At 47.1% G+C, this 72,089-nt stretch overlaps 1 long non-coding RNA gene and 1 pseudogene across 1 annotated transcript; both read left to right on the top strand.

Moving 5' to 3' along the window:
* The first annotated feature begins 31,941 nt into the window (after nucleotides 1-31,941).
* Nucleotides 31,942-33,806, top strand: LOC136398590 (elongation factor 1-alpha 1-like; annotated as a pseudogene).
* A 16,275-nt stretch (nucleotides 33,807-50,081) lies between these two features.
* Nucleotides 50,082-57,963, top strand: LOC136398083 (uncharacterized). Its single transcript, XR_010749983.1, has 3 exons — nucleotides 50,082-50,164; nucleotides 50,317-50,396; nucleotides 57,734-57,963. It is a non-coding gene; the product is annotated as an uncharacterized lncRNA (long non-coding RNA).
* Nucleotides 57,964-72,089: the final 14,126 nt, after the last annotated feature.

Raw genomic sequence — 72,089 nt, 5'->3', positions numbered from 1 at the left:
ACCAATGGTACGGGGCAGTTATTTTCTGCACAAAAAGTTTTCATTTTGCAAAAAAACATCATTACATGATTAAGTGGTAAGAATTTCAGCATGTATATACAATATCTTAAGTCACACACACACAAAAAATCACTACACACACACACAGACACACATTTTCAATCAAGTTAGAGGGAGGCTTTCCCTCCTAATTTCTCCTGTAAACGTCAGTTCCTCCTGCTCTGGGGACACAGAGTAGACGTGGAACTGGCTGCACTTCGGAGATGGGTTCGTTTTGGCTGCAGTCTGGGTTCTGACACTTATGAACTATGGGCAGTGTATTTCTCTGAACCTCTATTTCTAAATCAGTCAGATGACTAGAATTACAGCTAGCTTGCAAGGAGTGTGTGTGTGTGTGTGTGTGTGTGTGTGTGTGTGTGTGACAGAAACAGAGAGAGGGACAGATAGGGACAGATAGACAGGAAGGGAGAGAGATGAGAAGTATCAATTCTTTGTTGTGGCTCCTTGGTTGTTCATTGTGCCTTTCTCATATGTACCTTGACCAGGGGGCTACAGCAGAGCAAGTGACCCCTTGCTCAAGCCAGTAACCTTAGGCTCAAGCCATCAACCTGGGGGTCATTTCTATGATCCCACACTCAAGCCATCAAGCCTGCGCTCAAGCTGGTGAACCCGCACTCAAGCCGGATGAGCCCACACTCAAGCCAGCAACCTCAGGGTTTTGAATCTGGGTCCTCATGTCCCAGTTTGACGCTCTGTCCACTGTGCCACTGCCTGGTCAGGCAGGATATTAGAAAATAGAAACAAAAGATGCAAGGAGCTTGGCACATAATATGTGCTCAACAGATAACAGCTACAATTAATATGTTTTTAGCATCACATACTTCAAATATCCTGTCCATTTAAATCAAAAAGCAGGCTGGCTTTGATGCAGGCAAGACATCAGAGACTTTAGACCCAAATTAGCAAATACATAAAAGATGAAAATTCAAAAAGCATTGTCTAACATTTCTCAAATGTATTCTGAGATACTCATGTTTAATCGTGACTAAAACTTAATGGACGATGCAATGGTCATGCTACATACCTTATCTACATTCAACAGCCCAATGAGGCAGACACAGTGATCAGCCCTATTTTGAGAAGGAGAAAACTGAAGTGCGGAGAGAGGTAATATAATTCCTCCAATGTCACACACAGCCCCAAATGGAGAACCCATGCTCAGAGTCTGTGTATATTGCCACAACCATTTTCTCAGTGGGCCTTAAAAATAACTCCAGGATATGTTGGAAACATCTGCCCTGTATATGAGTAGGTGTGAGTGGCACAAACACACACACAGACCAAATATTAGAAATTGCTACAGCATAAATTTGAATGTAATCTCAGTGATACGGCACTTGCAGGCAATACAACAGGGCCTGTGTCCAAATCACATGGCCACAAATCCATACGGTCTGTAGTGTCAGCTTTGAAATATGTTTCAGCTGAATTGCACCAGTTGGCCAAAGAGCCTTCTTATGTCATGAGCGATGTCATGAGTGACTTGCAGTGGTCGGTAAACAGCATTGTACAACTGATCGTCAAAGAGGGACAATCAGACCTGGAGGTCAGCTGACACAACTTCCTCACTTCGCATCAAAGAAACCTGAGGAGCAAAACAGTTGAATAAGATGCTACCATTATGGACACATGCCTCATTTCACGGCAGAGCTGAACCTTGAATGTAGAACTCCCGACTCACCGGCCAGCTAGTATAAATATGTAACTGCACAACATCATAGCAAGACATCACGATGACTCGTCCAGATATTACTTATGTGTGTTGCCTAGAAAAATTAGCGCAACTCTTGTCTATTTGAAGTCAATGTTTTTTAATAAAGATAAGCTAGCTGTCCTCCCATTCATAGACCTCATCTTGCCAACTTGAGAAAAAGGGCAGTTCTCTGTCCTGTGCTGGGTCATCTCTTCGCACGGGCACCGCAGGGCAGCTGTGTGGAGGACGAGCTGAAGCAGGGGCACACAATGACATTTAAGAGTATGCATAGCAAGGCGATGTCCTGGGCAATTCCCGGCCGTTTCTGTTAGACCTCGGGCTCACGGAGGCAGCGGGGCACTGAGTGCAGCGTCCCCAGGTGCCCAGCTGAGGGATTCGGTAAAGTGAAGGTGGTCACTGGATTGCTGAGGAGGGAGGGGAGGAGGGGAAGCTCATGTTTAAGCTTGGTTATCTGCTGGCCAGGCTGGTCACACATACTGGATGTCTCCTCCCGAACTCTCCGGGGACACTTCATTCCCGGTGTCCTCGCCAGCCTCAGTCCGTGTGGCACCCGGAGAGGTCTTTAACCAGCACAGAAACTCCTTCAGGGCAGACACTCTGCTTTATTTTCTTTTCTTAGTTTCCCCCAAACACACATGCCCCCCAGAGGTCTTCTACAATGTCTCCCTTTAATCCGGTATCTTGTTTAATAAGTCACCCGTAATTCATGTTGTCCTTGGTGACAGAATGCCCGGAGAAAATCCATACACATTCATCAGTCCCATTCCTTGGCGCACCACACTTAGAATCAACGCTCCCTGTGCCAAGGGACTCAAGAGCAGCTTGTACCAGACCCAATGCCAACGAGGGGATGCACAACATCGTCTATTTTACAGTTATTTCACTTAGTTTACTTTAACTTTATTCCTAAAGACTACAAGGCTGGTAAACATTATCATTCTTACACCCAACCAAATATATCTCAAGTTTCACTAAGTTAAGGCCAAACTATATTCCTGCATCAAAGGACTAAGTAAAAAATCCTTATGTTCTTGAGAGTTTATCTAATATGAACCATATTTCCTACAGATCCCGCCAGCATGACATGAGAAGGGAGCTTAGAATCTAAATTTTTCTTTTCTTTCTTTCTTTCTTTTTTGCCATAAAGGAGAGTCAGGAAGCCCTGGGTCCTCTCAGTGAAAGGCTAGAAGGAGTCTGGATGCCCAGGAAACCGAATGACCGCCTGAGTCAAGCATTGTGTGTTATTTGCAAGGAGCAGTGTCAGCTCAGCTAAATCAATTATTCCCCATTTGTTCAATTTGGCTTTGAATAAATCTCCATGTTCCCACACAGCCAATCCCCAGTTTGCTGTGAAGCCGTCCACGGTCAGTAATGAGGACTGCACATCAGGCACTAGACGGAGGACGGTTGCAGAATGTCTGAGTCCGTCCCCCTCAGCTGGCTTCAGGTCCCTGTGTCTTCCGCTTGCCCAGCAGCCACCATCTTGCCTGATTTCCATATGTATGCCAGGAACAGACGCCCCAGCCCATCACCCAGAGAACACAGGCTGCACAGCATCTTTGCTTCATGATTCTGAAACCCAGAATTCCAGTTGGTACCTATCACTCCAGGAGGGGGGGGGGAGCTGGCGAGCGTTCAACAGAAACACAAATAATCACCGTACTGATGGCTATAACAGCCACCATTCCTATATTCCCTAATGTGTGGCCGCTTCTCGGACAAACACGTTACAGACGTTATTTCACCTCATCCTGACGACGCTCTTTGAAGATGTTGTTTCTGTCTCCTTTACAGTTGAGGGGGCTGAGATCTGGATGTCTAGAAGTCCGTCCAAGGTCACAAGGTTAGTGTTCGCAGAGCCAGGCTTCTGGCAACCCAGCGCTATTTGGTTAAAGGTCATTTTGACCTCATTTCTGTCTTTTCCTCATTTCCCTTCTCGAGAGGTCGTTTTCTCTCTCGTGCTACCACTGCTGAGAGCTTGATGTCAGCAACATCTCTACCCCGAAGCCCTTTTGGGGTGACCCTTTATTAGCAACATGATCCGTTTATCAGAATATTTCTGAACTCTGCCCTGGGGATCAATAATCTTCTTAGCCATCAACTGCAGCAAGTTCTCAGCAGGGAGCCCCGAGGAAGAAACTCAGACCTCCGAGGAAGCACCTGCATGATTAAGAAGGACAAGCCTCCCTTACCAGGTGCAAAGAAAGAGCGAACGAGACAGAGGGATTGATGGAAAATTCAAACCCAGAGACCCAACCTTGGACCAAATGAATTGTTTTGTAGCTCTCAACCCTTAACTGAGTCGCTTTAATTGTTGGAACTTGCTAAAGTGCTCTCCGGCTGTTGAATACGGGCCCAGAGCTGGCTCGGGGGTCTTGGGTCCTGAAGGGAAGAAGGTTGGTGACTCCGCTCAGGGACAGGCACCTGTCACGGCAGCACCAGAACAGTAGGTGTGGGCAGTCCAAAGGATGCAGCTCCTGTCTCTCACATTTTCTGTATGTGGAAGCTTCTCTACATATCCACTTCCGGCTTTAGATGTAGGCTTCAATGCAGGATGTTTTAAAAGTATAGTCCCCGAGAGCCAAATTTCCTAGGTTCAGACTGTAGCTCCTCTACTTGCTAACCATGTGGCGATGAGAAAGTCAAATAGGCTCTCTAAGCCTCAATTTTCCCATCTCTAAAATACTAACAAACTTTCATAAACACGAACACAGCACTAAGTCAGAATCAAGTTGTATCAGCCTTGTTCACCACCATTAGAAGGCAGGAATCATTGCTGATGCATTATTATATCTTTATACTTGTGACGAGCAACTGTATTTGTGAAATGCATTTAGAAATGTGGTTCCTAATCAGAAGAGCTTCCATATTGGGGGGTCTCTGGGCTATTTTAGAAAAGAATCAAACCCGAGGAGGAGGTTTTGGGAACCCTTGGTTTATAGTCAATTGGTCAGGTTTCAAGTGACAACGTAGACTCATGATTGACGTGTGAAACAGAGGCAGTTTATGGGACTGAGCCCTACACCTGCGCAGTATGCACTAATCTAGGTAGATAGTGTCAAGTGGAATGAATTGTAGGACACCCAGCTGGTGTACAGAGACGGAGACTTGGTTGCTGGTGTGAGGAAAAATCCCATTTGTTTGGTGTCAGAAATATTGGGAGAAAAAAAAAATTGGCCCTGGCCAAAAGGCTCAGTGGATAAGGCATCATCCTGGAGTGCCGAGGTCGCAGGTTTGACCCCCAGTCAGGGCACATAGAGAAGTAACCAATGAGCGCACAGCTAAGTGGATCAGTGATTTGATGCTTCTCTCTCTCTTCCCTTTCCTCTCTCTCTCAGATCAATGAAAACATTTTTTAATTTTCTTTAGCACCTTAATTATTATTTGTTTCATATATTAAGAGTCTGTAGATTCTATATAATATTTTATTTGCTTTTGGAGACCTATTGATTTAAAATATATATGTGAATGAGAAAAGGGCTAATGCACTTCCAGAGAGAATTACGTAGCTTGGCCTACATCACGCTAAGTGGGATGGGAACGGAGCACAGACTAACTCCTATTTCCAGAGTGACATTCACGACCCCAACGTGCAGGCATCCACATGTTTACTGCTCCGGTCCGGTGCTGAGTTTACGTGATTGTGTGAGTCTGGCTCTTTAACTTGGTCTGGCAGGGTCTGTTAATACCCCATTGGAAGTTCATGAGGTCACAGATGGTTGTAAGGAAATAGCCCACATGCTTGGCTCACTGGCTCAGGTCCGATGACACGGAGTAGGTGGGCTTGGGAAGCAGGGAAGGAGGAAATACAAAAAGCTTGGCATTGTTCCCTTAGCCTCCTAGCTTCCTCAGCTGACTCATTTGGGGAACAAAACATAGGGAAAAAAAATATAGAACACCCGTGCCTTATTATAATGATGAAGTGGTCTTTAGGGCTGCCTAGGAAGTCGATGACTAAGTTGTGAAACTGATAATAAAAGGAAGACCAGCACTTTTTATTATTTTGCAACATTTCTAAAAACCAGTCTTTTGAATAAGATTTTAAAATGTCAACTTAAGCAAACTTGAATAAAAGAGTGATTGGAAAAAAGTATGGAAGTATCTCAAAAAAATCAAACCTAGAATTACCACTAAGGAATTCCAATTCTCGAGATATACCCAAAAGAATTAAAAGCAGGGTCTTGAATGGATATTTGCACATCCATATTCATAAGAGCATTAGTCAAATGCCCAAAAGGTGAAATCCATTTCCATAAATGCACAAGCAGAATACAATACAATATTATTCAGCTTTAAAAAAAGGAATGACACGACATTCTGACACATGCCACAGCATGGATAAACCGGGAAGACATTATGCAAAGCAAAACAGAACAAACACAAAAGAACACATAATGTCTGATTTCACGTGCAAGAGAGGTATGTATCTATAGTCGTCAAACTTAGAGACAGGAAGCAGAAGGTGGTTGCCCGGGGCTGGGCAGGGAGGGAGGGATACATTGTTAGTGTTTGATGGGGACAGAGAGTCTGTTTGCAAAAATGTAAAAGACCTCCAGCGATGGTCACACGACTCTGGAAGTGGACCTAATGTCACTGAACTATACAAAATGTTAAAACAAAACTCAGTGGTTACAATGATACATTTTATGTTGTGTGTATGTTACCACAATGAAAAAGGATTATTGCTGGGCAGTGTTTTGAGATGCATATACGAATCCAGTATTTAATAGAGAAAAAAGTTCCAAGTGCTGCACCCCCTGTACTTTGGCCTTTCACTCCATTCTGAGATCTTCCAATTACGACTCTATTATCAAGAGTCCAGTAAACAGGATGCCCATTGTGGCGGGAACTGGATTTCTGGGGAAGGATCCTGGATTTAATCCTTTTAGGAAAAATAATCCCATAACTCTGACTTATTATTAGCATCTTACTGAGAGCTATTTTACAGAGATAACCCTTCTCTCAGCTGCCAGCTGGAGGGAAGTAGTGGCTCAGCGCTCAGGAATGGTCACTTGTGAGCACACCGGAGACACGGCCCCTTCCTGCGGCTCCCTGCGCAGCGGCACTCACAGCACATTGTTTGGGGGACATCCTTGTCTTGTTATGGAACGCTCGGGAGAGAAGCGAGGGCCCCTTCCTACCGAGGCTGGGGGGTGAGGAAAACATGAAATCGGTGTGCGTGCAAGTGCTCAGCCAGGGCCTAGCACGCAGCAGGCACCGAGGGAACATTCTAGAACTTATGCTGTAGTGGTCTACTACCTTCCAGGTGTTTTCAGATTCCCTCATATTCTCACAAGTGAGCATTTATCATGGGCCTGGCTCTTCACAAGTCACAGATGAGGAAACTGTGAATAGAAACACCTCTGCTTTCAAGGAGCTTCCGTGCTAATGGGGAGCAGAGACCGTGCAAGTCAGTGCACATGGCCAGGGCAGAGGTGGGGTGAGGAGAAAGAGGAAGAAGCCAAGAAGAGAGGGGCAGAGAGTGATGGGGAGGGTTCTCTTTCATTGGGGGCCACCTGGGAAGACGGTGCAAGTCACATGACATTCGAACAGAGACCCATAGCAGGCAAGGAGCCGTGCGTCCGGGCAGACTGGGTTTGGGGAAGGGGAGAGAGGAGTGGGGGCGGGTGTCAGCAGTGTGACCCGGACGGCAGCAGGAGTGGGGGCGGTGTCAGCAGTGTGACCCGGACGGCAGCAGGAGTGGGGGCGGTGTCAGCAGTGTGACCCGGACGGCAGCAGGGGTGGGGGCGGTGTCAGCACTGTGACCCGGACGGCAGCAGGAGTGGGGGCGGTGTCAGCAGTGTGACCCGGACGGCAGCAGGAGTGGGGGCGGTGTCAGCAGTGTGACCCGGACGGCAGCAGGAGTGGGGGCGGTGTCGGCAGTGTGACCCGGACGGCAGCAGGAGTGGGGGCGGTGTCGGCAGTGTGACCCGGACGGCAGCAGGAGTGGGGGCGGTGTCAGCAGTGTGACCCGGACGGCAGCAGGAGTGGGGGCGGTGTCAGCAGTGTGACCCGGACAGCAGCAGGAGTGGGGGCGGTGTCAGCAGTGTGACCCGGACGGCAGCAGGAGTGGGGGCGGTGTCAGCAGTGTGACCCGGACGGCAGCAGGAGTGGGGGCGGTGTCAGCAGTGTGACCCGGACAGCAGCAGGACCCGGACAGCAGCAGGGGTGGGGGCGGGGTCAGCAGTGTGACCCGGACGGCAGCAGGGGTGGGGGCGGTGTCAGCAGTGTGACCCGGACGGCAGCAGGAGTGGGGGCGGTGTCAGCAGTGTGACCCGGACGGCAGCAGGAGTGGGGGCGGTGTCAGCAGTGTGACCCGGACGGCAGCAGGAGTGGGGGCGGTGTCAGCAGTGTGACCCGGACGGCAGCAGGGGTGGGGGCGGTGTCAGCAGTGTGACCCGGACGGCAGCAGGAGTGGGGGCGGTGTCAGCAGTGTAACCCGGACGGCAGCAGGAGTGGGGGCGGTGTCAGCAGTGTGACCCGGACGGCAGCAGGAGTGGGGGCGGTGTCAGCAGTGTGACCCGGACGGCAGCAGGAGTGGGGGCGGTGTCAGCAGTGTGACCCGGACGGCAGCAGGAGTGGGGGCGGTGTCAGCAGTGTGACCCGGACGGCAGCAGGAGTGGGGGCGGTGTCAGCAGTGTGACCCGGACGGCAGCAGGGGTGGGGGGCGGTGTCAGCAGTGTGACCCGGACGGCAGCAGGGGTGGGGGCGGTGTCAGCAGTGTGACCCGGACGGCAGCAGGGGTGGGGGCGGTGTCAGCAGTGTAACCCGGACAGCAGCAGAAGGAAGCGGCCCTTGAGCAGGCTGTGAAAGACTGTAGGAGGAAGCAATTGGAGGGAAAATCAAAAGTTCACACTTTCACACGTGGCGTTGGAGACCTGATGAGCATCTACATGGAGATGGCAAATGGACAGGTGAGTCTGGCATTCTTCAGGAAGGTCAGAACTGGGCACATTCGGTGGGAAGTCAATGGTGGGGGAGGGCGGAAAGCACGGGATTGGTTGGAATCACGACAGATGAGAGGTCAGAGAGATCTATCTCCGAGTGTGGTGCATGCTGAACAGGACCACGGGATGGCTCGGGCTAGGGCTAAGGCCTCGGGCTATCAGCCTCAGGGTCAGTCCTGCCATGGCCATTATCACCTAGGGATTCTTAAACAGGTTAGTTCACCTCCCCAGGTCTCAGTGTACTCCACCAGACCAAAGTCACAAAGCCGTTGTGAGGATCAGAACACCCAATGCCGACCAAGCTCGCAGAGGACTGTACGCCACTCCCCCACTTAAAACCCGCAGAGACCTCTCTTTGCTACTAACATAAAATCCACACTCTCTGGCATGGCCTCCAAGGCATTTGCTTCAAACTGTCTTCTCTCTTCTCCTGGCTCTTACTCTTCCTTTACAGTCCAGCATAAACATCCCCTCCCTGGCCAGGGGTTCCCTGGACAAGCAGCATCGCTATACTCACCAACATGCACACCTGCGCTCCGGGTGAAAACTGGACTCATGTACGTGGTCACTGGTGGATGCTACAGCAAAGTCTATTCTACTCACTATCAGATGGAGATGGGGAAGGAAATCAATGTTTTCAAAGATTCCATTGGATCTCAGGTCATATACGGTACACTTTCTACATAGTTCATCAATTAAACTTCCAAAAGCTTATTGATGAAAATGGTATTATCCTCCCTTAAGATCTGGAGAAGTGACTATCTTGTCCAAGAGCACAGAGAGATCTGGTGAGCTGGGCTTTCAACCCAAATCTCTGTCCTCCACTTCTCACAGCACTAAAAGATGGATTCCCCTTAGGCAAAACCTCTAGCCTGGCTCCTAGGCCTGAGAACAAGAGCTCTGGCTATTTGCCTGTAATTATACATTGCTATAACATCGCCCATAAAAAGTCATTACAAAGACGGCAGAGAAAAGCCCCATTCCCTTCTACATACTGCCCTTATCCTTGGCACCTTTACTGAGCAAGGCCCTGGGGATAAGTTCTGTTTTTATGATCCTGAAGGTGGCACCACACAGAAGCAGGTGATAACAGATGACAGCCCCCAGCAAGCATCAGAGGTGGGGCTACCCTCTGGCCTCTGGGAAAGGACGTCACACTTTTGTTACAGGTATGGAAAGAACATTGTTGCCTAAACACAAAAACTGAAAAAAATAAAAGAGCCCTCTACCATTTCCACTGGCTTTGCCCCTCCACAGAGAGAGGGGGGAGGCTTGGAGTTAGCACACTCATAACTGGAGCCCTTACTTGGTCACTTCCCAGCTGTGTGACCCCAGGAGAGCAGCCATCTTCCTTCTCTGAGTATCACCAATGAAACACCAAATAAAAATATATATATAAATATTTATATAAATATATATTTATATTTATATAAAAACTCTGACCTGTAGCGCAGTTAATAAAGTGTCAACCTGAAACACTGAGGCCACCGGTTCAAAACACTGGGCTTGCCTGGACAACGCACAAATGACAAGCAATCAAAGTGATGAACTAAAGTGAAGCAACTACGAGTTGATACCTCTCACGCCCCACCTCTCTCTCCTCTTTCTGTAAAATCAATAAATAAAATCTTTAAAATAACCAACTTCTCAAAGTGGCGGTGGGGCTTAACTAAGCATAGGAATGGGAAAAGGGCTCTTGCTTTAACTGCTCATCTTGTTATAGTTGCCCCATGTGGTGCAAAATGGATGCTGAATGAATTTCAAGGATTGAAATGTGGGGCTAGAGAGGATTTCTGTGTCACACGTATCAGACCAGTGTTATATCAGGAGGCAAGTACTCCAGTACGCATGCTATCACCTCTAACTTGAAGAGTTGTCTTAATCTTTGACAATGTAGAATTTCCATAACCCTCAGCTGCCTCATCTGTAAAACATTCCAGGTGTTTCGTCTGTCCCATTACCCCCCTTGCCACGGGTCTACAGAAGAATCTACTTAAGATTTCTGTCAACATTTGAAACATATGATTTTATGATAAAAGGTGCTTATTTTCACCTAAGTCCTATAGCAGGCATTTATAAGTATTCCTCATCACTCAAATGGGTCAGAAATGTTTATGATACTATTTAACTATTATATCTATTTGTGTTTATTATCTATCTTTGTTCTAATATAGGACTAGCTGGAAAAGTAACATCCATCCTGGAGGCTGGTTACTTCCTTCCTTCCTAGTATACTATGCCTGCAATTCAAATAAACACCACTAGGTAGAGTTGTCTCAGATCATTCATCCGAAAGTGTGCCTCTAGTTCTTAATGTTGGAATCTACTGTAAAACAAACAAAAAAAAAAATCTTTAAAAAGTAACAATTTTCTTTTATTAGGATAGCTTGGTCCTAGTCTCCAACAAGTTCTATCTTCTGAGCTGCTTTCTTTTTTAAGTGAGAAGAGGGGAGATAGACAGGCTCTCACATGTACCCCAACTAGAATCTAGCCGGCAACCCCCGTCTGGGGCTGATGCTTGAATAATCCAAGCTGCTTTTTTCTAAGTGAGAAGAGAGGAGGTGAGACAAACTACTACATGCGCCCCAACCAGGATCCACCTGGTAACCCCTGTCTGGGGCTGATATTCAAATCAACCTAGCTGTCTTCAGCCCCTGGGGCTGATGCTTAGACTAACTAAGCTATCTTCAGTACCTGAGGCCAACACTTGAACCCACTGAGTCATTGGTTGTGAGAGAAGAAGAGAGAGAGAGAAGTGGGAGAAGGAGAGGAAGAAAAGCAGATGGTCGCTTCTCATGTGTGCCTTGACTGTGGGTCAAACCTATGATGTGCACATATTGGGCTGATGCTCCATCCACTGAGCCAACTGACCAGAACCATTCTGAGCTTCTAAAAGGACAAATCTGCTTCATTCTTGTTATTCTGAGTCGTCATAACAATACCAGTGCTTACAAAAGTATATCTTTAAAGAATAGGTATCTTCATACCCCCTAATTATAAAAATCAATTGATTTTAGTCACCCTACATAGTTCCATGGGTTATATCACAAATATCAACTCTTAATCAGAAATACCTGAAGAAAGAGTGTACTTAATATTACTCAAACTATTAACTAACATCAAGTATCAAAGAGTACTTAGTAAATAGATATGCTCAATAAATACATAATATGAGGCAGGTATTTCCTCCTGCCTAATTCCTTAATTCTGTAAGTATTTATTAAGTTCCTGCCATATATCAGGCAATGAGCTTAATGGGATTACAAACAACAACACCCATGGCTTTAAGCTTATAACTCACTGCAGGGATACATACATTAAATAATCAATAATTATTAGTAAAAGCATTGCTATGAAAGGTAAGAACAGAAAATCATGAGAGAATAATGGGAAAGGAATTACTCAGGAAGAGACAGAAAAGATGTTTCAATCTCAACAATGAGAAGGAGACAAATATGCCTGCTCTCCATGAGGAGAACGTTCCAGGCAGAACAGAGAACATATACAAAATCCAGGAGGCAGGCAAGATGTGGGAGCGTTTTAGAGTCTGTAATAACATCTGCATGGCTAACGGGCCAGAAACAAGCCATAGAAGACTGTAAGACTTCTATGTAGAGAAGTAGGCAAGGGCCAGACCACGAAGGGACTTAATCCCATAACAAGGGGGACATTGCAAACAGGACAGGAAGCTTCTGAATGCTTTCCAGCAGAGGAATGAGATTATGTATGTCTTACAATCATCAGTAAATGCTGTGGCAGAGTGACTGTATGAACTGGTTTCAGTGAGTGGAGGGGAACAAGTCAGAGGGTGGTCAATTGTTTTTTTTGTTGGTTTTTTTTAGTGAGTCATCATTCAGGTTCCAGCAGGAAATAGATAACACTTTCAAAACAAGATAATTTGGGAGTTAGTTTAGTACAGGATAGAGGTAGAGGTGGGGTGTACAGAAGCCACAGGAGAGCAGAGCAGTTCCTTGAGGACAATGAACAGTAGCCGCCATTACCATACCTGCCACAAAGGGGCTAATGTGGGGAGAGGTCATTAGCTCATGGAGACAGATGGCTTCCTCCTGACATAGAAACGATACTTTCCACTGAAGACCCCAGCAAACCTGGCCGTCATGGAAGGAGGGAGCCACAGAACACACACCCCAACCTCACCCTTCTCCATCCAATTTCCTGCTGGTACTCCCCATTAACTGAGTCCCACCAGAAGCCCAATGGCAAGGGAGCTTATTAATGTAGCATAGACAGGTCAGCCTGCTGAGAAACAGAGCAGGATGGACTAGAAAAAGGGGGGAGAAAAGATCTGGAAGGGAAATGGAAAATTGCCATCCAGGCGAGAGTGGACATACAGGTAAATAAAAAATTCAAAATATCCTGTATATAGAGTTCCCATGAGGTGCGTATGCTTTCTACATGGAGAGTAGAGGAGACGTAGGCATTAACTATGAAGCTTAGCCTTCTATTTGGAGTAACAAGGTTAATTATGATGCTATCTACTAATATGTGGTAGACCTGTGGGAGAATGGATGCTTAAGGAGAAGCTCAAAATTAATAGGCATGTAAAATGTAAGACGTCTGAGAAGCATCCAAGTGGCAATGTCAACTGGGAAGGCGGATGAGCAAGACAGTATCTCAAAAGACACATCTAGGCTGGGGAGATAAATTTGAGAGTTGTCAGCATACACATCCTGTATAATGAGATGATAATGCTGTTATCTCGAAAGAGATTGCAGAGAGAAGAGAGAAGAGGGCCTGTTTTCAAGTTCTGACATCAGATAGAGGAGGAAAAGCCAGTACAGAAGACAGAGCAGGTGTCACCGGAGAGGTAGAAAGAGAACCAGAAATGGATGAGGTCATGGACTATGTTTCAGGGAGAAGGGTGGAGGGTGGGCAGTTGCGATGAATATCCGATTGGTTGATAGCACTTCCAGACCCGTTTCAGGATGGGGAGCAGGCAGAAGTCAGGTTAGAAACAGATTTTTCATAGTAATCCTGGGATATAGGTTTCATTATTTGTATTAACAAAGGGAAAAAAAATAGTGCTAAAATGACTTAAGTAGCTCTTTCATTTAGTTCCTCAAGATTTAAATGTAGGTGTTTGATTCCCCAAACCCATGATCTTTCCATTCTGCTGAGTAATTCTCCAACTCTATGATTCATGCTACACAGGGAACAGTCTGGAAGGTACTGGTAAGTTAGCTTCTGAGCCCAGGTTTCTGCCCAAATCTGACCTTCTCTCAGCTCTGGCTCCTAAAGGCAAAAGATGAGAAAAGGCTTCCCCTCCAAAGGGGTGGAAATAACATAAAATAAATGGCAAGATGCTAATCTTGAGAGCATTTACATAGGTGCTAAGTGCCCCCGTTGGCATTATGAGCAGTGAGCTTCAAATATCACTTGTATAGCAAGCTGCTTAGCTCTGCAGATAACAAGTCACAGCAGGCCTTCTTGGGTTGCAAATGTAGTCACTCTGTTTGCCAATTAACTCTTTCCCACATTGGTTTTTATATAACCAGCCAAGAAGCTTTGCTGAGACAGCAGGATCTGTTAGAAAACAGCACTGGCCTGAGAGTTGGAAGAGGTGATGTGTTAGAAACCGGGAGGTGGTAGCAACAGACTGTAGTAACAACATAGAACAACCATGAGTAAGCCAGAGCCCTTGGGGACCCTCTATTTTCTGAAATAAATTTCCATGTGCTCTGAGCTTAATATCAGTCAGTGTCATAGGTAAGACATTGTTCTGTCACCTCAAGCAATTTCAATTTGACCTGACCAGGCAGTGGCACAGTGGATAGAGTATCAGATTGGGATGCAAAGGACCCAGGTTCAAAACCCGAGGTCGCCAGCTTCAGCGTGGGCTCATCTGGTTTGAGCAAGGCTCACCAGCTTGAGCCCAAGGTTGCTGGCTTGAGCAAGGGGTCACTCACTCTGCTGTAGCCCCCTGTCAAGGCACATATGAGAAAGCAATCAGTGAAACAACTAAGGGGCCACAATGAAGAATTGATGCTTCTCATCTCTCTCCCTTCCTGTCTGTCTGTCCCTATCTGTCCCTCTGTCTCTGTCACACACACAAAAAGAACTTTCAATTTGCCCAAGTTATCTGAGCTTGCCATGGTCCTTCCAGGTATACTGCCGATGACCTTAAATCATTCATTAGCCTAGACTAGATTTCCCCAGGAGCAGGTGGCTGGCTGTCTTAGAATTCTCTCATCCACCAGGACAGTGACTTCTAGCAGGTGAAATACAAGGGTCTCCTGGGTGTTCTTTGCTTGCTTAACCTTCTATCAACATTCAACATACTGACCACCTCACTTTCATAAAACATGTTTCCTTTTGTCTTCCTGAATCCACAGCCTCCTGGCATTCCTCCTACCGCAGGGGTTCTTCTTTCTCGGTTTCTTGTAGTGATTCCCCAACCCTTTCCTCAACCCACAGACCCTGAAACATCCTGGGGCTTTTCTTAAACTCTGCTTTTCCATTGTTTTTTTCTCTCCATGGAGAGTGTCAATATGATTGACCATCTAAAAGAGGACCATCTAGGTAGAGTCACAATGCAAGACCAGGCACTAAGTATTACAGAGTGTAAGGCCAGTGGCCGCGCCATGGCCAGGCAGGTTCTCATTGGATTCGGGCAGATGGTAAAGAAACAGTGGAGCCAAAAAATGGCGGGCCGTTCCTTGATTACAGTCTCACACCGGCGGCCGATGAGCAAACAGGCAGGGAAAACACTTCCCTTTCATTCAGAGCTCCCAAAGCTCTGACGCATTCTCCGTTCCTCCTAGAATCAAAGGCCCCACCAGTCTCAGCGGAGCTTACAAAGCCCCTCAGCTCTGGTTCCCCATCTTCACACCTTCTTCTCTTCTGCAAAACTGGCTTCTTCAGCACTCTGCATTCTCTCTGCTCTCCCTGCAAAACTGCCTGGGCCCGCAAAGACCCCTCCTCCAGCAAACATTAGCAAAACAACGGCCCCTCCCGAGCAAGACTACAATCTGCAATTTGCAATCAACTGCCCTGCTTGGAGGGCAAGCACACACATGGCTGCCCAGTGCCATTTTTTAACAATAAGAGTGAGCAAACTCAAAAAAGACAAATTTTACAAATTCATTTGCCCAACACAGGACCACAGAAGTGTTTCTAGGTGACCGCATCCTCTGCATGGCAAAGATTCCTACATCTCTTATAGACTCCAGTCTCACCGACTCAGTGGTCAGCTTAACATCCCTCCTTGGATTCAAATAGGCCCCTCAACTATAGCATATGCAAAACATAATTTTTGAGTTTATTCCTACAAACCTGTTTCGTCTTCCCCTTTCTAGTAAACGGCTCCATCATTCATCCACCATTCATGAAGCCAGACATCTTTGGATTCTCTTTCCTTTCCCCCCATATCCAGTTGATCAGCAAGTTCTATGGGCACCACTACCATCGAGGATAAGGCTGCTACCACCTCGCCGCTAGGTGGTGAGCTATGTCTTATTTCACGCGTCTTCCTTCTTCGATTATTGGCTTTCTGGAATCAGTTCCCCACACTTGGAGTAAAATGCATGCTCCTAACTTTGATGAGCAAGATTCTCCATGTGTTGGCCCTCCCCTGCCCTGTCCTGTCACCCACTCTGTCCACCCCCCAGCCCCCCTGGCCTTCTGGGGCTTTGCAGACCCTTCCTCTGCCCTTACAAGCCCTGATCCTCAATGGCTAGCTTCTTCTTGACATCTAGAGCTCTACTTACTGTATTTCCCCATGTATAAGATGCACACTTTTTCAAAAAACTTGGGATCTATAAACTAGGTGCGTCTTATACAGTGGTTGTAGATTTTTAAACTTGCATCTCCCGCTTTTTCGCACAGATCAGGAGTTGTATGAATTTTATGATGAGAAAACTTGATTTCAATAACTTTATGTAATACTTTTTTTTTTCAAATTTCAGGCTCTAAAATTAAGGTGCATCTTATAAATGGGGAAATTCGATAAGTGATACCTCCTTAGAGAGCCTTTCTCAGTGGGGTTCCTCATCTGAACTACCAACCACAGTCATGATTTCAGTAACTCTCCCACCTCCAATTTTCTTCAGGACTGTATATTATTAGTATTATTCTAAATGCATAGAAGAGAAGCGAGTTCATTATATCCAATGGTTGCCTTAGGACCGTTGAACTTAATTCTCTAGGGAACCCATTAAAAAAGGCAAACTATGCTCTCTCATCTCATCACCTGTTACTCTTCTTCTAAAAGTGCTTATTAGGAGCCGGTATTTTCCCTCGTTTATTTACTTATTTGTTTATTCCCTATCTCTTCCCCCAGATAGTAAACTCCTTAAGAGTAGCGACCACAACCACATCCGTGTTCTCTGCTGGTACACAGGGTACATTCAGTGTCTGTTGGAGGTGAATAATGGAGCTATAAGGAGCCAAGATGGAGAACCGAGGAGCATGAGGGTTTCGCCCAAACCCCTTCTGAGGTGAACCTTCCCTCCGAGCTTATGATTTTCTTTTTATTAGACCATGCCATGTATTTCTTTGACAGTCCCCATCACAACCTGCAATTATCTCATTGTTATATGCACTTGGTGTCTCTCTCCTCTCCCTGGAGTACGAGTTCCAGGTAACAGAGACCCCACCGGACGTGCTGTCCTGTGTATCCCCGATGTCTCCCCCAGTTCTTGGCACATACCAGTTTTATTGACTAAATAAATGGGAAAAAATGGGGAGGGGGGCAAGTCTCTGAGTAAAGAGACTGCAGTCAGGTTAAGCTTAGTTCAACCTTGCCATGGACCTCTAAGCTTGTCACTAAGCCGGTTTATATGTCAGATGTCCCCATCTGTAAAGTGAATCTCCATTAAGATTAGACCCACCCTACACATCATGAGGGATGGATTATTTACATGTCATCTGCATGGGCTGTTTTAGTTCGAGTCCCCCAGCAGCAGTCTCTGAAACAAGGATTCCAGCGTAAGACGCTGGTGAGGAGCAGGAAAATGAAGATGGCCACCAGTGCGGGCAACTGAGCTTGCTCCCAATGGGCTCCCTGGGAGACAGCGGAGTGCAGGTGTCTCGGACAGAGTGCAGGCGGCTCTCACCGAAGGAAACGGGGGCTGGGGCGTTCATGCTCCTGCCAATCTTTGATCAAGGGCTGTTCCCAGGGGGCACGAATTTCCCGGCACCTCGGGCTGCGGGAAGGGTGGCGAGTCCTCCCCTATGGGAAAGCTGTAGGTGGAGAAACGCAGGAAGCAGAGCTGGACGCTGGGCGGGTCTGCACTGCAGCGGCGAGAGCGAGGGGATAGGGAAGGCCCGGGAGCGAGCATCTGCTCCCACGACCCGTTGTCGGAAAGCGACAGCCTGCACAGCACAGTAACCCAGTTAGCAAGTGCTCGCTCTTGTTCACGAACCCTCAGAATTGCTATACAAAACTGTGGATCATTTTGCATTTTGGGGGGGAAAGGATGCTAAACTTTCATCAGACATTTAAAAGGATCTGGGACCCCAAAGAATGAAGAGCCACTGGTACATACATCTATCACACTCGAGGCTTGTCCCTTTTCTACTCACCCATTCACAAACGTTGTGGCAGGAGCCGCAGACTAAGCACGAAGGCAGCGCTGCTGACGGCTTCACGGCAATCTCGCGGGGAAGGACCAGGGTGCTCCCCACCCAGGGGGCAGGGATCTGAGCCACCTCACACAGCTCTCCACGGGGGACGGCACCGCCCTGACACACAGCTCTCCACGGGGAACGGCACCGCCCTGACACGCAGCTCTCCACGGGGGACGGCACCGCCCTGACACACAGCTCTCCACGGGGGACGGCACCACCCTGACACGCAGCTCTCCACGGGGGACGGCACCGCCCTGACACACAGCTCTCCACGGGGAACGGCACCGCCCTGACACACAGCTCTCCACGGGGAACGGCACCGCCCTGACACACAGCTTTTCACACGTTAAAAGGATGTAACCATCTCTACCTTGTCAGGCTCTTGGAAGAACTGAATGGCATAATTTATGTAACACATGCAAGTATCTAACAAAAGTCCCGATACCCCAGCGCCTAGAGGGCCGGTGCAACGACCACATTTTTGTTCATCCTTTGGACACCTGGGAGTGTTGGGCCCCTGAATGCACGTTGGGCCGGCTTACGTAGAGGAGAGCTGAGTGACAAGGTGAGCAGGCAGCCGGACCAGAGTGAGTTCCAGCCCCTCGGGTATTTCCAGAGAGAGGCCCCGTGAAGCCAGTGACATACAGGGAGTGCACATAGGGCATTTAGTAGACTGGTGTCAATGGGACTGGACTCTGAGCGCTTGGAGGACCCTGTGGTAAGGACACAGCTGGAAGGTCAGAAATAAGGAGACACCGCAGACACATTTCCGACTGTTTCCTTGACACAGGAGGCGGGGGTTCTGACAGAGGTTGGTCTCCTGACATTTGACTCCAGGATGCCAGGTCAACATGCTCAGCTGACTAGATTTCAATCTCAGGTACATTATTGTTATTATTATTATTATTACTATTATTAAAATGTCTTGGCTGGTACATTTTTGCACTGCCTACATGTTGGGCAAAGAGCCACATGGACACAGTAAATGGAATCATCGTCTTCTAGCTCTGTGGGCTAGAAGTATTTTCAAACAACTGCTTAGAAGCATGGCTATTGCCTAGAAAAGATTTTGCGTCAGTCACTAGAAGGCCCAGGTGCAAATTGCAGCCTATCGATTACACGGGAGGCGAAGATCAAATTGTCCTAAGCCTCACTGTTCTCACCCAGAAACCAAATCCAGGCTGAGAAGATTAGCAATGTGCGTGATATATGTGTGTGTGTGTGCATGTGTGTGTGGAGCAAAAATGGTAGCTGTTCTAAGTATCCAGCCCAGTCCTTCCTCTGAGATTTTACAGATGAGTTAAGTGAGGATAGGAGGAGTTTAGCTAATGGCCTCAGTCATGCTCGTTAAGTAAGCAAAGCAGAGCAGAGGTCTGCAAACTACTACCCACGGGCCAAGTCCTGCCTGCCTGCCTGTTTTTGTAAGTGGCGTTTTATTAGATGACAGACACGCCCAGGCATTTCTGTCGTGTCTATGACTGCTTCTATGCTCTACCAACGGAGCTGAGCAGTTGTGGCAGACACCAGATGGGCCAGAAGCCTAAATGTTTACTATCTGATGCTTTCCCGAAAATGTTTGTCGACCCCTGAAATGGAAGATGGGTGAACGTCACATTATGAGCCGTGTCCCTACACCCATCGCCCATGCCTGCCCCTTCCGAAGCTGAGAGCTCCCTTGTCCAACATGGTGGGAAACAAGAACAGGGTTGACCTTGGAGGAGCCTCAAACTGGCATCGCCCTTCCTCCCCACACTCTCCCTTGTCCACATCCATCCTCTCCTGGGACCCCCAGGTCCCTGCTGTCCACTTAGGGGCTGACTTGCTCAAACCAGGTTGTGATCTCCCGGCAGCTACGGCGTGGTACAAACAACCCCATTTCCTCTTCCTGAAGTATCAGGTTTATAGAAAATGATGTAAAATCTTATCTTTTTATAAACACAAATAAGGCATGTGGCTGCAAATAAGACTCCCCAGTCTGCTGTGCATCTCCCCATCATCCTCGCCCCGAGAACACACTGGCCCTTCTCTGCTGCAGGATCTGAAGGAGAGGAACTTGGCAAGGATCCTGCTTTGCAGCCGGCTGTGCCGGAGTCAGGCGGACCTGCGTTTGCCTCTCTGGTCCATTGCTAACTGGCTTGTGTCCTAAGAACTCCAGCACACTCCCTGCTTCCCGTTCCACAAAGTGAGGGGTGGCAGGAGTAAGATGACCTTCCTGGGAAGGTCGGGGGGGGGGGGAGGGGAGAGAGGAAAAAGACAATTAGAGTCAATGGCTCTCAAACCTGACCGCACATGAAAAGTACCCGAGGAACTTGCTGGGTGCCTGAGCCCCACCCTCAGACCAATGAAAACGAACTGGGAGTGGGGACCAGCACCGCATCGGCGGCCAAGTTGCTCCCGGTGGTTCTATTGTGAAGCCTGGGTTAAGAAAAGAGCGATGGTCATGGACGTGTTCGCATGATGCTGACTCACAGTTGGTCATCAATAAACGGTAGCTGAAAGTGGGAATGGGCGTGTGGCCCTCACCCGGGACTGCCTACTCCCGGCAAGCTGCAACTTACCCTGGTGTGGCAGATAGCCCGGGGCTAACGTGTCACCCCACCCATGTCATGGATTTGCATTGCAGAACCCAATGGCGCCCTTAAATCACATCATGGAGACAGCTGCTGGCTCCACCTGATGCCAGCCCAGGTCTACGGTGGGTGCTGCTGTCGGGGCAGCTGGGGGTGAACGCTAGTGCCGATGAATTCACAGGAACCCATGTCCGTTACCCGCGTGGGAAAACACAGTGTCCGCTCTTTCGGGGCCCCAACAATTTATGAGATTCTCTGGAAACACTCTAGAGCTTCACCTGCTTGATATGGACATGGACCAAAGTGTGTACATGTGTGCATACGTGTCTCTGTGTATTCGTGTGTGTGTGTGTGTGTGTGTGTGTTCATTGCAGCGCTCCTGACCTTCGGTCAGAGTTCTGGCTTCTCTCCCATCTTGTCCTAGCCTGGATTCCCAAGTGAAATGCCCGAGTCAGAGCTCGTACCACAGCAGCGTAGATGGCAGGTGACCTCCAGGACCACACGTGAAACAGGGAGGAAGGACAGGAATGTAAAAACACGCTGTCACTTCACTCACGGGGCTGTGGCCCCGCCCCTCCCCCTCTGCAGTATGTCTCAGAACGAAAGAAAAGGGGAACTATTTACCCAACAGTCTCAGTATCCTTTTGGATATGAGAGGCCCTTCATCTCTGACCTCTCAGATAATCCATCCTCAAAAGCCGAGCGAAGTTTTCCAGTGTGCCAAAGAAAACCGGCCTGGAGGCTCACCCCTGCACAAAAGCTGTTGAAGGGCATGGGACGGTGCGCGCAGGTCTGGAGCGGGGAGGATCCGCCATTATGCAGAAAGGTGTTTCCCACTGACTCCCTGACTCAGCAGATGTTCTCGGCATCGTCTCATTGGGTCCTCCCCAAGCCCTAAGCGGCTGGCATCTTTCTCTTCATTTCACAGATGAGAAAACTGGACCTTAGACATGTCAGGAGACTGACAGTGTCTGAGCAGACATTCCAACCAGGTGCCCACAAGGGCGTGCTGTGCTTTTCCCCTCTGAGCTGGGAAACAGAAGGGTTGGTATCAATCACTGCATCTTTCTGATTCTTGGTGACCTTGCTTCTAACATTGTGCCACTAACCTCTGCCTCCTTCTTGAGCTGTGAAGAAGACAAAATGAGGACTGCATATAAACTATAAAGAAAAGTGCCTATGCGAGGAATGAATTTTTTTTTCTTCAAAGGCAATACAAAACAAAACCCGCAACAGCACGTACACCGTAGCAGGAGATGGGAAGGCGGGTTCAAAGCCACATCCATGATGGGGGTGGCTCTGATCGCAGACAGGCTGCCCCAGGGTTCTTCCTGGTTTGGGACAGCCTTTCTCTGGGGTTCCAAGAAACATCTAAGTGACTGGGGGCAGGAGGACAGTTGCTGGGCGTGCCTCGGCTTCTCCTGGGGAAACAAAGACCAAGAGCCCGGGTTCCTGCGCGGGGATGTGAAGCGGCTCTGCAAGGGAAAGCCAGAGCAATCCGCCCGGAGCACTTCTCTGTTCATCATTATTCCCAGGCCGCGGTGTCACACCTCACACTTTCCATCGGGCATGTTGGTGCAGAGTTGGTGGCAGCCGTTCCCAGCGTTCCGCCAGCTGACTGCCCAGCCTGGCCCGGGAGCAGCGAGCCCGTGGCTCATTAACTGCCGTCCCTGCCCACGGACCGCAAACCCCGAAGAAGAGCAGATGCTGGGTATTGAAGGAAATTCTCCTCGCTTGAAAATGACTACAAAGTCTTTTTTTTTTTTCTTTTTTACTATCAAGCTCCTGTTGGCATTTTTCTAGAAAGAAAGACTGTGAACCTCTTGAAGAGTCCCGTGTTCACCTGCATTACAACTCAGCTGACGGTGCGGATGCTGCTGGGCAAAGCTTTGACTCACAGGCACAAGACACAAGACACCCGGGCGCCCCGGGCCTCCAAGTACGGGGATTTAAAGTGACAGGCTTGCGAGCGCCGGAGCGCGGCCATGCTCATGCCGCCATCATGTGGCTGGGAGCGGAACTGCATCAGGAATTTGTCTTTTTCCCCTTTTCTCTCCTTCTCTCCCTGCTTCCTCCTGTCTTCCTCCTCTCCTTTTCTCATTCCCTTTGTTCCTTCCCCCTTCCTTCCACTGTGACAAACACTGGCATACGAAAATACACTGGAGCCCATTCCTGCTCTTAAGTAGTTTAGTGAGAGAGAAGAGGAAAGGTAGGATGAAATAATTAAGTTCCACTGTTTGCACCCCCCTCCCCGTTCCTGGGAGTTTACCTGTACAGGATTGTTGCACGTAATCCTCACCTTCCCCGCGTGGGAGAAGGTGTCACTGACACATAGTTCCCCAATGAATCTGAGTGGTCATTCAATACATTCTTGATGGCACTGCTGTTAAAATAGGGTAGGTGAATTCAATGCCAAAATTGTGCAGCTTACCTTTAAGAAAAGCTGATTCCCACAGAATTTTATGGGCTTTATACCTGGGTCTTTGGCTTACTTATTGCTTTAAATAAAAATTGGCATTTTCCAAAAACAAAACAAAACAAAACAAAAAGGCCTTAGGACTATGCTCTTCTCCTTTGTTTTGTTAGATTGTCTTCTAATTGTTCATTTGTAAATGCTCTTTGTGTCCTGGATTATTACCCTGTTGTGTGTTGCTACTGGTTGGAAATACTTTCTCATCATCAGTTATTGGCTTCCTTTCTTCATGGAGTTTCCTAACACCTAGATTTTTTTCCGCTATTAATATTGATTTTTAATAGAAGCAGAGCCGCTAACTTTGTTTTTCCTTTGCAGCTTCTGGGCTTCATATCTGTCGTGCTCAGGAGGGCCCCCTCTACCTGAAATGATGAATGTTGTCTTTCATATTATTATGATTTTATACTTTTTTGTTTACATTTAATGCAAATGAACTTATTTTTATACTTTAAGGTAGGCTAAGTTTATTTTCATCTAAATGTGAAATCAATGTCTCTACACCATTAAAACCAACCAAACAAAAAAAACCCTTTGTCCTTTCCCCACTGAAATGAAATGGCATATTTATCATAAACTAAGTGCCCTGTATGTGTGTGTGTGTGTGTGTCTGGGTCCTATCAGTTTCACCGACATATTTACACTTCTCCACCATCATGCTGTTTTCATCTGGTAGGATAAACACCCAACCCTTACTAATTTTCTTTGACAAAATATTCTTAGCCATTCTTAAACATTAACTCCTCTATCATATAAGTATGCATACATGGTTTGAATTTTATAGTAAACAGACATCACTTTTGTTGACAAAAACCGTCTTCCTTTCTGGACCTTCTGCCGAGCTTACATCACCTTCCGGACGCCTGGCAGGAGAGCGCCACCTGGAGGCGGCCCGCGCCCCGGACCCTGCCAGAGGGCATCGGTCTGGCCCGCACTCAGGCACGACCTCTTCCACTGTTGGCAGGGGAGGGGTCTCAGTGGTTTATACATGTTTATACATGCTGCCGGGGGTCCACCCTATCTGTAAGCCATGGTTGTTCCCAGGAAACGGGGGTGGATGTGAGATGGTCGGAGACCCCAGTGTTTACTATGTTCCTTAACCCCACATGCTTGAATTGATTGCTGTTTATATGCCAGGGTTTAAAACTAAGAAATCAAAAATAAATCAGTTACAGCCCTGGCATTCAAAGAGCTCACATTCTACAAGGGACTGACATACGTGAAGGCAAAGTCAGCGTCCTACTAGGCAAAAAAAGTGGAATGGAGAAATGTGTATTGTGCTGCGTTGGCTTTAAGGGAGGGGCAGGTATGCCCATCCCACCTTACCCCTGCGAGGCAAGGGTGTGATCAGAGGAGTGGGCAATGTGTGAGCCCTACCCCTGCGAGGCAAGGATGTGATCAGAGGAGTGGGCAATGTGTGAGGGTGATGGGCACACTGTCCCTTCCTTCTTGGAGGACTTTGTCCTTGCTCAGCTCAGTGGTAGAAAGACGGGCGAGTACTCTTGTGCATATGTGCGTGTGTGTGCGTGTGCGTGCGCGTGCGTGTGTGTGTGTGTGTGTGTGTGTGTGCGCGCACACAGGCGCACGCAGTTTGGTCCAGTCCCCTGCACTGGAGCCCGGCCAGAATCCACAGAGATTGCAGAAGTGGGTTGAAGAGACAGATTGAAGGCTTTAGGAAGGAAGGAACTCGTATACATCCTTCCCATTCTTCTTCCCCGTCCTCAAGCAACAACGCAGGCAAACACTTCACACAGTCCCTCCAAAGAAGACAAAGTTCTCCCTGCCCCAGGAAATGGGAGCTTATACCTTGAATAAAGAGTCCGCTTCATACCGTCCCACCTTTGCCCGCCTCCCTCCTGACACACAAATGCCGTTTGTTTGAAAGTTTATCTCCACGGGAGGCTTCAAGGAAGGGCCCCCTGACGTGGCCGTAGATCCTGTGTTATGCTTCAGCTGTTTTCTGATGTTTGTCTGTTCACACAGACGAAGTTATGAAGATCACAATCTGGGAAAGACGATACTTTCTGCGGTAATTATTGTTCTTGGAAACAGGAGAGCGGAGCCTGAGGGACTGGGAGGGAAGGAAGGGATTCAGGCGGCCAGCCAGCATGCCACCAGCTTAACCCCCGGTGGAAGAGGGACCCGGGGAGGTAGGTGACAGGACCTGGCCAAGCGCACACAGCTAGCTTGCCCTGCACAGGTGTATCTGAAGAAGACCTCTCCAGGAAGGCTTCGTCGTCACATCATCACGCAATGAAAGCGGGTCCCCTTTTTGTGGGACACATCAGTTCTTTCTCTTCCGAACGTCAACGTCAGGGTTATTTACAGTCGTTTTATATGTGAGCGTTTACAGATAAAATACTCCACACAGGAGTGAGTGATGGTTCCAAAATGATAAAAGAACAGAGAGGTTCACCTCAACCCCCAAGAAGGGCTTCCAACAGGGAAAGCCTAACGAGGCAGGGAATACTCATTTCTCCCTCCAAGGTCTTCCTGAAGAAGTTGTTTCTGGAACGCTGCTGCCATTCAGCCTACGCCCCCACCCCCAGAAAGAGCCCCAACGTCCTGTGTGGATGGAGTTGTATTGAGCTGTACACTTGAAACCTGTATGGTTTGGTGAACCAGGTCAACCCAATAAATTTTAAAAATAAATAAAAGATAAATAAATAAGAGCCCCCAAGCCGCCACGTCAGAGAGTTCGGGACGAAGCCCGGAGCTGACAAGGTGCACCCCTCTGTTCCTGTGTCAGCCCACCGCGCGGGGAGAGGGAGGGTGCGTTTCCTGCCATGTGGATGAAGGTCGTACACCACAAAGAAAAATGTCTTTTTTTTTTCCAGCCCTGGCAGGGCCCTGGTATCAAGGGCAGCCTAATTCTGGGGAGCAGTGTTAGAAAACTCACCATGGCCTTATCCCCAGGACTCTCTGGGTCGGTAACAGAGGTGGCATTTGTGCCCCATCCGTCAGCCCCTCGAGTCTGTCAGAGAACGCCAACGTGCACCAGCAGGTGCTGATTCAGGGACGGAGAGTAGCTTCCCCGTGGCTTCTACAAAGGTCAAGGATGTCCCAAATTTCACGGGGAACGTAAATACTTTTCTTCATCACAGTTGAAAGCTGTTTTTAAAACTCAGTACTTTTTTTTTTTTTTTTTTTTTTTTTGGCTATATTGTACCTTGCTCTTTGGATAGGAAGCAAAGCAGAAAGTATGAGTAATGAGAACTTAATTCGGCCATCAAAACAGGCCACTCCAAAGAGACTCGTCTGAGAGGCAGGCAACACCTGAGAGGTCAATGGAAGGAATCTCCTGGGACTCCCTCCCAGACCCCCAGATCATTTCAGTTTCGCAGAATCTTGGAGCAGAAAGGTAGGGTTCTCTGAGGTCACCTGAGGCAAGCCGTGTTGAGGACTTTGCAGTCCTGCTACGACATCCCCAGAAAGCATCTGCCCAAGTTCGGCTTCCCCATGGCCAGGGTGCTGAAGTCTATTAACACCAAAGTCAGTGCATCCCATCTTTAACAAGCCTATCCGTGCACAAGTTTCGCTTCGGCTTGTTTGCGCCCAGCATGCTGGGAGTGGCCTCCCCGAGCTCCATCTCAGTTCTTCTCTTCCTGGGATAAGCGCGTCCTTCATCAGTTCTAAGATGCCTACTTGTTAACAGTCTGTCTCTGAACGTGGAGGGTCCCTTCACTGCTGAAGGCGTCTGATGGCTGTGTTCGACCTGCAGTGGCGGCGACGCAGCTGTGGTTTGTGCACGTGTGCGCTGGGCTGTCCCCTGCGGTGCGCTGGAAAAGGCAACCTCTCGACATGGCAGTCATCAAACCATTGTGGTGCCATAGGAATGTGGAACGTAAACCCTCTTTCTGACCTGAAAAATCTTCACGGTGGAAACTTTCTGAACATCACAAAAGCACCCGCATGAAAATGTTTGGAAGGCATCTTGAATAAAAAGAATCCTAGGGACAATAGTGAGGCACTCGAAGCATACATTGTACGACAGTGTTCTTGTAAAGAGACTAAAACTGAGGGCACACTACAGCCACGCGCCTGGCACGCTGAGTGCGTAACTGTTTAGGAAATGAAATAGTCGTTGATTTATGATGTGCTAGTGACCTTCCCATAGTTTATTCCACTTAATCCACCTAGAAACCCAGTGAGGTAGTGAGTACAGCTACCCTACCCCTCATCCGGAGCTCTTGAGGCAAGGTGCGTTTTGAACTTCACAACTAAGTTTATGATGTTAGGAAGGTAATGTGGGGCGTGGTTTTCATCTGATGCCATCAGCAGGGCCTGGGATAATGTGGCTTAGTCCAACGCATTAATATTTTGTAGCAAAACACATGCACCTTCACGCGGAGCGGGGAATAGACAGACCAGAACGAGCCTCATGCCAGTTCAGGTCAGGTGTAGCTGACCAATGAGTTGGCCTGGGGCTTATGGAAATGTTTTCTGTTTTCAGATATATTTGGACTTTAGAACTGCCCAGGAGGCATTTGGGATGTGTGTTACTATCTCCACTTTGAAATACAGAAAGTGGGGTTTTCTAAGTGGCTTCATTGGTGCACACAGCACAGAAGTGTGGGTTTGGCTGTGAGACATCGGCCAGCCTCCCTCCACAGCGCATCACACAGAGGACCGTTACCATGAGGCTCGGTGGCCTCACGGAATAGCACCTGTCAGGTGGGTGAGGCTGCAACCCCAGGTCCTGGTCTCCTGTTCTGCAGACTAACTGCCTGCAGATAACACTGTCCCAGATAGTCTCACCACAATGGCTACTGTCCTCTGAATACACAGCAGCTCCTCCCCGACCTCTCGGGCACAGTCTCCCACCACACGGAGGGAGACACCTGCTAACAGAGGGATGGCAGGGTGCGGTGAGGAAGTCCACCCCCGCAACACCAGCCACTTGCTCAGTGAGTCTTTTTATAAAAAAAAACTCAGAAAGAAATCATAAGCCAATCAAGTGGCCTCTGCTTTTATAGTGTTCATAATTTTAGAGGAAAAAGAAGAGAGAGACGCCATGGGTTCCAAACTCAGCATCAAACAACTTCCATCCTAGTTCTATTGAAATTACTAGTCTTCATAGAAATCCTCCGAGGAAGTCACAAATATCAGAAGGATTTTAATAATCATCCACTTCAGGCCCTGTAGCCAGCTTATCTGATGGTCTGAATCCCATTCTGCCACTTCCTGGCTGGAAGACCTTGAGAAAATTACTTAACCCCTCTGCACCTCAGTTTTTCCATCTAACAAATGAAAAGAATAATATCGCCTACCTTCGAGAGTTGGTGTGAGAATGAAATGATTTGACACGTGTGAGTTCTGGGACTAGTGTCTGGCTGTAGGAAGGTTTCAATGAAGGGGACTTTTTCATCGTTACCATCCTAAGCAGCATTCTCGTGAAGGATATATTTTAACCTATGAGCCACGGTCTCCCAGGAAGGAAAAGCAGCAGCAGCAACCTGAGGACCCATACCTCTCTCTGCCTCTGGAGCCCGGGATCTTCCGTGTCCGACTGTTCTGCTTCACACGCCCAGGAGTTGTGATGCCTGGAGACGAGGATACCCCTGAAATCCTAGGGCCCTTCCAAATCCACTGCAAGGAGCACCACCATGACTTTTCCTGTCTCAGAATCACGACTCGGTGCAAAGCAAAACAAAGACCTCCAGCCATCTCCACCGGCCCCCCCCCCCCCACCCCGGTATTAAAGCAGCTCACATGCTCACATGTGCTCCAACATGCTCATTATTAGGCTTCACTACGGGTAGGAATTTATGGGGTGCTCTCCAAGCAAACAAAGGTGGTCCGAACAGTCTTTGTGTTCAGTGAGATCTCATCTTAGTGGAAGTTACACTGTGTATACAAATACCTCAGAATACGGTGCAATGCATACGGGGTGGGGCAAAAGTAGGTTTACAGTTGTGAGTACCTGAAACACAGAGTTTATTCTTGCATTGTTATTTATTAATTATTGTATGATTTTTCCATACAAACAACTGTAAATGTCCTTTTGCCCCATGCTGTATATATAGACTCCTGACGCTTTGTGCTTAATGTTTACTTCCTGAGTCTGAGTCTGAGTTTATCTATTCATAGAGAATGGCTTTTATTTATTCTCTCCCATGTATTTTTATGTCTTTCAAGAAGGGGCCATGTCTTGCTCATTTCTACATACATATTGCCCACAGAAATAAATGCTTGATGAAACAAATGAATAAATGACTTACGTGAAATCCCTAATGGAATACAAGTAATTTCCACCTCACAGAAGTCCCCCCCCCATTCCATGGTGAGTCCTTTCCAGGATCCCCAGTGGACGCCTGAACCACAGATAGTACCCAACCTTACGTATACTTTTTTTCCAATACAGACATACTTATGAGAAAGTTTAACTTATAAACTAGGCACCATGAGAGATTCACAACAACAATAATAAAATAGAACAATGATAACAATATACTGTGATAAAAGTTGTGTGAATGAGGTCTCTTCTCTCAAAATATCTAGTTGTGCAGTACTCACCGTCTCACTCACGGGAAGCACTTCCCAGCACCTCCTGGGTGTGCCCCTTTCGCCAGCTCCACTGCTTTGCACTTGGGGGCCATTATTACGTAAAACAATGATCACTGGAACACAAGACAGCGGAGCTCATGACCACGATGGCTCCTGGAGCTCATGATCACGATGGCCCCTGACGAGTGGCCGGGCAGCGCCCCAGTGTGAATACGCTGGGTAAAGGGATGACTCACGCTCCCGGTGCGCGGAAGTGAAACAGCGCGAGACTTCATCATGCTGCTCAGAATGCGGCACAATTTCAAATTTATGAATTGTCTATTTCTGAAATCTTCCATTTAATAACTGTTGACCTCACTGGAGAGCAGGTAACTGCAACCCCAGAAAGCGAAACCACGCACGGCTCAGGGGGACGACCGTGCTGATTTGTGCTCCCTACAGAAATACGGCCTCTAGGGGCCCAGCTGTAGCACACCCCCCACGCAGGACTCCCACCCGGCCTCTAGGGGCACAGCTGCAGCGCACCCCCCCCCACTCAGGACTCCCACCCGGCCTCTAGGGGCCCAGCTGCAGCACACCCCCCACTCAGGACTCCCACCCGGCCTCTAGGGGCCCAGCTGCAGCGCACCCCCCACGCACACAGGACTCCCACCCGGCCTCTAGGGGCCCAGCTGCAGCACCCTCCCACACAGGACTCCCACCCGGCCTCTAGGGGCCCAGCTGCAGCACCCTCCCACACACACAGGACTCCCACCCGGCCTCTAGGGGCCCAGCTGCAGCACCCTCCCACACACACAGGACTCCCACCCGGCCTCTAGGGGCCCAGCTGCAGCGCACCCCCCACTCAGGACTCCCACCCGGCCTCTAGGGGCCCAGCTGCAGCGCACCCCCCACGCACACAGGACTCCCACCCGGCCTCTAGGGGCCCAGCTGCAGCGCACCCCCCCACGCAGGACTCCCACCCGGCCTCTAGGGGCACAGCTGCAGCGCACCACCCCCCACTCAGGACTCCCACCCGGCCTCTAGGGGCCCAGCTGCAGCACCCCCCCACTCAGGACTCCCACCCGGCCTCTAGGGGCCCAGCTGCAGCGCACCCCCCACTCAGGACTCCCACCCGGCCTCTAGGGGCCCAGCTGCAGCGCACCCCCCCACGCAGGACTCCCACCCGGCCTCTAGGGGCCCAGCTGCAGCGCACCCCCCCACGCAGGACTCCCACCTGGCCTCTAGGGGCACAGCTGCAGCGCACCCCCCCCACTCAGGACTCCCACCCGGCCTCTAGGGGCCCAGCTGCAGCGCACCCCCCACTCAGGACTCCCACCCGGCCTCTAGGGGCCCAGCTGCAGCGCACCCCCCCACGCAGGACTCCCACCCGGCCTCTAGGGGCCCAGCTGCAACGCACCCCCCACTCAGGACTCCCACCCGGCCTCTAGGGGCACAGCTGCAGTGCACCCCCCACTCAGGACTCCCACCCGGCCTCTAGGGGCCCAGCTGCAGTGCACCCCCCACTCAGGACTCCCACCCGGCCTCTAGGGGCACAGCTGCAGCGCACCCCCCACTCAGGACTCCCACCCGGCCTCTAGGGGCCCAGCTGCAACGCACCCCCCACTCAGGACTCCCACCCGGCCTCTAGGGGCCCAGCTGCAACGCACCCCCCACTCAGGACTCCCACCCGGCCTCTAGGGGCACAGCTGCAGCGCACCACCCCCCCACTCAGGACTCCCACCCGGCCTCTAGGGGCCCAGCTGCAGCGCAGCACCCCCCACTCAGGACTCCCACCCGGCCTCTAGGGGCCCAGCTGCAACGCACCCCCCACTCAGGACTCCCACCCGGCCTCTAGGGGCCCAGCTGCAACGCACCACCCCCCACTCAGGACTCCCACCCGGCCTCTAGGGGCCCAGCTGCAGCGCACCCCCCACTCAGGACTCCCACCCGGCCTCTAGGGGCCCAGCTGCAGCACACCCTCACACACACAGGACTCCCACCCTCCGTCCCCAGCAGCCTGGCGAGCCCACACCTGGCCCCTCCAGACACGTTCCCTCACGGGCTGCGGGGAAGAGGCCCACCTGAGACCTAAAGAGAACGAGGATGGCTTCTCTTTTAACCGCCTGGCCCAGGTGGGCAGGGGAAGTCGGAAGAAAAGGAAAGGAGCGAGCTTCACAGATGCACATCGCCCTCAGAGCGCAGGCAAGCCCTGAGCTGAGTGGGTCAGGGTTGCTGAATTTTTAAGGGTGCCCACTGAGCAGCCTTTTAACTGTGTGTTCACATATCACCAGCTTTAAGAAGCATCTCTTAGCTACTCCATGCCTCGGTCTGATTGTCCCCTCCTCTGAGAGGCATGTTAATGGTTGTGTTTGGGCCATGGGGTCCAACCCAGGTTCAAATCCCTCTACTCCCAACACTATCCGAGGGACCTTCTGCAATATATAAGCCTCTTTAAGCCCTGTATCCCCTGATTGGAAAATGTGAATATCAGTAACACCTACCTCACAGAGCAGTTTTAGAAGTTAACAGGGGAGCTCTCTCGCAGCGGGTTTGCTGCCAGAATGCAGGTGTTGTGAAAACTACCTCTAAATCAAAGCCAAACTGGGAAAGGAAAAGACTCCTATCAACATCGTCGTCATTGGCCACGAAGATTCCAGCAAGTCTGCCGCGACCGGCCAGAGCTACAAATGCGGCGGCTCAACAAAAGAACCACTGAAAATTTTGAGAAGGGGGTTGCTGAGATGGGGAGGGGCTCCTTCCAGCCCGCCAGGGTCTGGGAGAAACTAGAGCTGAACGTGAACACGGTATCACCACTGATGTCTCCCTGTGGAAACCCGAGACCAGCAAGGACGCTGTGACCGTCAGCGATGTCCCAGGACACAGAGACTTTATCAGAAACCTGACAGGCACGTCTCGGGCTGACTGCTGTTCTGACCGGTGCTGCTTGTGTTGGTGAATTTGAAACAGCTCTCTCTAAGAACGAGTGGACCCGCGAGCATGCTTACACACTGGGTGTGAGACAACTGATTGTTCACGTTAACAAAATGGATTCCCCTAAGCCACCCCACAGACAGAGCAGAATGAGGAAAGTGTTTAAAAAGTTGCACCTACATGAAGAAAACTGGCTACAACCAGACACAGTAGCGTTTGTGCCCGTTTCTGGTTGAAATGGCAACAATGTGCTGGAGCCAAGTGCTCACGTGCCTCGGTGCAAGGGGTGGAGAGTCACCCGTAAAGAGGGCAATGCGGGTGGAACCATGCTGCTTGAAGCTCTGGAGCGCATCCTGCCAACTCGTCCGATCTGACCGAGAAGCCCCTGCGTCTGCCCCTCCAGGAGGTCTACAAAGTTGGTAGTATTCATGCTGTCCCTGTGGGCCCAGTGGAGACCGGTGTTCTCAAACCCGGCATGGTGGCCACCTTTGCTCCAGGCGATGTTACAGCTGAAGAAAAATCTGTTGAAATGCACCGTGGAGCTTTGAGGGAAGCTCTTCCTAGGGGCCTTGTGGGCTTCAACATCGAGAACCTGTCAAAGATGGTCGTCATGGCAATGCGGCTGTTGAGGGTAAAAATGACCCACCCATGGGAGCAGCTGGCTTCGCAGCTCAGGTGATGGTCCTGCACCATCCAGGCCAAGTCAGCGCCGGATCAGCACCTGTGCCAGATTGTCATACAGCTCACAGTGCTTGCAAATCTGCTGAGCAGAAGGAGAAGAGGGATTATCATCCCGGGAAAAAGCTGGAAGATGGCCCAAAGTTGCTGAAATCTGGTGATGCTGCTGCCATCATTGATATGGTCCCAGATGAGCCCATGTGTATTGAGAGCTTCTCTAACTATCCTCCTCTAGGCTATTTTGCTGTTTGTGACATGAGACAGACAGTTGCTGTGGTGTCATCAAAGCAGTGGACAAGAAGGCAGCTGGAGCTGCCGAAGTTGCCACCCCTGCCCAGAAAGCTCAGAAGGATGAATGAGCATGACCCCGACGGCTGCCCCCAGCCTTCCTCAGAGGAGGAATGGCCCCAGGACCCTTTGTCTCATTTGGACAGTTAAGTTGAAGAGTAAAAGACTGGTTGGTGATTACAATACACAGTAAACCTTTAGAAGGAAAGGACAATGTTTTGTGGACCACTTGTGTGTGTGTGTGTATGTGTGTGTGTGTGTGTGTGTTTGAGCCAGTTTCTAAGTTATTAGTTTTTAAAACTAGTACTTTTCAAATATTTTCTCTAAAAATCTTTTTTTTTTATTGTTTGATTTTGAGAGAGAGAGGGAGACAGAGAATGAGAGAGAGAGAAAGAGATTGACTCATTGCTCCACCTAGTCATACATCACTGGTTGATTCTTGCATGTGCCCTGACCGGGTATCAACCCTGTGACCACTGCTGTTGGGACAATGCTCCAACCACCTGAACTACCCAGCCAGGGCCTAAAATCAGTACTTTTTAGTGGAAACACCTTGACCAAAAATCTGTCACAGAATTTTGAGACCTATTAAAACAAATTTAATGAGAACAAAAATTAAGAGAGATAGTCTGTGTAATGTCAGTCCCATACCAGTCTAAACCAAATGCTGCTCAGCGCCAGGTGTAATGCCGGCGGTCAGGGCCAGGCTGGTTCACACTGGATTCAGGCAGACAACAGAAGAGCTGTGAGCTGAAAATCACCGGGCACTCCCATTTATTGAAGTCTTGCAGCAGCAGGTGAGCAACTAGGCAAATAGTCCCTCACGGTGGCGGGCAAGTGGTCAGCCCCGAGGGAAAGTGCAGGTGGCCTTATACAGACTATACACACATGTGGCTTTCTGCCACGTGCTCACACACTAATCATGCAAACTGCTTGCAGCCAGAAAACCAGCGAGCAAGCCTAACACACCTGTTTTCCCTACAGTATACATGGAAAGCGCTCTGCTTATTTTTTGACAGAGTTGTCTTCAAAATATTTAAAATTCTATATTTATAATTATTAATTGTATTGATAACATGTTGCATTTAATAATTATAGATGTTCCTTATTTGTCATTTAAATATTTAATGCACGTTTGCTTTGTCTTTTCGATGGCATTAGCTACATATTAAGTTTCAGTTGTAGTCTCAGAAGGATTAATATGTTTTTCAGCAGGATGTGGTGATTCTTGGCAAAATTGCGATGTAGGTGAAAGCAAACTGCATAGTTTTGAGGCAAGAACACTTCTCAAGCTTCAGTTATCTTCTCTAAGCAATTACCTGCCCGAGATATCTCCCATCTATCTCTGGGAAAAACATTCTTCCAGGTGCAGGGAACAAATTAAATCCTGAGAGTACGGTGCATTACAAGGCAAAGGGGAATTAAGGTTGCTGATGAAATTAAGGTTGCTAATCAGCTGTATTTGTGATAGGGATGTTATCCTGGAATACCTGGTGGCCCAATGTAACCACAGGGTCCTTAAAGGGGAAAGAGAGAGGCAGAAGAATCAGAACCAGAGAAATGTTCCCTTGAGAAAAACTCAGTGGCTATTTATTGCTGGCTTTGGAAATGGATAGAGGGAGCCATGAGTCGAAGAACACAGGCCGCCTCTAGAAGCTGGGAAAGGCGGGAACACAAAGTCTCCCCCAGGGTCTGCGACAGCAACCCAGGCCCGTCGATGCCTTGATTGCAGCCCAGTGAGATCCACTTTGGACTTCTGAACTCCACACTGTATGGCAATTCATGTGTGGTTTAAGCCACAGAGTCTGTGGTCATTTGTTCCAACAGCAGTGGGAGACGAATACACTGAACCATGTGGTTATAGAACGTGGGCACTCCTAGGGACAGGGTCGATGTAGAGAGTTTATCAGATGACCTGGAGCAGGGCAGCCAGAAGGAGAATGTGACCTGACAAGGCAAGGAGAGCAGGAGCCATGCCTCCATGTACGATGTGTATCTGTACCTCCTGTGACACCCGCTATGCACCCTGATACCAAATCAGCTCAGAATACATGTTGACCTACCGTCTATTCAAAGAAGCCAATGACAATGGTCAATGTGATCATCTCTCCATGAGATGTGGACTCTAGACATGAAGGCACGTCTTTCCTTTTATAATAGCTCTAATATCTTACTTCCTGAGAAGCAAGCCAGCGCCAACAACAGTCTATTGTGATAGTGTTTTCATCAAGTACATTAACAAACAGAAAAATAGTAAGTGTTCTTCCTCCCTCCCCTCCTTCTTTTCTTCCGTCTTTCTTGCTGTCCATGATCACATTCTATAAGCTCTGGTTGTGCCAGAGAATGCAGATTCCGTGGACGGTCGGGGCCCCGGGAGGATGGGAAGCATGAAAGAGGGTGAGTGTATCTTGTAGTTTCCCAGGAAGCCAGGAAGAGTGTTCGAGTTTTTCTCTGTGTGTTTCTGTCTGTTTTTCTGTCTCCTCTGAGTCACACCTGGCTTTCTATCACAAACAGCACTTCGCCACATGCAGAATTTTCTGAGCAAATAGCCGCATTGGTCCCTGGGAAATAGGCCTAATTCTGCCCACAGACGACAGGAGAAGAGAGGCAGTCTCAGAGCCAGTGTCGTCAATTACACCAGCGTGCTACCCTGGGATCGGTATCAGGAAGTTTATTTTTGAACCCGATGGCCTGAATAATAACTAAAGGAAAATCTTCAAAAATCAATTGGGAAATACAGATAGTGTTTCTCACATTGGAGTATTATTTTATTTTATGACAGTTGCCTGAGGACATCCAGGACGAATGATTGAAACCTGCATGTTGCGTTCATTTAACAGCCAGGAAAACACAGGGCTGGCAGTAGGCCAACGTTGGGCCCAAAGCCCTTTCCAGCTGACTGTCCTTGGATAAGCCTCCTCCTCTCTATGGGATAAGGACTTTTGGCTCTGGGGCATCCAGCGTTCATTCTGGTTATGAAGGTCTAGGCCACATTGCTCTAGCTAAAGGTCACTGTCATTTTTCCAAAGTTGCTTTCACAGTCAGGAAATTTTAGGACCGATTACCAATCCATGTATCGTGGTGACAAAACATTCTTGGCTACCTGCGGGAGTGGTCATTGGTCACCAAGGAGCAAAGAGGGGCAAACAAGCTGCATCTCTGTGGCACTGACCAGCTTCCAAAGCTACTGCTTAGAAGTGTCTTTCACAAGATTCTAAGCCCTACTCCAAACTCCCTTCCTAAAAAAAAATAATAATTTCAACTTCAGTGCAGGGATTAGAATGAGTCAGGTGGTCATGAAATCTTAGAACTGAAAGTGGCCCTTGAGATCATTTCCATTAACCCGTTGGTCCTTCCCAATGCTCATCACAGCCATTGATATGCGAGGACACCTAAATCTCAATGTGGCCCATGAGTCCATTCCCAAAATGGCAGAGCTGGAGTGAATACAGGTAGCTCCCCAAGGAGACATCTGCTCTTGGTGGGATTGCAAAGGCCACCCTGTATTGGTGTCACTGTAATTGGCTAGAATACAGTCCTAGGAAGTCCCATTAACCTTGCTTCATACAGGGTGGTTGGTGACCCAGCAGTAGCCACTGGAAATTTGTTAGAAATGCAGATTATCAGGCCCCCTCCCCAGATCTACATGATTAGAAGCTGCCTTTGTGATAAAGCCTACCGGGTGATTTATGTTCACATTAAAGTTTGAGAAGCACCAGAATGAGCTGTCCCTTAATTGTGTACAAACAGTCACAGTTCCCCAAGATTCTCCCAGTCCAGTCACCCAGCGCTAGGAATTATTACGGTGCGCAGTGGCCCCGGAGGATCATCATGGTCACTTATAAATCAGCATTAGCAAGTGGTTCTTTAGTTCTCTGTACAGAAATCTGTGACCTCCATGGGAAAGGCCTTAATGATTTTCCATCTCCTCTCAGGAGTCAACATTCATTTTGGTGTCTAGGAAAGAAGGAGGAGATGGCTTTTTTAAAAAATATCTGATGACTGTGACTCTTTTGTTAACTTTGGCTTACTTTGCTTTGGCTTCGGTTTCATGAAACCAGAACCTCCTGTTTACATAGGGTTTCTATAAGGCTTATTGTACTTTGGGGGCACACAAAGGGAGCCTACGGATGAGAAAGAGCAGGAGGAGTGGGCCCAGAGTCCCCCCAGAGCTGTGTTCTAACACTATCCCCACTATTTGATAGCTGTGTGACCCAAGGCAGAGCAGTTTACCTCTCTGAACCTTACTTATCAGTAAAACAGTTATGCCAATAATAATTAACTTACAAGAGTCGTGAGAGATTATATATGAGAAAATTCCCAGCACAGAGCAAGTATTAATAGAAGGCAGAGCTGTGCCATTCAGAAAGTGAGTAATTAGACTATGCATCAAACATGCTTGAGTATTGGCAATGTGGTTAGACTCTGGGGATACAAGAGCAGATGAGACAGGGGGAGTATCTGTTCCAATAGAACTACTGCCCATTGAGAGAGAAAGACAAAGTAATCATGGCTAGCAATGACTGAGTGCTTGCTACATTCTGTTCTAAGGACTTTACATGGGTTGACTGATTTAATCATTGCTGCCATCCAATGGATACCAGGTACTATTGTTAGCCCACTTTACAGATGAGGAGACTGAGGCATGCAGAGGTTAGGTAACCTGGCCAAGAGCTATACTGCCAGTAACCAGGAGAACCTAGGTTATGAACCCAGACAGGATGGTTCTAGAGCCCACTTACTTAAACTCTATGCTAACCTACTTTGCCAAATGCAGCAACTAAATATATAAATACATTCAATAAGGAGATGCCAGAAAGCTTGGAGAGGATACCAGGGAGCCCTCTCCTGGTCTGGGGAGGCAGAGAAGCCTCTCAGAGGAGGTGATGAGAAGGAGATGATGAGAATCCGGGTAAGGAAGGGGAAGAGTCACTCCAGCAGGGCAAGGACAGGGACAAAGACCTGGAATTCACTGAAAACTGGGGTAATTTAACGTTAGGTGACAGAATGGTGCTCGATTTCTGATGAAGACTGCAGCTCGAAATTAAACCAACAAATAAAGTCTTTGGACTGCTACTTCTGTCACATATACATTCCCAACTTTTCGTCTTGGCCAGTGTCAACACCTATCATTTTGAGAGCTAACCATGAAGAAAGGTGAGCTGGCAATGAGATGGAGAAAAGGCGAGGGCTTTGGCATCAAGTCCGGACATGGATCCACTGATTTCTCCTTTGGGTGTGACCTTGGGAAGATTATTTAAACCTATTCTCTGAACCTCAGTTTTCTTATCTGGAAAATGGGAATAATAAGACTTCTAACAGTTGTGGTGAGGATTAAATAAAGCCACGCACACATGGTGCCTGGCCCAGGGGGAGGGCCCAGGGAAGGTTCTCTCCCTTCCCTCTTTAGTGATCAAAGTTAGACGCTGGCATTTGTGCAGGGAAACCAGATTCCATCTTCAAATACCCAGGTACCTTCCATCGTGGAAGATGTTTGGTTTTTCTGATATATTATCCAATGTCAACTAATCAAGTTCTATCACCGGGCACCCATAGAGTTTTTTAAAATGTGTTAATTTGCTTAAGATTCTTCAGAGGAAGCAAACCTTCCATTTGGATGAAGTCCTTAAAATGCCCTACTGTCAGACTCTCTTCTAAACAAACAAAAATGAAAAGTGTGTAATACAATCACAATATGAAAAGACAGCTAATGAAATTAATGAGACTTTCCCCTCCCAGTGCACACTAAAAGAATATACTGGAACTCAGTTCCCACCAAATGGCAGAGAGAGAAATTTGGAATCAACAGTGTCTGATTTTTTCATGGGTAACCTGGGACTTCAGAACCAGAAATCATTTGAAAGAATATTGGGTCAAGCCCCACCATTATGTAGCATATATGTATGGTTTTTTTAAAGGTCATATAGGATTATTGGAAGAATTAAGACTTGAACTTGGGATTTCTGGGACAACGGAGGGGCGGCATATATATACAACTTAGCTAAAGAGATTTGCTGTTCAACCCAAATAGTTTCAATTTTAACATGTAAGCAGAAAGCTGTGATGGATAAGCAGCTAAAATCCCTTCCATGGACAGGGAAAATAGAGTTAAAACTGTTATAAACCAACAAAGGCTCAATTCAACAAATGTAAGAACACACTCTTTTTCCTAATGGATGTGCTAATCCTCATGCTTGTCACTTCCCATTGACCCCTTTGTGGGAAGTTAGTCAAGTTTGCTTAGATTTGCATGTGATTTCCATACTGGTCACCAATCCCAAACTCACGTCAATGAGTAATCACAAGATTGCTTCTGTGCTGGTTCTTGGTCATTAAGTAAGAATGCCGAGTGCCTTGGCCTCTGTCAGGCAAAGCCATCCCCCACGGAAAGCAAGGCCATTCATTCTCTATCACTGCCTCTCTCCAAAGAGGATCAGGGCAGACCTCCTCATTCTGATGCCCTTCAGATGCCTTTCAAAAAGCCACAAAAGATGCCCCAATGCCGTGATGCTGTGTGTGGTCTCAGCAAATCAGCTATGCAAGGAATATCAGGGCCAACTGGGGACATCTGAATTTGGACTTGGCACCCATGGCTCTAGAAAGCTACAATGATCTTGGATGGGAAAGATAATTGTATTGTTGGTATGTCAGATAAGAGTGTCCCTTTTTAGAGATGCATTCTGAAATATTTGGGAGTAAAATATCAAAACATCTGTAATTTTCTCTAAAATATAAGCTACTTTGAAATACAAGCAAAAAATTGTTTAAAAAGAGGATAAAAGCAAATGTAGCAAATGTAAGTGTTAAATCAAGGTGTGAGGATGTGAGTATCCATTATAATATTTCTGTCTACTTTCCTGTAGCTAAATACTGACACACTACACATTTTTTAAAAGAAATAAAGTTATTCTGTTACAATTAGAATAAGAATGATAGACCATCAATCACCTTTTGTTATTCTGTTGGATGAGCCAAAGCTCCACTTCCATAGACAAACACTATGATGAAGAAAACAAGAACACCTTTCTTTTACATGAAAAGTGCACACAGGTAACTCATACGTGGTTGGTTGTTGTTTTTTTTTTACTCACTGCAATAACTGCTAACTATCTATAGGGAAAGGTGGGGACTAACAAGTAAACTTCCCTCTCTGCGGACTGCCTCCCTTCCCCTGGTCAATTCCTCCACTTTCCCCCCACCATTAACAGGTTAGTGTAAGTGAGTAGGAAAATAGATTTGTGTTCTTGGGCCAAACTCAATGCTGAAGTCATCCAGCAGAGAAATAACACAAGCAGAATAGTGGGAAGGGCGGGGGGCAGGGGAATGGGGCCAGAATGAGAGAAAGCACTCTTTTCGAATCATTGGAGAGCTGGATGCAGACATATTCTCTGTGGAAAGAGCCCTTGGTGCTCTCTCTGCATTCTCCCCATGAGGAGAATACGACCTTCTTGAGACTGAGTTCAGTTCATTATCCAGTGAACCTGAGGTTTGCACCCACTTCCTTACACCCAAATGCCCAGGTTGGTAAAGGTACATCCTTCCTCATGGTGGTAAGATTGGAAAGTCCCTCCCCCACAGCCCATATTCTTGACACTGCTTTCTTGACATGGCAGAACCCAATCTGGGAAGACAGTGCCACCAGCAGCTTTTAGCCCTGAGGAATAGTCAAGGCTCCATCCAGAGTGACAGCCAGGAGAAGGCGAGCTGTGTGGGCATCATGCTTGCCCCCTCTTCACTGCATACCCTTGGCTGAATGAAACCGGAACTCATGATAGAGATGCAGGTGCCAACTGCTCTTACTATTCAGCAACAATGGGCAGTGGGTTACACCAAATATATGGTAGTTTCATAAATATATTCAATTTCTGGTACGATTCATACACTTTGATTCCCTGAAACTTGGTAGAAAAAAATTTGGCACCCATAGCCATGCACACAGGTAGCAGCTTATACCCGAGGTGACACAAGAACCATTTACCCCTAGAAAAATGTGACCTCAAGAGACTCAGAGTTCTCCAGTTCACTTAGGCTTTAGCAGGAGGAATTGAACTCTCACAGTCTGGTAGAAGGCACTGAGCAAAATGTTGGGAAAGTAACACATTGTATTGAAACAATGGACTGGCTCTCTTCTTTTGGGTGGTAAGGTTGTGGTTTCCAGAAATAGGACTGAATCATTTGTCTCAAGCAGGTAATTACCATTCCAGCTTGTCTGGGCTCTGGGTGTCCATTCTAAGAAGCTGCAGGAGAAATATATGCTAGAAATAGCAACACTTGAGAGATAATTCCTGGGAAGAAAAAAGAAAACTCTCGATGATCAAGGCCTTCTTCTTACCTTTCTTATCTCTTTACCAAGCAGGCCTCCTTCTGGGTCCTCCTTAGATCTGGGAGTATAGTTATATGAAGAGAATCAACTAGTTCATGTTTATTAGAGAGGAAAAAGGAAGTAATATTTCTAAGTGCTTTAGTCATATCAATCAATTAGGAATGCTGTGGAGTGCACATATGAGAAAAGTGGTCTAATGGTGGCTTAAACAAATATTTGTTTGTTTTTCTCCATCATAGATCAAGAAATGTATAGATAAATAGCCCTAATATGGCATCTCAGGGATACCTATCAGGAACACTCAGTCCTTCTACCTTTCAACTTCTACCCTTAGTAAACTGGCCTTTCTTCTTCATTGCTACTGCCTAATGGTGACAAAATGGATTCCCCATCTCCAAGAAACACAACTTCCATAAAGGAAGGAAGGATAAGGGAAAAGGTATCTTTCCCTTTTTTTCTAGAAAGAAAATATCTTAGCCTACTGCCCCCTGAACTCTCCTTGGCCAGAACTGGGTTATGTCACCTCCAAAATTGACATAAAGGATCAAAATTGATGAAGAGATCCAAAACTGCCTTTTGACAAGGGAAAAAGGCACCCATGACTGAAGTCAAACAATCGTGATTTGCTGCCCGGAACTATGCATACTGTGGAAGTTGTTGTTACCAGGAAAGAAGATGGAAGCGGACGTTAAACAGAGAACCAATATTGCTGTCCCATTGGATGACCATTCTCTATCTTCAGTGCCTTGTTCGTAGTCTCTTCTTCCCTCCTCTGCTTTTAACCCAAATAAAAAATAAAACTTTCTTACTCTTTAAGGCTTGGCTTAAGTCTTCCTGGATGGCCTCCTCCAAGCCCCTACCTTGGAAGACGTTATCCCAGAGAAATTAGAGCTTCCGTGAATTGAATGTTTTTTTATAAGCCAAATATTCTCCTAAATTTGAAATACGACTACTAATTCTCACGGCAATCCTGCCAAAGAGTTAACAGTCCTCATCACCTAGTAACTTTTCCACAGTCACCATGGTCCGTATTCAATGGGGGCATTAATGTGGTTCTGACTCTATCTGGAGCCAAAGACTTTCTCTCTTTCCCCTTTAGCACAGGCGCCATTTTTCTCTACTGAACTCCTATGGAACTTGGAGTTCTGCCGGAGTCTCTGTTGTCTCTTGTATTATTCTGTAATTATTGACATGTGTGAATTATACAAAATGAGTTCTACTTCCTAGGTTCAGGAAAGTCTTCTGTTTGTTCTGACCACTTATCCCCAACCATGTCTAACTGGCCATTGAGCTTCCTATAGGATTTTATACACAGGGTCTCAAGGAACGCTTCTCAGTGGAAGCTGGACTTCAGTGCCTGTGTCTTATTGAGAAATAAAGGATGTTTGTTAAAATTATGGTGCATTGGTTCTCAATTTTGACCGCTTTAGCCGGTCTGAGATGGGACCTGGGTTGAGCCCAGACATCAGTATTTTTTTTTAAATCTCTTTAAGTTTAAATGTACAGCCCAAATGACAGTCTTAAGATGGGTCTCAGACTGTATGCTCACCTAGCTTGTTTCAACAGGTATAATGATCAGGTTAGCCTGTGCAGACTGACCACATAAATGGCCTTTTTGAAGGAGAAATGGAAACTCTTCCTGGGCCCTGGATCATGATGGAGAATTTTTCTAGTCCTGGGCTGGAGTGTGCCCGTCCAGTGTCAAGAGCTTTTGTAAAACATAACAAAGCTAGTCTTTATAGAACCTCTACGACAATGCACGTCACTATTCTTGGGACTCTAAGTAGCTGATTATTATTTTTTTTTTTAATGCTGCTACCCTTTGAGCTAACCAGGTGTTTGTATTCCCCATTTCATAGGAAAATTATGTCAAATCACACAGCGAATGGTGGAATCAGGGATCCCATCCCAGAAGTCTGAGGCTTGGTCTCGAGCTGTATACAGTGTTTCCTGCTCTAGATCACCTTGGACACTCTCAGTGACATCATGAAGTAAGTGTTATGCTCTCTGCTGAGCCAGGAAAGAGGATAGATAGCGCATTAGAGGCCACAATTGGCCTGTACCTCTGTCTAGGAGCACGGTAATCTGATATAGAGGAAACACAGCAGCCATAAGATGGCAGGGGACACGTGATGTTATGAAATCAACTTAAAGCATCGTCCCACCACGTGTAAGGCCTCACTCCGAGTGCGAGGACTTGATCATTTCAAGGCACAGTCAACAGCTCCTTCGTCGTCGGCAGGATAAATACAGGGGCTAACCTAGGGCCTCCACATCTAAGACAGTTGGCAGGTCAACTCCAACATTTGCAAGCAGGAGTCCTAGAAGCTCATGTCTTTAACTCTCTGAGCCCCAATCGCCTCAGCTATACGACGAATAAAATAAATGCTTCAAATGGCTGTGAATAAAAGGAAATCATCCACATGGTAGCCTGGAAAAACACTGTAAACAACTACTTAGTTCTGTTCCTTAAGCAAAACCCATTCAGTTCAGCCATCAAAGGGTTAAAAAAAAAAGCAACTTGAGTGCAGTCCGGGGTTGAGAGATTTTATTTCTCAACCAAGGTCCTATCATCTCAGCTCAGCTCCGCCCTTCCCCAGCTCCTCGCCCAATCCTTGCAGCCACTTGTGGGACTTGTAGGCAGGCCCAGAGCTTCCCTGCAATGCTCTTTGAAAGAGCACTGTGCTTTCGTAAGTCACTGTTCTCTCCTCAGGCTAAGTTCTCCTGAATTAGATTGCAAGGCACTTTATGCAAAGCATCTGACCTTCACCAGCTCTGATTTGCATTGTCATCATTCCTTTATTCTTCTAAAGTGCCTTCATTTTGCATAATGTTATAATGTTATTGGGCTTTGCAGTTAACACTATCTATCTCATTTCTCCAATTATGACCATTTTAAGCAAAGCTATAGATAACCTTCAGAAACCCGTGCCTGTGTGATATTTCTTTCATAAGGAAGAAGCAATGGAACTGGACTTTAAAACAGGAGAGGGGGGGACTAAAAAGGTCATTTAGGCTGGAAATTTAAAACTCTAAGACTACATTTTCTTTCCTTTTTTGGTGATTAAGAGCCTGTTGTCTGTGTCCCCCTTGAAAGCTCTACATTACAGGAGATGCTTACTGTTGGAACAGAACATCCACCTAAAGAAAATAACCCGGTGCCATAGATGTAGAAAGAGTCCCAGCCTAAGATCTCCCTTCCAACGGTTCGTGTGGGCACCGCCCTGCTGCAGGAATGCCATCCCCAAGCCAATGAGTGGAATCACTTCAGGTATCAGTGTCTGCAAGAGACATGATACATTACATCCCCAGCTGCCACTTACTCATCCAAATGAGACTCTGATCCTTCCTTCCAATTTAGAATTGGGTGGGAAAGACCCAGAAAAAGACTCTGAGAGAAGGGAATGGAGACAGAGTGAGGAGATGACCCCAAACCAAATGTCAACCCTTCTGCTCTGATGCAAAGACCCTTGATTCCAACGCAGATGTGCTAACCAGTGGCAGGGAACATTCATTTTTTATAACATTCATCAAATACCTGCTATTCTCCAGACCTTGAGCTGCAGGACCTCATTAGCACTGAGGTCCTGCCGTGAAGTGAGGTCAGTGTACGCAAGCGTACAGAGAAAAGGGGCTCACATCTCACTGAGCATCCTGGCATCCTGGGCGCCTAAGTACACGGCTCTCACTTTATCCCTGGTATTTCTACCCATTCTCCACACATTCCGACAGCTTGTTCTCCCTGGACTCGGGCCTTCCTATCACTGGATGACAGCTAAGGTTGTCTGTCTTGAGCGAGCTTGCCAAACCACTCCACTGATTGCAACAGACCGACCAACCGAGGTCCATTTTATTATTATTTTATTTTGCATTTTTTACTTTTCAATTACAGATTACTTTCAATTATTTTGTATTGACTGCTGGTGTATAGCATAGTGATTAGACCATCATATGCTTTACCAAGTGTCCCCCTGATATTTCCAGTACCCATCAGGCACCATACAGAGCTATCACAAAGTGACTGACTAGATTCCCTGTGCTATACTTTACTTTCCCGTGACTACTCTGTAACTACCAATGTGTACTTCTGAATCCCTTCATCAAGGTTTGTTTTAGATACTGTGTCTTTGTGAATCATTCTTAATGACTGCCTTTTCCAGAAACCTGGTAACACTCCATGTTCTCACCTACACGAATGCTCCTCAAGCCAGAAGAATGGGCCAATTCCTCTGAGAAACTTTCTTTGATCCTCAAGTCCAGTTTTGGTTAGTTTTTTTCCCTGTTACCCCACAGTTGTTTGTTGTTGTTGTTCTTTTGTATTTTTTCTGAAGTGAGAAGCAGGGAGGCAGACAGACAGACTCCCGCATGCACCCGACCAGGATCCACCCGTCATGCCCACTAGGGGGCGATGCTCTGCCCATCTGGGGTGTTGCTCTGTTACAACCGGAGCCATTCTAGCACCTGAGGCAGAGGCCATAGAGCCATCCTCAGCGCTCAGGCCAACTTTGCTCCAATGGAGCCTTGGCTGCGGGAGGGGAAGAGAGAGACAGAGAGGAAGGAGAGGGGGAGGGGTGGAGAAGCAGATGGGCGCTTCTCCTGTGTGCCCTGGCCGGGAAACGAACCCAGAATTTCCACATACCAGGCCAACCTCTACCACTGAGCCAACCGGCCAGAGCCATATCCCACAGTTTTTGAGAAGAACCATCATCTTTATCTGGCTCCCTCCTTCCTCAGAAGACACCATGGAGAAAGAAAGACAACTGGTCTCTCTCTCTCCATCTAAGGAAGGAAGAGTGAGGCAGCTGACTGCTGGGTTTGGGAGAAGGGAGCAGAGAAAGATGATGTTGACCTCTTCTTGCGTCCTCTCCTCTTCCCTGGTCCTCTACCCCTTAGAGCTTTACTGTCTACAGGGTACACGCTTCCTGGTCTGCTCTCCACCAGGTGGTAAGTGAGAGCTTCTTTCCAGGAGGAAGCCTTGCTGTCCCATTACTCCAAAAGCTATTTGGATAAGTTCAATTCTAGTCCGAAGTGTTGTTAGTGAGACCTCTGGGTGGTACATCCGGTATCAGATCCTCCGATCCGGTTCTTATCACAGATAGCGCTGACATGTTGCTCTCCACGTGTTTCTCCCATGTGCCTCTCAACTGACTCAGAACTGGACAAAGAGAAAAGCCACACTGCCAACCTCCTTTGTGATGGTTTTCAGCAGGGGTCCCCAAACTACGGCCCACGGGCCGCATGCGGCCGCCTGAGGCCATTTATCTGGCCCCCGCTGCACTTCTAGAAGGGGCACCTCTTTCACTGGTGGTCAGTGAGAGGAGCATAGTTCCCATTGAAATACTGGTCAGTTTGTTGATTTAAATTTACTTGTTCTTTATTTTAAATATTGTATTTGTTCCCGTTTTGTTTTTTTACTTTAAAATAAGATATGTGCAGTGTGCATAGGGATTTGTTCATAGTTTTTTTTATAGTACGGCCTTCAACAGTCTGAGGGCCAGTGAACTGGCCCCCTATGTAAAAAGTTTGGGGACCCCTGGTTTTCAGCCTAGTCAATACCACTTTCCTTCTCTGTCTCTTCTTCTGAGCCTGTAAATTCCTGGAGGACAGGGACTATATTCTTCTCCATTTTTCTATCTCCAGTTTCTATCACATTATGGCTCAATAAATATCTTCAATGAAAGGATGGATGAACAAACACTTTGTACCATCCATGAGTGGCTTATAATAGTTCTTGTAACAGAATAGTAGTAATAAATAATGAATGGCATGTACTTGTATACTCTGTAACTAACTCTGATTCCTTGCCACACCTTGCCTACCAGCTTGCACAGTCTGCATCTCACAGTTTTGCTGCAGGCCTGCCGTTGAGGAGCATTTACTTCACCGCTTTGATTTGCCAATGCTGAGGATGCTCACGTTTGGCCAGGGAGGTGAACTGCAATCACCCACAGAGCACGGCATCAAAGCTGGGTGATAGCATCCCCCTCACCACAATCTTCCCTTTATGCTCTGCCACTCTCCCCTTCATAAACCAATCTGCTTCTCACTGTACGTTCAACCATAATAGTACCTCTCTCAGCTTTCCTTATCACAAACAAGCTGGCACAGGCATTCGGGAAGCCCACGATGTCTATAGGACAAGAAAACCAATTATTTTTTTCTGAATCGTTTTTCCTCCGAAGTCTTACGCTCTTCCCAGAAATGCGGCAGTGTTATTTTTAGCCCGAATTAGGTGTGTCTCTTTCTAGGAGGCTTCCTGTCTGTCAGCTGTGGCAAAGACTTGAGAAAGCATCCTCAGCTTCAACATATTCAAAACCACGTTGTTTATTAATTAGCCATCTCTAGAGGCTGGGTGAGTATTTTGACAGAGGCTAATTTGAACACGATTTTCATCGCTGGGCTTCTAGACCACCACCATTTGTCTAGGGAAGTAAAGTATCCGATAATCCCAGAATGTTTCCCATCTCAGTTACCTTCATGAACTGCCCATTTGCGAGTCCTGAATGAGTACTCTACACTCTCTCTGCCAGTTACTGTTCAACAAATCACTCCCTAATGCAATGGCTTTAAATGACAGCCGTCTATTATTTTTCATGGACTTATTGACGACCTGGGAAATTTTGCTGATCTGGGCTGGGCTTGGTTGGTCGTGACTGAGCTCACTGGGGCGTTTGTGGTCAGCTGAGTTGGGATGACGGGTCTGCTGATCTTGGGGGGGCTTCTATGTTACATGTTTAGAGTGTAAACTGCTCCAAGAGGACTTTGGCTGTGACAACTTAGCTCTTCTCAAATCTCTCAGCCCCCAGCCGGCTAATCCAGACACAGTTCCTTGGAGCTGGTAGAATTGCATGTTCACGAAACAGCAATCATGCAAGATAAGTGGAGACACTCGAGGGCTTTCCAAGCCTTTACTTGTGACATGTTTGCTAACACCCTAATGGCCCAAGGAAAGTATACTCTTAGCCCAAAGTCAGAGGTGGGGAAGGGGCTTCAAGTTACAGGATAAGGGCATGAACAAGGAGAACCTCTTAATGGGGCCCATCAGTGCAATCCTGACTTACCATTTTCCAAACTCTACTTCTGACTTGCGTATGCCCTGATTTAACTCCTGGTGGAAACAACATCATCGTCAAGAAAAACAGCAATGCCAACAACAAATAGGCTTCATGGACCACCAACCATTGTGCTTAGACTAGAAATAAATGTCCTTGTTTAGTTCAACCCTATAAGAACAGCCCTATAAGAACAACCCTATAAGGTAGATGCTATCATTATTTCAACCCAGGTCTTCTAACTGCAAACCCTGTGGGATTCAGCATGCGGCAGTCTTCCTGTAAAAGCAGGTCTGAATTTATGTCTCCTACAGGAACACCGATCATGATAATGGCCTTTTGTTATATGTTGTTGTTGTCTCCCAGGAAAAACTTTTTGGTGAAACTTTATACACCAAATCCCCTCTTACAGTGCAAATTATTTGAATGGCCAAAGGGTATGTGACTATACCAGCAAGTACAAAATTTAGAGGTGCAATGAAAGATATAACTCAAGGATTATTTCTCAATAATGGCTCACAAATCATTGTGTGCCAAGTCCTCGGGCCATTGGAATCTCTCCTGTCCCTCTCAAGATGTTGCTAGGAAACAACACACATGGGCTGGGGGCGGGGACTCTGCTTCTGAGAACATCCCTCAGCCCCGAGCCCTGCCCTTCTGAACCCGTTTCCACAGAGATGCTGGATCCAACAAGGAAGTGACATACCCACGCAGACCTGGAGGACAACGAACCAGGTTTCACAGGGGGTGAGAATGAGGAAGAGGAGCGGGAAGAAGACACACCTGCCACTTAGTAAGAAGCCAACATCACGTCTTAACAAGCCTGACTTAGGATACGCTTTCATACAATAGGCCCTGCAACAAATTACTCAAAGTAAAAAAAAAAAAAAAAAAAAAATCACTTCATCTAATGCAAATTTCATTAGCCTTCTTAAGCTTCTGAAATGACCAGAACTGTTCAGCAAGACAGACTTTAGGCTGTTGTGGTTTCATCAGCCGTGAAGGTGGAGAAAGATGTTGTAGAATACTGGTGGGCCAATGCAGGTTTACAGTTGTGAGTACGCAAAACACGGAATTTATTCTTGTGTTGTTATTTGTTTAGTAATGATTGTATTTTCCACATGAACAACTTTTGCCCACCCAATATAGCCCAGCACTTACTGGAGGTTCTTCGCTTTGAGTGCTCACGTTTAATTTGCTTTATAGGCTCCGTGATGCCCAGAAGTGTCCCAAGTAACAATGTTGGCCAAGGGTCAATGGGAATTGTTTCTGTAAAAAGCCAGATGGTAAGTACAAGTACGTTAGGTTTTTTTCAGGCAACTGGGTCGCTATTGTAACTATGCCATTTTGTGCAAAGGCAGCCACAAGGCAATACGTAAATCAATGTCTATGAGTGTTTTTCTATAAAACTTTATTTATAAAAACAGAGGGTGGGCCTGATTCAGCCCGTGGGCTATAGTTTTCTGCCGGCCGAGCTAAACAATCAGGAAGACTCTGAAGATATGGGGTCTGTTGCTTCGGAGAATAAATTCCACTTCCGGGCAGGATGAGGCTCAGGCCAGTTTAATGGAGGAGTTTAAGTTTCCCTTCTCAGGATGCTCTGTAACTTGGCCTGCCTTGGTTCAGAATTAGGTGATGAGCAGCAGACTGGATTGCCCAGGAGGGGTTTTTTTTTGGAGAGTCCCCCGGAGAGAAGGAGACTAAGGCCGCATAGGAGTCCAGTGTTCCTCTGAGACAAATTCTGAGACAAATTCAGCTTTTCTCTGCCACAAACTGCCTCTAAAGTGCTTGGAGAGCTAAAGGCAAGAAAAACCAATGGACGCAAGTCAAAGTCTTAAAATGTCACTGAACTAGAAGCAAGAAGACCCAAGGTCCGGTACCAGCCTTGCCATCACGAACTGTATGAATCTGTTACTTGATTATTAAGGTCAAGTTTTCTCCACCAGGAAATAAATTCCAGCGTTTCTCAAAGTATCTGCATCAGAATTGCTTAGGCTGCTTATTTAAAAGGCAAATTTCAGACACCACCCCCAGCCTTCTGAGTTATAATTTCTGAGGGCTGAATAGCCCTAGTCCGGGGCTTCCTAAAAGCCAGTAGTCTGAGAATCGCTGGACAAGAAAGATGCTCTGCAATTAGCCTTGCAGCCCAACGTCCTGTGCCCCTCTCCTGCTGGCGACTCCGGAGCCAGGCCTGCGGACTGGGACCCAGGGCCAGGCCTGCGGACTGGGACCCAGGGCCAGGCCTGCGGACTGTGACCCAGGGCGTTCAGCAGAGCCCTGTGCGATTTCAGCAAGGATAATCCACCTCACCTATGCCTCTGTTTGGAGAAATGGTCTCCTGGCCCGGGCAGATGTGTTATTTGACATTCACAAGAGCAAAGAAATAACTCCACACCCTTTTCCTCAGGCAAAAATGCAAATCTGGAACTCACCCTGCGTGCCTTTCCAGGGAGGTGCCACAGCTGACAGGGGCCTGCGGCTCCAGCAGGGTCTGGAAATTGAACCCTACCCTGGAAACTGCGCTCTTCAGCTCAATAGAGCTTCAAGGGAGAAGTAAAAGGGGTGTGTGTGTGTGTTCATGCTGTCTGTGTGCTGTAGGCATGTGTGTGCGGTGTGTGTGTTCATGCTGTGTGCTGTAGGTATGTGTGTGTGTGTGTGGTATGTGTGTTCATGCTGTGTGCTGTAGGCATGTGTGTGTGTGTGTGTGTTCATGCTGTCTGTGTGCTGTAGGCATGTGTGTGCGGTGTGTGTGTTCATGCTGTCTGTGTGCTGTAGTCATGTGTGTGTGGTGTGTGTGTTCATGCTATCTGTGTGCTGTAGTCATGTGTGTGTGGTGTGTGTGTTCATGCTATCTGTGTGCTGTAGGCATGTGTGTGTGTGGTGTGTGTGTTCATGCTGTCTGTGTGCTGTAGGCGTGTGTGTGTGGTGTGTGTGTTCATGCTGTCTGTGTGCTGTAGTCATGTGTGTGTGGTGTGTGTGTTCATGCTATCTGTGTGCTGTAGGCATGTGTGTGTGTGGTGTGTGTGTTCATGCTGTCTGTGTGCTGTAGGCGTGTGTGTGTGGTATGTGTGGTGTTTGTATGTGTATGTTGTATGCACAGGGTGTGTTTGTGTGCAGCTTTGTGTGCAATGTGTGCATGTTGTATATATGTGTGGGTGTGTGCGATGTGTATAGTATTTGTGTGTGGGGTGTGTTTAGAATGATGTGGTAGTGAGCAGAGTGTGCATGTTGTATCTGTGTGCTTAGTGTGTGGTGGTGTGATATGTGTCGTATTTGTGTGTATGTGAGTTGTACATGCAGTGTGCATATATGTGTGTGTGGTGTGCATGCTGTATCTGTGCGTACATGCTGGGGGAGGGGGTAAGGGGGGGTTAGCCAGGAGAGCCAGAGTCCGTAGAGACAGACTCCCCTATGCGTGCCAGCCCGGGGAGGGGGTAAGGGGGGGTTAGCCAGGAGAGCCAGAGTCCGTAGAGACAGAATCCCCTATGCGTGCCAGCCCGGGCAAGGGGCTGCGAGGACAGAGCTGACTCAGAGCCAGCGCTGCCTTGATGGCCCTGAGGTCAGGGCACAGGCTTCCCTGAGCGCTGTGTGCCAGGCACGTTCTCTGCGTCACCCTCCCAGCAGCCCCTCTGAGGTAAAGACCGGGTTCCCCTCATTGCACAGCCGAAGCCAGCAGAAGCTAAGTGAGGTTAGCAATGAAGTGCTCTAACCAGCCTGAAGAGCTTGAACCCGGGCTGGATTCCGGAGCCGTTCTAGTAACCACAGCCAGCACAGCTAACTTTATCTCAGGATGTGCTCCAACCACCGCATGAGAGAGACACTGTCATTCTCGTTGTGCCAGCAAGTAAGCTGTCCAGTGTCAGGGGTCCCGCCCCAAGCCTTCTGACTTTGTCTCTTAAAGATAGATGAGCATGGAAATGCATGACAAACGATGCATGTACAGAGCTTAAAGGAAGAAAAGGGTAACTTCCTGGGGGAGCCCAGAGACTGTTTCCCTCGGAAGTACAACCTGTTTGCTTGCATTTGCAAACCCAGCTCCTGGAGAATCAGCAGAAACCGTATTCCGCTGGCTGTGACTTTACAGACGAGAGTTTGATGGTTGTAATTTCATACCTGCTTGATTTGTCCTTGGTTGGGCGGCGAGCAGGGAGTCATGTTCTACTTCTTTTTTCCTTTCTTTGAACATAAACTCCCTGGATGAAATGTGAAAGCCCCATTTTGGCCACATCAGTAGCCTCTTATAGGAAGTACCCCCACCCCCTGGAGCTGGAGGAGTCGAGGGCAGTAGACAAGTTTGCATATGGACAGAGAAGAGGGGCCATGATGAGGCTGGGTGTGCAGGATAGTGCTCCAGAGAGTCAGGGGCTGGGGCATTGGAGAAAAAGTCTGGTGGATTATTTTATCTCCAGTTCTGTTACAGTTTCTAGTCTTCTTTCCAAAAGAACTGGAAATGATTTAATAATAAAATCATGGTTATTTTGTGTTTCAAGAAGATAGGTCTGACTCAGCTATATTCTGAAAAGACAATCTTATCCCCACAGGTGTGGGTTTAGCTGTGCAGGACATTAATGGCTAGAGCCAGAGCTGAAAGTTTATTAGAACTGTGGTGTGTTGTTTTTTAACATCTTGAAAATAGAACAATATAGAGATGAGGATGACCAAACTTGATTAAATAAATAAGTACAGAAACTAGAAGACACCTAAGTGAGCGAATTGAATGTACTTGGTGTCTGTTTGTGGTTGTGTGTGTGTGAGTCTGTGTGCACACAGCGCTTCTGGTCACTCTGTTCTTGTGTGAGCTTGCTCGCTGCTTGCACGGGCAGATCACTCCATTGTTTTGCCACTCAGATTGTGAGGATGAGTTTCTTCTAACATTCACCAGTTGTCCTAGTTCTGACTTCTAAAGCTACTCAGAGTCTATTTGTAATACATTTTAGTGACTTCAACTTCTTATTGGGAGAAAGACAGAAAAGCAAATGTACGCAAGTAAAATAAAGAAATAAATCATTCTTCTCCACATGAAAAAGCCCATTGATTAGTTGAAGATGACTAATAAATCCCACTAATCCTTTTCTTCTCCATCCAGCTTAAATATCACTTCTGCCCGGATCCAACTCCCACGTCCAGAGATGCATGACTCTTCCCAGATACACACCCACGCATGCACACATGCACACATACACACGGCTAATTGGTGGGTTCAACTCTCCTTTAAAACCCCGTGAATGGTATTGTCCTTAAGTGTGAAGTGCTCAGAAAACTTCCTTTACAGTTAAATTTGCTGCCTGTCCAGTTCAGCGCATACACTGTGCTGAACTCCCTACATTGTGGCTCAGTTCACCATTGGGTCTTGCCATGGTCCTGAGTGGGTCCCTGTCTTTAAACCACCTTTCCCAATGAGTGGGTCTATTTTCATCACACTTATTTCTTCTTGGACTGAACTCGATCCCAGGTCCCTGGCCAGCAATCTTTTCTGACTGCCTGGCATCGAACATTTTAACAAACTCGATGTTCATTTCAAACAATCACTTAAATTTGCAAGGAAGGTCATGAGTGGACAGATACAGCAGGTAGCTGTTACAAGTCCTATTCTTCAACCAATGTGTATCTATTAAAAGTTACTACCAAAAAAAAAAAAAAGTTACTACCAGCCAGCCTTGATTTCTCAAGTTCTACTTCCAAAATATTCTGAAGAAAAGTCCTACCTGTCTTGCTAAGATTGATACATATGGTATCAGTAGTGTCCGATTCTCTACCAATCTATCACTCTACCTGAAAAGGGAAGAGGTGAATTTGTCATTACCTCTTCTTATTCTTGGTGATCCAGACCAGTTCCTGGTGATCAAGACTTCCTCTTCTAAGTGCTGAGGAAAAAATTGTATGTATCAGTTACGGATTTTTCTTGGGGACATAAAATTTAGGTATATATTCTAACAGCCATCTTTCTTTCCTATTTAACATGGAATCATTTGTCCTCCAGTCTTCTGGAATTGCCCTTTGCCATATTTTTGGAGATCACTGAGAGTTACAATTGTACTTTTAAGTTCTTAGTAGGGAAAGCTGGAGGTTTAGATGTGAGTTTAAATCCTGTTTCCATTTAAAGTGCTTATTCAGGGTGGTAACCTTGAGTAAATGATTTATATTCTTTGCAGCACACTTTTCTTGTCTGTAAAATGGATATTATGTGTGTTTTTTTAGAATTGTTATGAGAAAAGAGCTCAATCATAAACAGCCAAAAAACACCTAACCCGGTGCCTGGTGTGTCCTTCAATAAATGTCTGTCCCTGCTCCAGGGGGAATCAATGTTTCGTTTCTGCATGTTGACCTCTCTCCTTCCGTAATATTTTCTCACGTGTCCTCCCTCCGTGTTCTACCCTTTCCGGCTGGAACATCATGCCTCTGGACAGCGAGGACATATGTTCTAAGACATACAGCTCTGTTTCCTCACTGTCATCTGTCAACATTGTCTTTTCTGCTCTGGGCAGTGAGCTTCTCCTTTGTGCGTCCTTCTTACTGAGGAAATAGCTTCTATATAACATATGTAGTCCCATTCCAACTCCAGCGCCCTTTTAGTGCTGAGTACTTTTTACAAGTCATGGCTTCTTTAACAGATATTAATGAAAGGCTCACTACATCCAGCCCGTGCTCAGTGCTGAAGGTGCGCTGATGAACACAGAGACAGGGTCCCTGTCGTGCCGCATCTCATAGGGCCGTGTCTGTCTCCCGCAGCTGAAGCTAGGGTCAACTCATGCCCTGAGTTCTAGCACAGATGGAACCGGGATTCTAGTCTAGGCTCCCTGTCTACCATATGAAAGGTTTTTGAGAAACGTGACCAGCACCAGGGAATTATTATAAAGTAAACTGTTAGGAGGCCTCATGATCCTCCTTCTGACATCATCTGCTTTCATTCACTGACTATCAACTAATCCTTCTTAAATGGTTACTGGATAGGGTAGTTAAGGTGGCACTGATAACAACTGCGGCGGGAATGGAGTGAGTGACCTTAGTCACGTCTACACTGTCGGGGAGGGGGTGCGGGGGAGATGAGTCTTTCCCCGACCTGACCGGTACCACTCAGCCTGACTCAGTCCTTGCAGCGCTCGATGCTAAGTTCTGACCCCAGGGAACGCAGAAGCTCCTCCTACTCCACAGCCACACACCCTTTGGCCCGTTCACTCGTTCTCCATTCGCTGCGGTCTGAAAGCTCTGCAGCAGCCGTGAGTAGCAGGTCTGAGTCATTGTTTCACCCTGGCCGCTGGCACGGTGCGTGGCCATGGGGAGTCACCACGGCTCCCTGGACCCTCCATCCTCAACTGTAAAATCAAGACATTGGAATAAAAAATCCTGAGAGAAGTCTGACTAAATTTCCCAGCGGTCAGTTGCCCGGTTGCAGGGACACTTGGCTGTGCACTGATGGCGGCACTCAGCCTTCAGACCCGAGGGTAACTGGCTCTGCAGAAACGAGGGCGTGGCCCGACAGCGGGGCTCGCGCGCTGTGGCCTGAGCGCTCGCGTGGCTGCCGGTGCGCATGCGCACACCTTCAGACGGCCTGCACGGGGAAGGATAGAATGGGACCTAGGGCAGTAGGCTTGCAGCCTAGCTTTGTCACAGTGCTGTGTGGCCTTCAGGAAGCCATGCCACCTCTCTGAGCCTCCGTTACTTCCTCTGTACATTTGTACATGGCAGAATCATGCAATTTTAAAAGCATCATGGAGCCTAGAAACATTATAAATTAAATGTATAATGTATCATTTATAAACTAAAGTATGGATCTGATTGACAGGTGGCCCAAGAGGCTGGACTCGAACCTGTGATCATGAGGTGAGCAAGCACGAGCACAGTAGATTGACTCAGAGTGCTTGCTTACTGGCGGGGACTTGAGTGACAGTACCAATGTGCAGAATGTAAGGTGGGAGGGCTCAAGCCTCCTGGAGTTACCCCAATGGCACAGTCACTAATCAGAGCTGCTGTGACAATTCAATGTGATTCCATAGGCTAAAACGCCTGGCAAGTGCGCAAGGACATTTAAAATAATGCTAGTTTTGAACATGAGTCTGCTTTGGGCCAGGTTAAGTACACATGGCTCTAAAGCCCTTTGTCCTACAATAAGGTTGACCCTAGGGGCAGGATCAACATCTTGTAGAGGCAGTACCTAAGGAAACAAAATAATCTTCTTTTTAAGAAACCCAGTCTTGTGACCAGGTGGTGGCTCAGTGGATAGAGCACTGCCCTGAGATGCTGAGGACCCAGGTTTGAATCCTCGAGATCACCAGCTTGAGCGCAGGCTCACCAGTTTGAGCGCGGGGTCACCGGCTTGAGCGTGGGGATCGTAGACATGCACCGCAGGTTCGCTGGCTTGAGCCCATAAGTCACTGGTTTGAAGCCCAAGATCGCTGGCTTGAGCCCAAGGTCACTGGCTTGAGCAAGGGGTCACTTGCTCTGCTGTAGCCTCCTGGTCAAGGCACATATGAGAAAACAGTCAATGAACAACTGAGGTACCATGATGATGAGCTGATATTTCTCATCTCTCTCTCTCCCTTCCTGTCTGTCTGTCCCTTTCTTTGATATTTCTCATCTCTCTCTCTCCCTTCCTGTCTGTCTGTCCCTTTCTCTCTGAAAGAAGAAGAAGAAGAGGAACAACAACAACAAAGCCCACCCTACCCCAGAGGTTTGAGGTCAGACTGCTGAGGCGACGGGAGCTGCTGGGCTCTCACACTCAGGCGGAGCCTGGGGCTTACAGAGCAGAGCTGCTGGCACCTGTCCCTCCCAGCCTGCCCCTGGCAACATTTGGAAACTGAGTCTGCACCCAGCTCCCAGCTCCCAGCAGGCCTTCAGTAAATGTTCAGTATTTGAATGGACGAATTAGTAACTTCATATACAAATGAAAAAAAAAAATGGAATAAAATATTTTACCAGACCAGTACTGTTAAATTTTCATTTCATACACACCTCCCCACTCTCCAAATTAGTTTCTCTGAAGGCAACGTCCTGGAGTATTTTCCTCCTATGATATTTCTACATGCAGAATCAATGGAGAGCACTCACAGTATTTTTTAAAACTTTTAATTTCTCTTCCAGCTTTGGAAAGTTCTATTCTGAAATTTTAAATAGATCCATAGATAGATAAGTTTAAAAAGCATCCTCTGAAATCTCAGAGTTTGTAGGAGCTGTCTCCCCCCAAATCTTTCAGGGAGCTGTCCCCCTTTTTCCCCAGTGACAGGAGGCTGCTTTTGCACCTGGGCACATGGCTGCCCAGGAAAAATTCCACATTGTCCTGCCTCCATTGCAGGTAGGTGTGGCCATATGACAAGTCCCATGCGACCTGAGTAGAGGTGGTGAGTGCAGCTTCCTGGCAATGTCCTTACCCAGGAGGGTCTGTTTTCGCCTTCCCCTTCTCTTTGTAAGTGCCAATGGAAAGATGCTCTCAGATGTTGAGATGAACTTGGAAATGGAATACACATGTGAATATTAAAACATAGGAAGATTTGGGTCCCTCATATGGACCTTTTCAGACCTTACCTAAAAGAGATATAAAACTCAACTGAAAATAAAAAACTGTGTTTTGGTGTTTCCTCTCCCACATAGTTGAAGCAAATCCTGACTCATCCAGAGATGGTCCTCAGAACCCTTGGGAAATGCTATTCATACAACATGTTGCAATACAATGAGCCAGACGGGGAAATAGTTACCAAATAAAGCATATATAACCGATAACAACTAAGGTGAGGTCCGGTCCAGCTTCTATCACTTCTGAAGCTTACTGACATGCAAGAAATCATTTCCATTTTTAAAGCTTCAGTTTTCCCCTCGGCAGAATATGGACATTAAATTAAGATCTCCTCTCTAAATTTACTACCCTATGAAACTTTTTAGAAAAATACATCATGCGTTCCCGTGTGAAATAACCTATCAAGCTCAAGGCTATTAGGGACGGAAGAATCTGGTTGTAAACACAGTCAATCAATATTTGCCATGCGGCTAACTCATGCCAGGTGCGATACTGGCAGTATGGAGGTGAACTGGAGAACAAAGGCATTAACAAATACTATAAATAGAAAAGGATTTGTGTAGGAGAGAAGTACCCACATTATAAAACCGTGTGTCGGGGGACACAACTCGGTGGTGGGAAGAGATCAGGAAGGAAGACAGAAGAAGTGATATTTAAACTGAAATATGAAGGCTGAATGACAAGTAATTAGGTGGACAATAGGAAGAAAGAAACACAGAAAAATAGATCTTAAATGAACTTGAAGGGTTCCTTTTGGATTGGTTGATCAAGACTATTGAGCTGGAATCAGAGACTCACAGATTTACACTTTCCCAGACTTGGCACTCTGAGAAACGGATGCCTCCCAGCGAAAGTTCCGCCTGATACTTAAACATTCGTGGTTTCCAACTCTGGAAGGTACTTCTCCTTGAAGTGGCAACACCGAGCATATGGGGCTGGATGCTGTCCCTTCCATGTGTACAGCATCTTTCTGAAGCTGGAAACGGGGAGAGACAGTCAGACAGACTCCCGCATGCGCCCGACTGGGATCCACCCGGCACGCCCACCAGGGGGCGACACTCTGCCCACCAGGGGGCGATGCTCTGCCCCTCCGGGGCGTCGCTCTGCCGCGACCAGAGCCACTCTAGCGCCCGGGGCGGAGGCCAAGGAGCCATCCCCAGCACCCGGGCCATCTTTGCTCCAATGGAGCCTCGCCGTGGGAGGGGAAGAGAGAGACAGAGAGGAAGGAGAGGGGGAGGGGTGGAGAAGCAGATGGGCGCTTCTCCTGTGTGCCCTGGCTGGGAATCGAACCCGGGACTTCTGCACGCCAGGCCGACGCTCTACCACTGAGCCAACCGGCCAGGGCCTGTACAGCATCTTTCAACTCACTGTTGAGAAAGAGGCCTCGCATGTATCATTTCACCTGCCATACGACGTAGGCGACGAGATCCTCAACCACAGGGGCAGAAACGGAAAGGGGGAGCAGCATGCCATTGGGGCCCTTGCTTCTCCCCTCACAGGAAAATAAGTGAAGACTGGAAACCCACCCTTGGGTTGTTGACCCTAAACATGATCCCACAACTTGACCACAGTCTTTACTCAACAGAGTGGCTTAAATGGCACGTGTGCCTGTTTCCAGAGAATCAGCTTCACCCTCGGAGGATAAAGATTCAGCACCACAGGGAAGGCTCTAAAGAATGTTGTGCTGTCAGCTCCGAATGCCGTTCTCAGGAATGTCCAAACATGTCCGAATGGTGGCGGTGCTGTCTGAATGAGGGGCACCCTTTGCTGAGGGAGATCAACTGACCAGAGAAATGTCAATGTTTCCATGACTGATCCAGTATTAGAGATAAGAAGTCTTCCACCTTCCCCTTCACTGCCCTCCAGCCACCTAATACTCAAGACCACTCCCTTAAATCACCACCATCAAAAAAAATAATCCAATTCTAGTAGCTCAGATTCTGAAATTCATGTTTTTGTGCAACATAACATGTTGTGATACTGTCGGGGCTAAGAATTCAGACTCAGTTATTGGATGACTTGGGTGCTTATGTTCTAAAATGCACAACTTGTGTGACCTCGGGCAAATGACTGAACATCGTATACTTCAGATTTCTCCCCTGCAACACAGCAAGTGATATTGACACTTTTCCCTCTTATGGAGGTGTTCAGTACAAGAAATCCTGAAGTATAAGCACTTGGTAAATGTTACCTTAAAAAATGCAAGCAAACTTTTATTCTACATTCTACTTCTTTGTTTCCACTAAAATTTCTCCTTGTCTTTATTTCCAACTCAGTTCCTAAATCCCTCCCATTTCCCCAGATCTATTATTCTTAACTCCCCTGCAAGATCGAGACTATCAAGGAGTTATTGGAACTACAATCTTGCAAGACCCCTACTCTCTCACCTTGACCTTCCATACCACCTGCCTTTCCAACTTCTACCTCCCAGATCCCGATCTTCTGAGTACTGTTGGGATAAAACGCTTAGGGATGGTAATTAGCAACACTATATACCCATACTCAGTCTCGGGTGGGTGCGGAATGCTTAGAGGTACCTGTTAGTCACACCTACTTCCCACTTCCCACACTGTAAGCTGCTATGCCAACCCTGCCCTCTTAGCATGAATGAATTTCTTCATACATGTCTGAATTTACTTAGTCAATACGTATTTACTCAATCTCTTCTATAGCTAGATTAATGGTTTCCAAAACGACTACTTCCACTAAGAAAAGTCTGAGACTCACTTGTTCATTCATTCATTAAAAATAATCTTACTACTTCAGAAATAACACCATGAGCTTTATTACATATTCTTCTCCTTCTCAAACTCAATCTACACTTTCTTCTAATGTCCTAGGAAAAAAACATCTTATTTCTTTGCAAGTGTAGTTCCCTCATCAGCACTCCTCTGCAGTCTCCTTTTCTTTGATATCCATTTCTACATTTCTTCATTCCCCCTGAACCCCTATGGCCGATTCTTTATTCTTTGAGAGTTAGGATTTAGAAAGCAAAACAAGCATTTTTGTTTGTTTTCACTATCTCTCTCACTTCCCCCCCTCTCCTCGGTAAACATTCTAAGCCTGTCTAACACTCTCTCAATCCCTCTCCCATCCCCTGATCCATGCGTAGAGATGCACAGAGACAGTGTAACCCTCAGGCAAATTGCTTCCTCCAAGGTCAGCAATGGCCAGTTTTGAAAAGTTCTAGGGATCTTCCTCAATCCTCATATTACTTCTCTTTCCTTCCTATAGCATTTAGCCTTGGTGACCCCCAACTGCTGGAAAGGTGACCCCCTTCCCCCTGCTGTCATTTCATTCTGAGCACTTTTCTGCGACCTTTCTGTTTCTTCTCTTCTCCCCATTTGTCAGACCTCAGATTTCCAACAGTGACAGGACGTCTCCATGAAGATGGTCAACTCAAATGCAGGTTTCCAGAAGAATGTATGGCCTTTATCGTACTGTATGGCCAGTAGTCACGGCCACCATCACAGCTGCCTAGCCAATGCAGATTCGCATTTGATTTGGACAGATGTTAAGGAATCAACAGAGCCAAGAACTGGTGGTCCATTTTCCTTTATTCCAGACTCGTACTCAGTAAGCGAGTAAAAACAAACACACTGGGCTCCAAAACCCACTCATTCAGCACTCACAAAGCCACTGACTCATCTGAGTTTCCTAGAATCAAAGGCTTCCACCTCACCAGTCTTATCCACCTCTGTTCCCCATCTCCTTCTCCTCACGAACTGACTTCTTCTTCCCCATTCTGCCATTTGGCTACCTCCTCCACATGGCCTCCCTGCCCTGCTCCAGCCTGGGCTGCTTCTCCCTACAAGAACGTGGCCATTCTCTCTCTAAAATGCCCTCCTAGTTCCTCCTTTAAAAACCTTTTGGTGCAAAAGTTCTCCCCCCAACACACATTAGCATAACCACGCCTCTTTCCAAGCATGAAGGGCAACTAGCTGTATCACGTGAGGGCAGCAGCCATCTTTAACAATAAGGGTGAGAAAAAATAACTTTATCTGCCCAACACATATTTTCCTCAACTTCTGCAAAGGCCCCTTAGTTGGTTCACTTCTGTCGTCTTGCTGTTTTTCCTGGTCATAATCGATAGTGCCCATTGTCACCAAAGATATTCTTCTTAGAGTCACATAGATCATTCTTTCAAAACCCATTGATCAAAATGCTCCCACAGAGGAGAAAACAATTGTATTCTTACTAATACAGTTCCCAAATACCTTGATGATTTGGGCCCAACTCATCATCTTCATTCATTCATGTAGTCATTCAGTCAAGAAATATTTATTGCATACTTGCTATGAGCCAGGCACTGTTTTAGGTATCAGTGACTATGGTTGATAATAATAATGTTCTTAATTATGAATAGTAGTATTTATTATTATTCCTACCCTTATGGAGTTCTCACTATTATTGTGTGGATTTATCTCCTGCACTATGCTACATCCCACTTACAGTGAATTATTTCCTTTTCCTGGTCTACACAATTTTGTTTTTTACTGTTATTATTACTTTAATTCGTGGAATTTCTTTTCTTCATTTCTTTCTGTTCTGACAAAAAAAGAAAAAAGAGAGAGAATTTCCTTTTAGCTTATCCACCATGCTCATGAATAAAAACCTCAGAAAAAATAGGTTTATCAAAATCTACCCTGTGCCCACGCCTGATCCTCATCCCTTCCTTCATCCCGCAGGTGTGTCAGAGTGTTTTACAAAACTCACGTCTTGTAACTCCTGGGCTGGCTGAGCTCTCTCAGGAGCCTGCACCTCTGCTGCTGGGCTGACCCCAGGATCGAGAACCCCCTTTCTCTCTGCTCTGTCACTGGCTAACTCCAGGAAGACGACTGCATGGGACAGTCGGTGCCTAAATTGGAATCCTGGCTCCACTCTCTACCCCAGCATGACCCGGGGAGATTCATCTCTCAAAGTCACAGTTTCGTCACCTGCACAACACGGCTAACAATAGTGGCTACATCACAGAGGTGTTGCCGTGATTAGATGAGATAATACACGGAAAATAAATAGAACCCTGCCCGGCACCTGCGAGGCCTCGATAACCAGTGCCTGTTATTAGGTTTGCTGCCGTCCTGCGGGAGAGATTACCGGGGCTAGGAGCACACAAGCGCAGTCACTCTAACCTTGAGAAGTCTGGAAAGGTTGGAGGCACTGGCACTTCTTACGCGTGCTGATGAACCCCGGGTTCATCTCTGCCACAGGACTGGGACGTGACATTTCCATTGAATATTTACATTTCTCTCCACCATGGAGAGGCTGAGCGGGTAGGCATCACACCTTACTCACATTTGTATTCACAACACATAGCGCAGGGACCGGCTTTGGGGAAGCTCAGTGCCGCTGAGTGAGTGTAAGAATGAATCAGATGTAACTGCGGAGTCAGCGTCTTCTCAGAGGCATTGCTGGCTCTCCCCTACACCCGACTGGGTAACTTGTCTTGTCTTGTTCTTGGCAGCAGCTGCACCATCCTGGCCACCTGGGCGACCGCTGGCTCCCCCACTAGACGGGAAGCTGGCTGCGAGCAGCCCGCGCGTCTGCAAGGCGCAGCTCCAAGTCCCTTTGCTGAAAGGAGGTCTGAGCGGGGCTGAGATCACTCTTGGAAACAGAGTTTCTAGGAGTCAGGAAGTGCACGGAAAACACAGGCAGGGGCCTGGAGTGGGTGGCCGGGGCCTTGCTCACACTTCCTGCCTTCCTCCGGAGCCCGTGCTCACACCGCCAAACGCCCCGGCTCCCTGTGTGGCAGAGCGTTGGAATCTGGCGGCTGGACTGCAACGCAGGGGAAGCGGCGGGGCCAGGGAGTCGCTGGAAACGACTGTCCCGATATCCCGTTTCATCGGGTGTGCATGCGCCTAATGACACAGCAGGAAACTTTTTTCCAACAGCAAGTATTTCCCCCCCTCCACTTGTGGACATGTTGAAAGATCACACATACGTTTTCAATGAAGTCACTGACAATCACGGGAAACCAGCAGCAACAGCTGGTGGGTCCCAGTTACCCGGAGGCGATCTGATCCCCCGGCCCCACATTGGGAAAGCAGTTTGAGGAAGGTAAAGACTCCATGGAAAAAAAAAAAAAAGTAGGGTTTTTTTTTTTTTTTGAAGAAATAAAGAAACCAAGAACAAAAAGAGAAATTGTATGGCTTGAGGCAGCTGCTGCTGTTCCTAAAAACCAAGGAAGAAGGCGGGAGGGGCCTTGCCCCATGGATGAAGTGAAGCTTGTTATCAGCTGCCAGGGTGGCCGGGACCAGCGCTCCTGGGAGAATATCACTTCCTTTGTGGAATGAGACACCAGCAGATTTCCAACTCCCAGCAGACCAGCCCAGGGAGTGTGGGATTCGGGGCTCCTCTGATCCCGAGTGCCTGCACTCACTCATAAACAATGTCAGTATCACTCGTGAGAGATGAGTAACAGGAGAGGGACAATTAACAGGCCAGGGAACCTTGAAAGTGGTCATTAAAATCCTGAAAGATGCAGGCGGCAGGGTGGCACAGCTGTTGAGCACGTCAGTGAAGGATTCTGGCGGAGGATGACATTCCAGGGACACCTCACCCCCACGGCTTGCCCCTCAGGTCCCATAGCACGCTGCAGGACTCCTCCTCAAAAGCCGGGCAGAAGGGAGAAGAGAACTGGGAGGGTCCCTGATCTCACTTTTCCTGCGGAACTGAGAGCTTCACATGTTTAGCTAGAATTTCATGACCATATTTTAGTTCATCGGTCAGTTACCAGAAAACATCCTGCAAAGGGCATACTTCGTTTCCCCCCCCAAACTGGGGCATTTGTTCATCTAAAGGAATAGTTGACCAGGAGATAGGACCACCTCTTTTCTTACAAATAATGAGACTGAAACTCTCCTGTTATAATTGACTGATCAGCTCCAAAAGCTTTTGTACACGACACTCCCAAAGATAAATGAGGTAATGTCCCTGACCTTGAGAGACTCGACAGTAACTAGGAGAGTCGTATAAACAGGTAATTATGTGATAGCAGACTACGTGCGTGTCGCGACGGAGTTCTGCGCCTGCTGTGACCACTGAGACTAAAGAGAGGATGGGGCTGAATTTAGAGAGCAGAGAAGGAGAGAGTGGGGGGTAGTAACAGGGTAGGAGAGGGCAAGGCTGCCAAGGGGCGAAGTGGTCCTCCTCGCACAGTTTCTTTGCATCTGTGCTTGTACAGTGCTTCCTTCCTCCCTGCGCACACGTTCATTGGTACGCAGCTCCCTTTCTGAACTCTCCTTCAAGTTTTTCTCACTTGCCCTCTCAACAACCTACCATTCCTGTGTTCCTTGTTCTTACTATATGCTTCCTGCCCGTTTTGCAGCTGTCACTGATGTGAGGAATGTCCTCCCCAGTATTTACAGTACATCAATCCACCCATCATTCAAATCCTGTCTATCTTCCTCAGCCTCCGTATCTTTAAGCTTATCTTTGAATTCATGGGGCAAAGGTTTTTGCTTCCACTAATTTTTGCTTAATAATGGGCAAGAGAAGAAATGCGGTTGTTGAAGATGCCATTATAAAAGAGGGTAATTTTTTTTGTGGTAAATATTTGTGTGTGTGTGTGTGTGTGTGTGTGTGTGTGAGAGAGAGAGAGAGAGAGAGAGAGAGAGAGAGAAAGACAGGAAAGAAGATGAGATGCACCAACTAGTAGTTGCGTCACTTTAGTTGTTCATTGATTGCTTCTCATATGTGCCTTGACCAGGGGGTTCCAGCCAAGCCAGTGACCCTTTGCACAAACCAGCAACCTTGGGCTCAAGTCAGTGACCTTGGGCTTTAAGCTAGTGACCTTTGAGCTCAAGTCAGTGACCATGGGATCATGTCTGATGACCCCCACAGTCAAGCTGGTGACCCCACACTTATGCTGGTGAGCCTGCATTCAAGCCAGAGGAGCCCACACTCAAGCCAGAGACCTCAGGGTTTTGAATCTGGGACCTTGGCATCCCAGGTTGAGGCTGTATCCACTGTTCCACCAACAGTCAAGCTGGTAAATACTTTTAATGGCACATCCAGGGCTTTGAAATAACTTTTCAACAACAACTTGCTATTGCCTATTTGAATATTCAAATCATTTTTACTTGAACTATATAATAGGGAAGTTGTATTTTGAGTGATAGTGTCTTTTCACTGAATGTTATTGAAATTTTGCTTACTTTTTAGCTCTTATAATATCTTCCTTTCAGAAATTTATCTCACCACCACAACCCTTTTCAACTATATGATCCCACAGAGTTGGGATCATGATCCAAACCACTCAATTGGAATGTTTCCCTGACCACAAAAATTAGGTTAGGTATGAGGACATGACAGAGTCCCAGACAAATCAAAGCCCTCCTATGATATTTTCCTGAAGCAACTGGGCAAAAAAAAGAAAAAAAGAAAAAAAAAAAGAGACAAGCTAGATGATCTAAAACTGCTAATAACCTGTGAAGAACTATGGGTGGTGATCTTAGACCCTGTGTGCAAAATACATAACTAGAAATAAAGCTAATACAAAAAATAAGGTGGAACAGGGAGGAAAGAACAAGAAAGAGAATATTGCTTCCCTCTTTGAATTCAGCTATGTCCAGAAGTAGAACAACTGTTTTTAAACTTCTCAGTATGTAAATCTATTCATTCCAACGTTTTGTTGCTTAACTTAGGTTCTATGGAGTTTTTGACTCTTGCAACCAAAAGCATTTATTTTTAAATTCAGTTTTAGAAACATATATCACCTATACAATAATGTTAATATTATTTTAAATAAAAGCAGGGGTTTACCAGGCTATAACGGAAAGAGAACGGAATATATAGTAAAATAAAAATAATAAGAGATATGCTTGGGGCATTACATGCTGATAAAAGGTGCAATCCACCAGGAAAACATGGTAATTTTAAACACATATGCACCAAACAACAGAGTCTCAAAATACACAAAACAAAAACGGATAGAGCTGAAAGGAGAAACAGACCAATGCATATTCTAGTTAAAGACACTGACACTCCACTCATAACAAATAACAGAATGACTACACAGAGAAATGGGGGAGGACAGATACAGAATTCAGCAACACAATTCACCAACAGGATTTAGTTAACGTATTCAGAATAATGAACCCAATCGTGCAGAATACACACTTCTTGTAAGCAGCTACGAAACATTCACCAAGATAGACATATCCTGGAATGAAACAAGCCTTAACAAATTTAAAAGAATTGAAATCATAGAGAGTATGTCCTCTGACTATAATAAAATCAAATTAAAACTCAATAACAGAAAAAAAAAACGGGAAAAAAATCTCAAAATATTAAAAAATTAAGTAACACACTTCTAAATAATTCATGGGCCAAAAAGGAAGTCTCAAAGATAATTTTAGAAAATACAGGCCTGACCTGTGGTGGCGCAGTGGATAAAGCGTCGACCTGGAAATGCTGAGGTCGCCGGTTCGAAACCCTGGGCTTGCCTGGTCAAGGCACATATGGGAGGGAGTTGATGCTTCCAGCTCCTCCCCCCTTCTCTCTCCCTGTCTCTCCTCTCTCTCTGTCTCTCCCTCTCCTCTCTAAAATGAATAAATAATAAAAAAAAAGAAAATACATAAACCTGAATAAAAATACAACTTATCAAAATACGTGGGGCGGATCTCCAGTGACACCGAAAGGTAGTTCATAGCACCTAAGAGAGAAAAGGTTTCAAATCAATAACCTAAATTCTGCTTCAAGAAACTAGAAAAAGAGAAGCACAATGAACACAAAGCAAGCATAGGGAAAGAAAGACTATAATAAAGATAAGAACAAAAGTAAATGTAATTGACAACAGGAAGACAATAGAAAAAAATCAATGAAACAAAAAAGCTGGTTTCTTCAATAAAGTTAATAAACCTCTGGCAGAATAAGATACAAGATGAAAAGACACAACTCACCATCTCAGGCATGAAACAGGGAATATTACTATAGATCCTACAGCCATTAAAAGGATAATATGAGGGTAATACAAATAACTTTATGCTTATAAATTTGACAATGCTGAAGAAATGAAGCAATTTCTCAAAAACCACAAAGTGCCATCCATCAGCCACGATGAAATAGGCTCCTGCATAGTCCTATAACCACTAAAGAAATTTAATTTGCAATTTAAAGCTACTCAAAATGAAGTCTCCAGACTCAGACGGTTGCACTGAAGAAATCTGCCAAACATTTAAAGAAGAATTAACACCAGTTTTACACAATCCCTTCCCGAAAATGGAATAGGAGTTCTGCCCAACTCCTTTTATTAGGCATGACCCTGCTACTAACCCAAAAGAGAACTGTACAAAAAATAAATAAATAAAAATGAAGAAGAAAACTGCCCACCAAATATCTCTCACGAATTTAGATACAAAAATTCTCAACAAAATATTAACAAATTGAATCTAGCAATGTATAAAAAGAATTATATGTCAGGAACAAGTGGGACGTATTCTCTGTATGGACTATGTAAAGCCTGGTTCACTATTCAAAAATTAATCAGGCATTGGCCGGTTGGCTCAGTGGTAGAGCGTCAGCCTGGTGTGTAGGAGTCCAGGGTTTGATTCCCGGCCAGGGCACACAGGAGAAGCGCCCATCTGCTTCTCCACCCCCCCTCTCCTTCCTCTCTGTCTCTCTCTTCCCCTCCCGCAGCTGAGGCTCCATTGGAGCAAAGATGGCCTGGGCGCTGGGGATGGCTCTGTGGCCTCTGCCTCAGGTGCTAGGATGGCTCTGGATGCAACAGAGCGACGCCCCAGAGGGGCAGAGCATCACCCCCTGGTGGGCATGCCGGGTGGATCCTGGTCAGGGGCATGCGGGAGTCTGTCTGACTGCCTCCCCATTTCCAGCTTCAGAAAAATGAAAAAAAAATTAATCAATGTGACCTACCAGGTCAGCAGGGTAAAGGGAATAAAAAAGCATATGATCATAGGCTTGTGGTGCAGATAAAGTTGTTTAGCATTTGACCAAATCTAACACCCATTCATAATAGACACTCTCAGCAAATAGGAAGGAATAGAGAATTACCTCAATACAATAAAGAAAAGATAGAAGAAACCTTCAGCTAACATCCTACTTAAAGATGGAATGCTCTCCCTCTAAGACCAGGAACAAGGTGAAGGTACTGATTCTCACCATTCTTATTCAACGTAGCCCTGGAAGTCCAGGCCAACCCTTATCTAATTTGAGTCTAAAGTAGGCCTTTAGCAGGGGGTTGAGGAGGGGTTGGCCTGGACTTGGAAAATGAAAAGTGGGTAGAGCCTCCGACTTGTGTGACGCACAGAGGTGCAGAGGGCTGGGAGGTGTGAGCCAGAACCCACAAACTGGAAAAGGCCTTCGAGTCATTTCTCCCTCTATCAGGTAAGTAACCAGATACGTGAAGCCAGCGTCCCAGGCTGCAGGGCCCCCTGTCCCCGCGCCCCCCACCCAGCAGCCCTTCCATCCCAGCAGCAGACCTGCATTCTGCACAACACAGCAGAAACCGTGGCTTTTTGCACCTAAAGAGCCATTTAAATTTTATCAGGCCAGCTGGGGCTTGTTTTTGAGTCTGTGGAAAGATAGGAAGCTCTCAAACAGGAAGTTAGGATAGGGTTACAATGACAAATCTGTAATTTCACTCATGACTTTAGAGAAGAAGAATGTTCCATTGCAAAACGGCATTGCTACAACCAAGCATAAAATATAAATATTAGCGCGCGCACGCACACACACACACACACAATATATATATATTGGCTTAAATATATATATATGTTTAAAATACATATTGGCTCAAACATAATGTCTATGTTTAAGCCAATTCAGCTGCTTGGAGCTGGTTCTGGGTGTTTATCTTTGTTCTTCCCTAAGAAAACTCCTTTCCCTCATAGAGGGAAGCTGTCCCCTCTCTCATCTTCCTGACTGAGTCTCTACCTATAGACCCTTCTCCACCTTGCTGCTGGTGTGACCTTCCTGAGACAAACAGGATCAAGTCATTTCCCTGCTTAGATCATTTCTGGTGGTTCCTCATCCTCAGCCATGCCACTGAAAGTGTAGTTCCCGGTCAGGGCTGGCCCAAGAATTCTGGTTTTGTCCATAACCAGGTAAGCGCAGAAGTCGAGAGCAAGTGTTTGTAAACTCTGATAGACATTTGACAAGACCGTGTTTTCTAAGTGTGTGATGGGTGGACTTGCGTCACTGAACAGGGTCCATGCAGGGTGCTGATGAACGCCCATTGTGAGTCATCTGTGGTACAGTCTCCATATTCTTATCGGTCAGGGGAAGACTGGGGGACGGAAACCAATGCCTGGTCCTCCATCACAGCTATTTAAAGAAATGCAGCGCCCCAGGATCAAGTCCAAGGACTTCACCCCCAAATCCTTCACTAGCTGGTCTATGTCGACAGTTCTTCCGACACCTTCTGGAACTCCTGTACCTCCCTGGCTCCGTCAAGCTCCTTGACTGTTCTCCATATACGATGCACTTATTAATTCCTCTTCCCTAAATGCCTTTCTCTACCTTGTCTGCTGGAGACTTTCATCCTTTCCAGTTCTGCTAAAATAGCCTCTGGGAAACCATGCCTGAAGCTGTCGTACAGCTCAACCCAGACATCCCCTCCTGACAGCCTTCCGTGCTCCTCAGGACACTCATTCAGGACGGGATTTTTGCAATGTCATATCCAGGATGAAGAGACTAAGACAACCTCCCTGCCACCCAATGATTCCCAGTCTCATGAATTTTCCGTGTCTTGTCTCCTTGGAGACAGTGGTCATGCCTTCAACACCTTTGTGCCTCCAAAGCCATGAACATGGTAGGAACTGAGAGGATGGAATGGCATGTTTGGCATTAAGGTTGATCCTCATGGGTGAAACACAGAGAAGTGTGGGGAAACGTTTACCCCCTCAGTTAACCTTCCTGGGCTTTGTGTCCCCTCTGATCACATGCAGGATGTGTCGACACCTACAGTTCCTGTAAAGCTCAAATAATCTTTCTAGAGCCGATGAATTCATGCTGCTGACTCCCCTAGAAGATGGCCCTTGGGCTCCCCGCCCCGGCCCCATCCCGGCCAGGCCCTCAGACTCTGAACACAAACGTAGCGGCCACAGGAATGCACCTGGCTGTGTTTTCCTGAGACTTCTTATCAGATCTTTCTCAGCATCACATCCCTTTGGTGACGGTGGCCTTTCATCTGCTTGTAGACTGCTATTTAGCCAGGTAATTAAATAAACAAGAGATTTTAAATTTGGACTTTCAATGACCGGTGTCTTCTCCAAGTATTTCTGGGACATTGAGGTGAAAAGGTAGGCTTCAACACAAACATGGCCCATGTCCCTGTGCTTGGGGAAGAGCACCCAATAGTCATTCATACATAAAACAAGAGGTCTGGAACATCTTAAGTTAAAGATATCAAGCAGGAAATGGGCTGCCACTGTGGGTAATTAAATCAAAGTTTGTCCCCATTAAACCTCCTGAATGGACATCAATGCTCCTGCTCCTTACTGTCTCTCTT

The sequence above is a fragment of the Saccopteryx leptura genome, chromosome 3 (genome assembly GCF_036850995.1).
Source record: "Saccopteryx leptura isolate mSacLep1 chromosome 3, mSacLep1_pri_phased_curated, whole genome shotgun sequence".
Classification (NCBI taxonomy): domain Eukaryota; kingdom Metazoa; phylum Chordata; class Mammalia; order Chiroptera; family Emballonuridae; genus Saccopteryx; species Saccopteryx leptura.
Note: the sequence above shows the minus strand (reverse complement) of the source record. Positions and strands in the feature narration are given on the sequence as shown.